Below are 68618 nucleotides of genomic sequence, written 5' to 3'. Positions count from 1 at the left end.
CCGTCTGTGGACTGAGCTCTCTGCCACCGTGAGCCCCAAATCCACTCCTCCTCCTCTGCAGTTGGGCTGGTGGTGTCTTGTGGTCACAGCCCAGCGGAAAAAGCTGACTCCCTGGGAGTCTGGCAGGGCTGGTCACCATTGTTCCCTTGGTAGGTACGGCTGGCAATGGTGGCCATGTGTGTCTCCCAGGCTCCTGGGCCCCAGCTCCCTCCTGCCCACTGCTCCGTGTATCTCCCTCCATGCTGCTGGGAGAGGCTCTGAGCTGCCATATCAGTGATGATGGAGAGGCCCCGGACACGTGAGCGATGAACTGGGGTCTGTGTCAACACCAAGCCCGGACACTGTAGGGCAGACACCCACCCTTCCTGGTCTCCCCTCCGAATACCCCCCAAGAAGCCCTGAGAAGTAGTAAATAGCTGCTGTTTAAACCCACCACACGCTAGGGTGACTTGGTGTGCAGCGACACAGAGCAACTGTATACCCCAGAAATCCTTCTAGAAGTTCTAATCTGGGGCAGACACTGTGCCCCTTATAAGAAAGATGAGGTCATTGCTTAATGAACTTCCATTTTGGAGTGTGAGGGACATATAACAGCTAAATGGATGAGACGGTATGAAGGGACTTTGGACGCTGATGAACCTAATGGGGCGATGTGGTGGGGTGTATTTTATATCAAAGAATCAGGAGGTTCTCTGAAGAGGCCATGTGAGGTGAGGCCCAGTCAGTGAGGAGACCAGCTTGGATTTTTGCAGTGGCTTCTGCTGAAGGCAGAGACCCAGCTGGCCCGGGGACTGATGGGAACAAGCTTCACCGCAAAGGCAACATCAGTAGTAGAACGGGACCTGGTGTCAAAGCAATAACCACAGTCTTTTTTTTTTTTTAACTTCATATTTTGAATTGTGATGAAAGTGAACAGGAAGTTGGAAAGAGAGCTCTCGGGTACCCTTCACCCAGTCTCCCCCAGGGGTCACACCTTACGTCAAAGCCTCTCACGATACTAATCTCATGTGAGGGTCTGGTTCTGTGTCATTTGATGATAGTCATCAAGTCACGTAACCGTCACCAAAATCAAGGCACAAACTGGGTGTTGATGGCGCACTCCTGGAATCCCACCCAGATACTTCAGAGATTGAGGCAGGAGGATGGCAAATTTGAGGCCCAGCCTCAGCAAATTAGTGAGACCCCAACAAGTTAGCAAGATCCTTTCTCAAAATCATAAAAGTGGTGCTTCAGGCCTGTCATCCCAGCGGCTCTGGAGGCTGAGGCAGGAGGATCACAAGTTGGAGGCCAGCTTCAACAATTCAGCGAGACCCTAAAAAACTCAACAAGACCTGTCTCAAAATAAAATATTTAAAAAGGGACTGGGAGCTGGTTCAGTGGTTAAGCGCCCCTGGGTTCAATCCCTTTTATCAATCAATCAATCAGTCACCAGGATTCCATCAGGAGCCTCTACCCTGATCTAATCCTAATTACATCCCCAGGCCCCAACCTCTCAACACCATAATGGATTAAATTTCCACACTCCTAATACCTCACGATGAGAATTACATTTTAACACACACCCTTGGGGAACACACTCAACCACATCTATAACCACACTATAGCTGGTCACTACCAAGTCTTCCTCTGTATAATTTCATCATCGCAAAAATGTCAGATAAATGGAATAATAACATTCGGGCTTTCTTAATTATGATATTGATATAGCTAAACTGTCATTTTATTTGTTGCCTTGTTTTTGGTTTTATTATCGTTCTCTCTTTTCCTTTGTCTACCTTCCTGGGGTTATTGGAACATAGGGTTAGCATTCCATTTGGGTTTACCTACATGTTTTTAGTGTATTTCTCTGTAAACTTTCTCATGGTTGCTTTCAGTATTAAATTATATAGGTGTATTTGTCACAGCCTAAGGCTATCAACGTTACCCATTCAAGTGACATGTGGAAACCTTTCTCCATGTCCTCCCTCTTTCCCAATTATGATGTAATCACCTTAAACATTTCCTCTAACATACATTGAGACATCAAACAATGCTATAATTTGCGTTGCAATCATCCAATGTAATTTAGAAAACTTCAGAGAATAGATCTATTGTGTTTACCCAGAGTCTCTTTCCATTGTTTTTTCTGCTTGGTGTCCCAAATTCTTTCTTTTATTTCCTTCTATGTAGAGAACTTCCCTTGGCCATCGGCAGGATGCATGCGTATGGTCAAGCAGGTCTGCTGGTGACCAGCTTTTCCTTTGCCATCCTGACTTTCCCTCCTTCTCTGAGGCTAGTTTTGCTGGGTATAAAATTCATGGTTGCTTTGCCACAACAGATGCTGTTGAACTTCCTTTTGGCCTCCATTGTTTCTGATGATAAATCCACATTCTTTTTTAATTTCTTAAATTTGTTCTTTTTAGTTATATGTGACAGTAGAAGGTATTAGACATATCAGACTGTTATTGGATTGGATGGGAGGTGTCCCCCAAAAGCTATGTGCGAGACGATGCAAGAAGGTTCAGAGGAGACGTGACTGGGTTATAAGATTAATTCACCTAATCAGTGAATTAATCCCATGATAGGGATTAAGTAACTGAATTAGGCAATTAGGGATTAGGTAACTGAAGTGGTGGGGTGTGGCTGAGGGAGGTGGGGGACTTGGGTTGTGGCTTGGAGGTCTATATTTATATCTGGCGAATGGAACCTCTCCCTCCCCCCCCCCCCCCCCCCCCCCCCTTCCCCCTCCCCCTCCTTCAGGATCACCATGAGAGGTGGTCTCCTCTGCCTCCCTCCTCCGCCATGATGTTCCGCCTCACCTCAAGTCTTAAGGAATGGAACCAGCCGTCTATGGACTGAGACTTTGAAATCTTGTGCCTTCAGTACACCTATTCCTCCTCTACAGTCATGCTGGTCCGACCTTTAGTCACAAGCAGCGAAACAGCTGGACTAAATGCATACATACATGGAGTGTCACCTCCCATTTTTGTGGCTTTTTAGGCGATGGTCTTGCATTCATATGTAAACATAGGAAAGTTATGTCCAAGTCATTCTACTGTCTTTCCTATGCCCATCCCCCCTCTCCACCAATCTGGTGAACCTCTATTCCGCCCCCCACCTATTGTGAGTCAGCATCTGCATATCAGAGAGAACATTCAGCCTTTGGTTCCTTGGCATTGGCTTATTCACTTAGCATGATGATCTCCGCTCCACTGGCAAATGTCATCATTTCATTCTTCTTTATGGCCGAGTAATATTCCATTAAAATCCACATTATTTTAATGGTTTTCGTCTGTAAGGAAGGTGCTGTATGTATGTAACTGCCTTCATGATTTTTTTCTTTTTCAGTTTTTGAAAGTTCGAATATGACATGTCTTGATTGTGGATTTCTTTGTGCTGTTGGGGGTTCGTTCAATTCCTTGGATATGTAAGATCCTGTCCCTTATCAAATTCTGGATTTTTTTTTTTTTTTTTTTTTTGTGATGCTGGGGATCGAACCCAGGGCCTTGTGCTTGCGAGGCAAACACTCTACCCACTGAGCTCTCTCCCCAGCCTGGACATTCCTTGTGGACTGTGTTCGAATACCTTTCAGCCCCACTCTTTCTCCCCTCGCCCTGCACTTTGACACTGATGCTAGATCTTTTGTAAGACCCAGAAGCCCTTGAGGTGCTGATTATTTCCCTTTGGTCTATTTTTCAGACTGGACAATTCCTGTTTTACTATCTTCATGTTCGCTGGATTTTTCCTCTACTCTCTGTTACGTTGTGGAGTTTGAAATGATTCTTCCTCTTGTTGTATGTTTCCTTTTTAAACATTCTGACATGTCCATTTGGTTTCTGCTGGATTTCCTGTCTGAGATTTTTGTATGTGTTTCAGACATTTCCGTGACTCTCCGTCAAAGCATGTTTTTTTCTTCGCTACGGGGATCGAACCCCGGGGTGCTCCCCCACAGAGCTTTATCTGCAGCCTTTTTGTTTTGTTTTATTTATTTTTGAGACAGTCTCACTGAGTTGCTGAAGCTGGGCTCCAACTGGAAATTCTCCTGCCTCAGCCTACCAAGCATCTGGACGTACAGCTGGGACCATCTTCGTGTTGGCGATGTTGGTGTTATTTTCTCACACGAGTTAAGACTTCCCTGGTTCTTGCTGTGATTTTGTATTGGCTCTTTTAACACACTTCGTTTTTCTGGTTCACAGTTGTTCTCTCCTAATCCCACACCAGGGAGCAAAGAGGTAATGTCCAGTTACTCTGGGGAGTGGAGAGGAAAGTCCAGCGTCTCCATGTCCACCCACGTATTTTTAGCACAGTGAGAAACATTAGTCAGGCACAATGGTGCTCAACCTGCCATCCTGGAACTCAGGAGGCTGAGGCAGGAGGATCGCAAGCTGGAGGCCAGCCTCAGCAACTGAGCAACGTGCCCTGAGCGACTTAGCAGACACGTGTCTCAAAATAAAAATTGGAAAGAGTTGGAGATGTAGCTCCGTGGTAGAGTGCCCCTGGGGTCTGTCCCCAGTACAAAAAGGAGGAGGAGGAGAAGGAGGAGGGAGCCAAGCGTCTCATCTCTTGCTCTCTTGCTGCTCTGATTCTTGGTGCTGCAGGGGACAAGGCCTCCCAGGCCCTACAGAGAAAGTACCAGGGATGACTTTTCTGGAGAACATAGCCCCAGAGATGATGCCTATCTTCGGTGACATCATTGGTGACCTGATTGTGACGCCCAGGGCCACAAGCACGGCTCTGTGTACGTTCATGCTTGGAGAGCCGGATCGAGCAGAGTTTGCAGACCCCGCTGGCTGGGCTTGGTCTCCTGGTGTGTCGCGTCCACTCAACATTCTTGCGATGACACGGCCAGGCTTCGCGGAGAGCGGATGCCCTCCAGCTCCAAGCTGGCTCCCGCCCCTGCCAGCTCCTGCCTTCAGCCAGCCTCGCTATTTCTGTCCTCCACCTACTTGGCCTCTGAGTCCGTAGCCCCAGGATGAGGCCATGCTACGTTCCTCCATCGCTCTTGAGGGAGGTGTGTGTGTGTCGGGGACGGCAGGGGTGGGCGCTGCAGCATGGACAGAGACCTGCAAGGCCAGGAGCTGGGTGGTGACAGATCTGAGCCCAGACTGGTTAACGCTGGCACAGAGAGAGACAGGAAGCAGAGGAGGGATGGTGGGGGGGTGGGTTGGGGGCTCCATTCGGTTGGGGCTGGAACGTTCTGGAGAAGTGGAATAGGATCCTAGGGACAGTCCTAGTCAGGGGCACAGGATGGGGACAGCGTCTGAGATGTGAGGGCATCTTCGATTCAGGAATTCAGTGTGGCAATAGCACTACCCTGGGTGGGGGAGGCGTTTGGGGGTGGTGTGGTGGCCACTTGGCATATGAGGGTCCCCGGATGTAGGCGTCCTGAACTTGCCCAGCCTGGCCACGTGACAGAGTGTGGGGGTTGGGAGCAGCCACTGCAGAGCCCACTGCCTCTCTGGAAACGGCTCTGCCCCTGCCGGGAGCGTGGGGACAGTGAATTTGGCGAGTAAGAGGGACAGGGAGGCAGGCTTGTATGTATGTGCATATGTGGGGGGGTGTGCACAAGTGGGTGTATGTGAATGTGTGTGTTGGTGTGCATGCACGAGTGTGTACATTTGTGTTTGCATGTGTGGAGCCATTTAGTGTGTCAGAGAAAGCCACTGGGGGGCCAGGCTGGTGCTGCACACCTGCCATCCCAGTGGCTCAGGAGGCTGAGGCAGGAGGATCGCAAGTTGGAGGCCAGCTTCAACAACTTAGCGAGGCCCCAAGCGACTCAGCGAGACCCTGTCTCTAAATAAAATATAAAAAGGGCTGGGGAGGTGGCTCAGGGGTGAAGCGCCCCTGGCTTCAATCCCTGGGACCAAATTAAAAAAAAAAAAATCCTCTGGTGGAGGCGGCCTCAGTAGGGGAGACCTCACTCTGCTCCCCCCTCAGATCTCTCCGGGCCTCAGAATGGGAAACTGAGGAGGGGGGGGGGGCTCCCACATCCACCGGCCAGGAGGAAACCGAGTGGAGGAGGCGAGAGATGAATGCTCGGGAACAGCTGCAGCTGGCAGTACCAGGTTCTCGCGTGAGACCAGAGGAAGGCAGGAGTCAGGAGGACCTCCAGTTTGTTTGTTTTCTTCCTTTTTGGTCCCAGGGACTGAACCTGGGGTGCTTAACCACTGAGCCACATCCCCAGCCCTTTTTATATTTTATTTAGAGACAGGGTCTCACTGAGTTGCTCAGGGCCTCGCTAAGTGGCAGAGGCTGGCCTCCAACTTGCGGTCCTCCTGCCTCAGCCTCCTGAGCCCCTAGGATGGCAGGTGTGCCACCACACCTAGCACAGGATGGTGTCCAGTTCTGAGCCTGGTGGCCAGGGATCAGTGGACCGTGGTGGTCCTCCTCACCTCCCAGTGCTGGAGTTGCCTGGACAAGGGAAGAAAGCCATCATGAGTCTTTTTTGCAGGTCACCCTGAGTCATACAAATAGAGAAAGGACCCCTGAAACCGTTCCGATGGCCCAGATGCCCCAGAACAGAAGCACATTCCTAGGAATCACTCCTCACTGTCACGTCCACTGCCCTGTCCTCTGAGCTGTATCAGGCAGACTGAAGAGAAAACCACAGAGAAAACCCAGAGGGAAGAGCCCAAGCAGCTGCACTGAGTCACTTCCCCTCCGTGTGATGTGGGGTCAGGAGTCCCAAAGCCACACAGACCCACGTCCATTCCCAGCTCTGCCGTGATCTCTTGCTTTCCACTTCTCCTTCTGCACGTGGAGAGTGCTAGCAACATCAGAATCCAGTAAGGTCACGCAAAGAGGAGGTCAGAACTGAACCCAAGAGAGGGTGGAGCTTGAGAACCTACTGCACAGGGCTCATTGGTAGCAACAGTCACTTGCCATTTGCTGTCCAGCAAATGACCTGCTGAGATCTTCTCTGCCCCTGTGTGGTAACCCCTTTCTTGTTCATTCTTGGGAACTCTTTATATATTGTGGATATGCATCCCTTGTCAATCACATGTGTTGCAAGAGAACTTCTTTGAAATCCCAGAGTGTCTCCTTAGTTTCTCTTTTGGAACCTTTAACAAACAAAAACAACTAGTTTCAATGTAGTCAAATTGATCCATAGTTTCTTTTATTTATTGTTAACATCTTGTTTAAGAAATCCTTTCCTAGCCAGATGTGGTGGTCCACACCTGTAATCCCAGTGACTCGGGAGGCTGAGACAGGATGGGGATTTCAAAGCTAGCCTCAGCCACTTAGTGAGGCCCCAAGCAACTCAGTGAGACCCTGTCTCTAAATAAAATACAAAAAAGGGGCTGGGGAGGTGGCTCAGTGGTAGAGCACTTGCCTGGTATGTGTGAGGTGTTGGGTTTAATTCTCAGCACCCCATATAAGGAAATAAATTAAATAAAAGTCCATCAACAACTAAAAAAAAAAAAAAATGAAAGAAATTCTTTCCTAGCTCAAGGTCATCAAGATGATAATCTGTACCATTGTCTCCTAAAAGTCTTACAGTTTCCTTTATCACAATCAGACCTATGGTCCACCAGGGACTGATGGTTGTATATGGTGTGAGGTAGGGAATCTTGGGGGCAGGGTGTTCACGAGAGGGTACATCGTCAGCTCTTCATTTTACTGCTGCTGTCTAGGGAGCGATAGAAAAGTGTGACCAAGGAGCCCGAAGAGGAGACATGAAGGATGGAGAGAACAGGAGAAATCTGGAATAAGTTTTTGGGAAGAATTCGTGGGGCTGGGGGATACAGAGGGCGTGGGAGGAGGGAGGAATTTCGTTGTTGCTGTTCTAATTATTCATGACAACAGAATGCACTTGACATATCATCCATAAATGGAGGACACCTTCTCCTCCTGGATGTAGGATCACACTGGTGGTGGACTCATACATGTACATAGGGTGATGATGTCCAATTCATTCCCATCCCCTCCCCTCCCTTCACTCCCTCTGCCTAATCCAATGAACTACTCTTCCCAAGTGCCCCCATTGTGAATTAGCATCCACATATCAGAGAAAACATTTGACCTTTGTTTTTTGGAATTGGCTTATTTCATTTAGCATGATACTATCCAGTTCTATCCATTTACAGGCAAATGCCATGATTTCATTCTTCTTCAAGGCTGAGTAATATTCCATTGTACACATACCTCACATTTTCTTGATCCATTCATCTGTTAAAAGGCACCAAATTTGGCTCCATAGTTTAGCTATTGTGAATTAAGCTGCTATAAACATTGAGATGGCTGTGTCACTGTCGTATGCTTTAAGTCCTCTTTAAACCCAGGAGTGGGATAGCTGGGTCAAATGGTGGTTCCATTCCAAGTTTTCTGAGGAATAAGAGGGAGGCTTTTGATGGAGCAATCTCGAGGGTGTGGTGCACTTTGTGGAGAAAGGGTTAAACATGAGTTGGGTTCTGGCTCCCCTGAACTTTCCCAGTAGACAGCTGGAGATCAGGGCTGGACCTCAAAGGAGAGGTAAGGGCTCCCTCTTTTCAGGGATGCTGAGCACAGAACAGGAACAACCCTGAGAGGTGCCCTGGAAGACAGGTTGGCAAAGGAGAATGATAAGTGTGGGCAGAGAACAAGGGCCAGTGACTCCAGATGCCACAGAGAAGGGCCAGCTGGGGCAGCCACACTACCTAGTCCCCACAGCTGTGCAGCAGGGTCCCTTTCACAGATGAGAAAAGCGAGGTTCAGGGAACAGACAGGACTTGCTCCACATGAATTCACCATTCTGGATCCACACCCAGGTGTGTGTGACTCAGGCGTCCAGGAGGAAGGAAGGATCTCTGGTCCCCATGAACAGGGAAGGGGTGAGGAGACAGTGTAGCAGAGTGATGTGAGTCAGGACCACCCGCTGTTGGAATTAGCCACTTCTGCCACTGACCAGCTGAAAAACGGGCAAATCACTCCATCTCTCCAGCCTCAGGTTACCCATCTGTATAATAGGAGTGGAGTTCCGTGTACTGTTGATACTATATGAGTGCAAAGTAAATAGTAAATAGGACTTTTTTCTTTTTCTTTTTCTTTTTCTTTTTGGTACTGGGTTTTGAACCCAGGGGCGCTTCACCACTGAGCCACATCCCCAGTCCGTTTTCTTTTATATTTAGAGACAAGGTCTCGCTAAGTTGCTCAGGGCCTCACTAAGTGGCTGAGGCTGGTCTCCAACTTGTGATCCTCCTGCCTCAGCCTCCCGAGTTGCTGGGATGACAGGCATGCAGCACGGCGCTCAGCAGTAAATAGGACTTTTGAAAAAGGTGCTCACTCTCATTCAGAGACATGAAATATGAAATCCACCATTAAAAAACAGTCTGTACCATTAGACTGGGAAAAATGGAAGTCTGTACCAAGGGTGATGGGGATGAGAGGCAGCAGGGACCGTTCTACATGATGGCTGGAGATGTAAACTGGGGCCATTACCCCAGAGCTAAACACACCCCCATGCAAGGCCATACAATCCACCCCTGGGTCTAAATGTGCCCAGCAAGACCCATGCCAAGATGTTCATCACAGCCCAGGGTGGGGGTCAATCCAGTATCTGGACCATCAGCCACAGAATGTGGTAGAAATACTGCAAAAGTCACAGAGAACAGGCTGCCTAGGAGCAGGAACAGCTGCATCCCTCACATGGAGAGAAAGAAGCACACATGGTGTGATCCCATTTCTGTAATGTCCCAAAACAAGCCACACAAAAGAATATGCCATTCTGGGAGACCAATACAAATGGCCACACCCCGAGAAAAGCCAGGAAAGGATTAACACAGAAAAGAGGGAGGCGGCTGCTTCCCGGGAGAAAAGAGAGGCTTGAAGAGAGGCAGAGGGACACCCTGGCCAGTTCTTAACCCTGGGACTGTAGAGGTCATCTGTAATGAGGACAGCAGTCACGCATTGTGAAAATGGTCCCCTCCGGGTTACAGATGGGGGCCTCGCCTCTCCCAGGACAGCGTTCTTGGGGGCTTTCTGTCCCGCTGGGTGCGCCTACCGCCTAGCCTCGCCTTGGCCTGGCTGTCCTGCACCGGATCCTTCCCAGGGAGAGACCTCCCGGCCTCCCACCTTTGGGCAGCTTTAGAATGCACGGGCCGGTGGAAGGAGCGCAGTCCCAGGGTGACTGGGGTCTGCCCCTCAACCCGGCCAGATGGGGTGCGCTGGCAGCTTCTGCATCCCAGCCCTGCCTCCCCGCCGCCCGACTTCCTTCTCCAAATGGCAAGGATTCAAGATTCGCTTCCCTCCAACGCTCCTGGGCAGGGACCTGGGGCTGGGGACTGCCCTCCTCCCGCTGCATCCCAGAATGCGCCACCCACCCGAGGGCCTGCAGCGGGTCGCGCTGCCCGGCCCGTAGGGGCAGGTGCATCCGCGCAGGTGCCGGTTCCAACGAATGGACCCTGAGGCCGGAGGCCAAGAGCCCGGGACACAACCCTGCAGGACCTAGGGCTGGGCGCTTGCCTCCTCCGGCCTCAGTTTGCCCTTTGCTGGATGTAGTCCGAGCTCCGAGCTCGGGCACCCAGAGGCCGAGTCTTGTTTCTGGAGACGTGGGCTCAGCCCAGCGCGGGACTCCCGGGACGCCCCGCCGAGGCCCCGGCGCCCAGCGGTTTAAGGCGGGTGGTAGCATCGCCCTTTGAAGGCCCGCGGTGGGACCCGGCTGGCGCGCGGCGCGGGGCAGAGCGCCCTCTGGAGGCCGCTGCGGGTCCCGCCCCCCGCCCCGCCCCCGCCAGCCCCGCCCCCGACTTCGGGGCGGCGCATGCGCGCGGCGCAGCGCTCCGCGGGCGGCGAGAGCGAGGCCGGTCCGCAGCCGCGCGGCGCTCGGCGCCCCATTCATGCTGGGCAGCGGCAGCGCGGCCACGCAGCGGAGCCCGGGCGCGGCGGCGGCCTCGGCCTGGGCGGCCTGCGCGGCTTCGGCGGCCCCCGCGGCGGGGCAGGCGGCGGCGGGGCGGGCGGCGGGGCGCGGCGATGGCCGGCGGCGGGGCGCGCCCCGGGGCAGCCGGTGAGTAGGGGCGCAACTTTCCCCGCGGCGCTGCGCGGGGCGGGTGGGCGGGGAGCGGGGCCGGGCGGACGGCGTCCGGGGCCCGGGCGGGGGTCGGGCGGCCGGGCAGGGTCCCCGGGCCGGGGGCCGCCCCGGGGTAGTGCCCGCGAGGATGCGGGGGGCGGCCTCCGCGGGGGCGCTCCGCGTGCGTCCGGCCGGGCAGGGGGTGTGCGCGGGGGACTGCGGCGCGCGTGTCCGCGGCCCGCGTGTCCCTGCGGCTCCGGCCCCGGCGCCCGCGTGTGTCCGGGCGCGGTCGCGGCGCCGGCGCTGAGCTGCCGCGTCCCCGCCCGGCCGGATCGGACCGCGGCCCCAGGCCCAGCCCGCCGGCCTCCTCCTGCCCGCCCGGCCCGCCCGGCCCGCTGAGGTCCGCCGGGCAGCGCCCCGGGGCGGCGCGGTGGGGGCGGGCGCTGCCCCCTCCGCAAAGGCAGGAGAGAAAGTTTGCGGCGGCCCCGCCGGGAGGGCCCTGCGGGTGCCCGGTCCGAGCCCGGCCGCCGGACCGCGGGCTCGGACCTTCGGTCGCCGGCGGGCACCGGGCTGGGCAGGCCCGGGCAGGGCTCCGCGGCTGCCTGGGCAGGGCCGCGGGAACCGGGAGCAGGTCCAGGGGGGCTGCGCCCTCGGCCGGCCCTCCGGCGCTGGGGTGGAAGTTGGAACCGCTTCCTGGGGACCGCCGCTCGCCCCCGCCTCCCCTGGCCCGGGTGCTGGGAGCCGGGTGCTGGGTCCAGCCCAGGCCCGCAGGGCCGCCACTGGGCTGGGAGGGGGCGGTGCGGGTGCCACCCGGGAGGCCTCCCCGCTTGGGCCTCCTTGGCCTCTCCCTCGCAGGGCCTCTCCAGGGTCATTTTGTTCCTTCGGAGGCTTTCCATTGCTTCCTGGACGGTCCCGGGCCTGGTGTGCAACGTAGCTGGCGGCGGCGGCGGCGGGCTGATTCGGGGCTGCCTCCAGGAAGCGGGAGCACGGACTCCGGGGAGGCCCTTTTGCCCGTTGTGAGATCCCAGGTGCAGCCCCGGATGGAGGGTGAGAGGGGCTGCTTAGTGCCCTGAGCTACCTTTGCCTCATCTGTGGGGTGCTGGGGCCACGCCCCTTGAAAGAAAGGGGTGTGTGTGGGGGGATGGGACATGGCCGAGCCTCTGCCCCCTCAGTCCCGCTCCTGCGGCTGGCCGGCCGGCTTGGGCTGCCCTGTGCTGCTTCACCTCCTCATGCCAGCGCTGATTCTCGGTCAGTGCCGGGTGGGGCTCAGCTTTGGCTCCTCTGGTTCCTGGGGAGCGTGCCCCAGATCCCCTGCCTCCACACTGGTTTGGGGTGTGCAGGAGAGGAAGGGTGCAGAGCCAGGTGTGCCCGGATTCTGCCGAGCCCCCGAGGAGCTCGCCAGTCTCATGCCCTAGGCAGAGGGACAGGACTGTGATTCTGCTTCAGGGTCAGGCTTGCAGGCAGCTGGAAGTGGGCACCTGGGGCCCAGGAGAGGCCTTTCAGGCAGAAGGGGGGACAAGCAAGGGCGGAGGCCCGGGTCTTGCAAGCCCTGGGTGGCTCAGTCGTGTGCTCAGGGGGTGTCAGTGAACTCAGGGGGTCCAGCCCTTTGCTGGACCGCTGGGGCTCCAGGTCCTTGCCTGCCTGTGCGGAGCCCCAGGGAAGGTCCTCATGCCTTGAGCGTGTGAGAGCAGCTGGGCAGGAGGAGAGGGCACCCCATAGCACACGCTGAGCAGCCGGCACTTTTTCTGAGGAGTAGAGCTGCAAGGTCTCTGGGTCCTGCCTGGTCCTGCCTGCACTGATGGGGAGCAGGGCCACTTGGAGCCACCTCCTGTGACCTCTGATGGGGGGAGGTGGGAATGACAAAGGCAGCCCTCTTCCTGGTTGCTGATGAGAACCCCTGGACAGAACGTCATTGTCTTCCTGTCCCCCCAAGTCTCAACCTGTCCAAGCCCCAGAGAGATCAGAGTGGGAGGGCACGGGTTGTCATCTCTCTTTCTGTGAATGGGGCTCTGAGGCCTTTGTTTCTTGGGGTGAGAAGGAGCTGTGGTGTTGTCCAGGGCTGGGAGAGGGAAGGGGACATTGCTCTGCATGCTGCCCTGGAGGGCTGCTCCCCTGCAGTCCAGGAGCGGAGCCCCTGGGTCTCAGCCCTGCACCTGCCTGTAGCTCGGCTTCTCTTCCTGGCTCTCCCTGTCCGGCACACCCAGCACCAGCTTTGCCCTCCTGGTCTGGCTGTGACTCAGCCTGGCACGGCCCACTGTCCGCGCTGGAGACTGCGGCCGTTCCTGCTGCCCCATCTGCATGCCCAGCAGGTTCCCATGCCAGGTCTTTCCCCTTGCTGTCCTGCCCCACGGGATCCCCCTCACCCGCACCAGCATGCCCAGTGTGCTTGGTCCTCCCAGAAGGGCCCCCTAGGGGAGCCTCTGCAGGCCACAGTGGCTGCCCGGCGTGCCTCCCTTCTCTGGAGCGCAGCATCTCTTGGTGCTCCCAGCACCCAGGTCCTACCTTTGGGCATTTTTCCTGGGCAAACCACAGGCCTGTGGGAGTTGAGCCCCTGCAGATTTCCTGGCCATCCCATCTCCCTAGAAGCTCTGGATTCAGTCCCTTCTTGGCTGGGACTAGCTGGGTGACCTTGGGTCTGCCTGAGCCCTGAGTCCTGTATCTGTAAGGTGGAGAGAGTAGCCCAAGGCTCCTCGGTGGCCTGTTAGGTGATGGGTGTGAGGGACCCAGCGGAGGCTGGCAGTCCCCTCCTTTTCCTGACTGCCGGTCCCGTGCCCCCAGGCCAGTCCTTTCCTTGGGAGGAGGGGGAGCGGGCCCAGGGCCAGGCTGGAGTCTGGATGGTGGCTTCTTCAGCTGGGTCCCTCCTGTTTAATATGAAAAGTAGAGCCCATAATTGCATTAAGACGTGTATAATTATCCCGGAGGAGGGGAGAGCCCAGCCCCTGGTAATTGCAGGCCTGCTTTGAACTGATAAACGGTGAGTGATTCATGTTTTCTTTGGAGTTCGCCTGTGCTCAGCTCTCAGCCCAGGCCCGCTGCCTCGGCAAGGAACCTGTTTCCTGGCTCCCTTGGTCTGCTTTAGGCTTCTGGGGGCGCAGTGGAGGATCCCTCTCCTGGCCGCCCGCGACTGCTGTTCTTGGGGTGATGTCAGTGACCAGGAAAGGCAGCTGACAGCTTGCTGGGCACAGACGTGCTTCTTCTGCTCTGAGAGTCGAGCCAGAGCATTTTGCTTCCCTGAGCCTCAGTTTCCCCACCTGGGCAGCACATGGACAGTGGACAGAGGTGGGGGGAGAGCAGAAAGTCAGGGAGAAGATGCTTTCTGCTGGGCCTGGCTGGCCGCGCCATTTCCATTCATTCCTTCACTCGAGGATTTTTTTTTTGAACCCAGGGGTGCTTACCCACTGAGCCCCATCCCCAGCCCTTTTCCTATTTTATTTAGAGACAGGATCTCGCTCAGTTGTTTAGGGCCTCGCTAAGTTGCTGAGGCTGGCCTCCAACTTGCAATCCTCCTGCCTCAGCCTCCCCAGCTGCTCAGATGACAGGCATATGCCAGCATGCCTGGCTTCACTCAAGTATTTTTTGAGCCGTCCTGGATCCCAGACTTGGCTTTGGGGATGTAGTGGCAAACCACAGCGAGCCAGGCCCTGCCGTCAGAGAGCTGCCATTCTGTCAGGGACAGCGACTAGAAATGATAAGGAACAAAAACCATGAAGAAGTCTCATGCGGCAGATTAAAACAGGTGACCGACTGGGCACGGGTAGCTGGTGCCCTCAGAGAACAGGTCATGGGAGATGTCTCAGGTGACATCCGAGCAGAGTGCGGGGGCAGAGCCGGACACTCTAGGTGAGGATGTGGAGGAACAGGAGCTGACTGGACTTTGGCCAGCTCCCTGGCTGGACTTGGCAAAAGACATCCATCTTTAGGCCTCAGTTGTCCCACCTGAGAAATGGGGCTGCCAGCCCGTAGGAAGGGCATTGGCTGGGAGTCAGGAGGAAGGTGTTTGCAGCCCTGGCTGGTGCCTGCCTGCACTGGGGCCTCAGCCGTGATCTGGCTTCCGCCAAGGAGTGGGGCAGGAGGCCTGGGGCGCATGGGGCGGAGAGGGTGGGGAGCCGTTGTCACCCCTTTTACAGATGGGGAAACTGAGGCTGGGAAGGGGGAGCACCCCTGAGGGCCACACAGCTACAGAGTAGGAGTGTCTGCTCTGACCCAGCGCCTGGCTACCAGCTGCTGAGCTGGGAGGAGGTGAGACTTTGCCAGAGCCAGTGGGGGGCCCCAGCAGGACTTGACAGTCCCGCCAGGACTTGGGGGATGGTAACCTCATGTGTAGGTCAGAAAAGTCACCCAGGCGGCTGGGGGCTGTCCTGGCTGGAGGCTGGCCGAGGGCCTCCGTTGTCCACGTAGAAGCGGGTGGGCAGTCTGGGGAAGGCCTGGGGGGTAAGGCTGGGAAGTGAGGGGGCGCGTCGCGGGAGAAGCCTGGGTCATGGTGTGGCGTGGGCGGTGCTGGGGGCTCGCAGGTCTGGTCAGACACAGGCTTGGTGGAGGCAGAGGTGCAGAGGCTGCGGAGAGGACCGCTGCCGAGGCCGGGGGTTCTGGGACGGGCAGCCTAGGAGCCACTCCTGGGCTGGGTGGGAGGTGCCCACAGCTTGGCTTCTGGGTCGTTCTCAGGCTGGGCCGAGGTGAGCCCGTGAGTGACCCCAGGGCAGGGATTCCAGGGACAGTGGCCCAGACTGCCCCAGCCTATGCTGAGAAACCCTGCCTGTGTGGCCATAGGACCGTGGGATTCTTTGGGGACCCCTGTGGGGGTGGGTGCCTGGGCTGGCTGCTGAGTGTGAGGGCAGCACTTGGTACAGCAGGGAGTGCCCTCACTGTGCCCAAGCTGGCTCTGGGGCATGTTCCCCAGGGGGCGCCCAGGAGAGGCCTACGGGATGGAACCAGGCTGTCCTCAGGGTGTCCCTGTGAGAGCAGGCTTTGGGGACACATCCCAGAGGTCCACTCACCAGGGTGGCAGGCGAGTGAGCGCTGAAGCCCGTCAATGTCTAGCTTTTAGAGGGCAACAGTGGTGGCACGTGCCGCCTGCAGCCTTGGACAGGGAAGGTGTCACCCACCTTGGGATGGAGGAGCTGGGGCTGGGGTGTCTCTCCCTAGGGCACGGCCAGGCTCTGAGGCAGAGGGCGGGGCTCTCCAAGTTGGGATGCCAGCTGTAGACCCCAGGGCCTTGTCACCCATCCCTTGTCACCCTTGTCCCCAGGTCAGTTCCCCCTGCCGGCAGTGGCGGGGCACAGGCATCGATGGCATAGGCAGATGTGCTGTGGCGGTAGCCACTGCTCGCTCTCGCTTCTGGCTCCTCCTGCACGGGAGTGGTCGGGTGTCCGTACGGGTCGCGCGCGTTGAACGGGGCGCGCGTGCTCGTGCGCGCAGGCGGTCCCCGCCCTCACCAGCCTTCTCCTGCCGGTTCTCCCCCAGGACTGCGGCTCCCAGCCCCGTGATGCTCGCCCCTGCAGGACCCGAGCACCGAGGCCCGAGGCCCCGGCGCGCCATGCCGCTGCCCGCTCCGAGCCCACGGGCGCTCCCCATGCTGCTGCCGCCGGCGCTGCTGCTGCTGGGGGGCATCTGGGCGGCGGCGGGCTCGCCCCGGGCGGGCGGGAGCACGCCCCCCGCCTTCCGCACCTTCGTGGCCAGCGACTGGGGCCTCACCCACCTGGTGGTGCACGAGCAGACGGGCGAGGTGTACGTGGGCGCGGTGAACCGCATCTACAAGCTGTCGGGGAACCTGACGCTGCTGCGCGCGCACGTGACGGGCCCGGTGGAGGACAACGAGAAGTGCTACCCGCCGCCCAGCGTGCAGTCGTGCCCGCACGGCCTGGGCAGCACCGACAACGTCAACAAGCTGCTGCTGCTGGACTACGCCGCCAACCGCCTGCTGGCCTGCGGCAGCGCGTCGCAGGGCATCTGCCAGTTCCTGCGGCTGGACGACCTCTTCAAACTGGGCGAGCCGCACCACCGCAAGGAGCACTACCTGTCCAGCGTGAGCGAGGCCGGCAGCATGGCCGGCGTGCTGATCGCCGGGCCCCCGGGCCAGGGCCAGGCCAAGCTCTTCGTGGGCACGCCCATCGACGGCAAGTCCGAGTACTTCCCCACGCTGTCCAGCCGCCGGCTCATGGCCAACGAGGAGGACGCCGACATGTTCGGCTTCGTGTACCAAGACGAGTTCGTGTCCTCGCAGCTCAAGATCCCGTCGGACACGCTGTCCAAGTTCCCCGCCTTCGACATCTACTACGTGTACAGCTTCCGCAGCGAGCAGTTCGTCTACTACCTCACCCTGCAGCTGGACACCCAGCTGACCTCGCCCGACGCGGCCGGCGAGCACTTCTTCACCTCCAAGATCGTGCGGCTGTGCGTGGAGGACCCCAAGTTCTACTCGTACGTCGAGTTCCCCATCGGCTGCGAGCAGGCGGGTGTGGAGTACCGCCTGGTGCAGGACGCCTACCTGAGCCGGCCCGGCCGCGCCCTGGCCCGCCAGCTGGGCCTGGCGGAGGACGAGGACGTGCTGTTCACCGTGTTCGCGCAGGGCCAGAAGAACCGCGTGAAGCCCCCCAAGGAGTCGGCGCTGTGCCTCTTCACGCTGCGGGCCATCAAGGAGAAGATCAAGGAGCGCATCCAGTCCTGCTACCGGGGCGAGGGCAAGCTCTCTCTGCCCTGGCTGCTCAACAAAGAGCTGGGCTGCATCAACTCGGTGAGTGGGCAGGGGCACCTCCCCTTTCCAAGCGTCCACTTCTTTTTCGGGGGTGGGTACAGGTGATTGAACCCAGGGGTGCTTAACCACTGAGCCCCATTCGCAGCCCTTTTTATATTTTATTTAGAGACAGGGTCTCGCTGAGTTGCTGAGGGTCTTGCAAAGTGGTTGAGGCTGGCCTCCAACTTGTGATCCTCCTGCCTCAGCCTCCTGAGCTGCTGGGATTCATGCATTCAGTTCTTGTCCACATACCACCGTGCTCCAGGTCCGCTGTGTCCAGGCCCTGCTATTGGCCACCCACAGCCTTGTAAAGCAGGAACTGCTGCTGTCCTGCCTTGCAGAGGATCGTGCTGGCCCTAGCTCCCATTCCTAACCATGATAATGCCCTCTCAGGCATTGGAGAGGTGACGGCAACCTGCCCAAAAGACCTGTAGTCCCTGGGGGACATCGGATGGAGCATTGACAACATGCTTGGCTCTGTGCTGGGTGCTGGCCACCTGGCCCATTTTTCAGACAAGGAAACTGAGGCCCAAGGAGATGGGTTGACTTGACCAGGGTTACGCAGTCAGTAAGTGGCAGAGCTGGAGCCACACCCAGTTGGGCGGCCCCAGACACCATCCGCTGGAGCCCCGGTCTGGTTTCCCTGACCGTGTGCCTGCCTCCTGGGCCCTCCCATCGCCCAGCAGTGGGACCAGATGACCCTCTCCTGCAGTCCATGGTTGTGCCCTCCAGAGACAGTGGACCTGATGCTGACTCAGTGGGGCTGCACCTGTGCTGTGCTGCCCGTCCCACACCTGTCTCAGCTGCTTCTCCAGGGGCACCTTGTTCCCACGCTCGGCTGTAGGCCTTTGGTTTTGTTTTTGGTACTGGGGGTTGAACCCAGGGCTGCTTACCCACTGAGCCATGTCTCCAGCTCTTTTTCTATTTTATTTAGAGACAGGGTCTCACTGAGTTGCTTAGGGCCTTGCTCAGTGGCTGAGGCTGGCCTCCAACTCGAGATCCTCCTGCCTCAGCCTCCCAAGCTGCTGCCTGGGGCAACCTTTAAGTTTTGCTAAGGATGACCCCAGGCTCAAGCAGGCCACAGGACTTGTTCAGAAAAAGCCGGACTTCACCCTGGGGCCTCTGCTCCTGCGGCCTGGGACTTGCTAGGTGGCCCAGGAAACCCTGTCTCCTCCGACTTCAGTTTTCCTGCAGCCCAGCTGGGACAGAGGCTGGTTCCCCTTAGGGCGGAGTGGATGCGAGGGTCCCTCCCACCCTGTCTGTTGGGGTTTTGAACTATGGTTGTCCCCCTCCCCTTTCTTTTTGAGGAAGGCGTGGGGTTGCTGCGGCTTGGAGGGCGGTGCTTCACCCTGGCTGCTCCATGCCCTCTCCCCAGGTCTGGGGCTGTCCCTCATTCCCTGGGGATGGTCCCCAGGTGCCCCAGCCCTGGCCCGACTTCCTCGCTCTGTCCCCGCCGTGGCGGGTCCCCATCGCCTTTCTCCTCCTGTGCCCGTCTGCCCCTCCTCGGCTTTGCGGCGGAGGCCCCCACGCTGCCCCAGCCTTCTCTCCTTCTCCATCTCCGGATCCTCACATCGATCGCTTCCTGCGCTCGGCCAGGACTGGTTCTCTCCTGTCTTAACCAGATCCTGTCCGTCTCCACAGCCCCTCTGGTGGCCGCTGCCACACGTCTCCCGAGGAAGGACTGTGCCATCGGCCACCACCCACTCCCGCCCCTGTTCCCTCCTCTCTTGTCCATCCGCACGTCTTGGGGTCCCTCGTGCGCTGGCCTGACCCCTGAGGCTACCTGCTAGAAGCTCACCTGTCCTTCCCAGCCCGCCACCTTTGGGAACCAGGGACCCAGAGTTAGATGCAGGGCTGGGTGGGTCTCGGGGGATCGGGTCCCTCCCTGCTTCTGCTCCTGTGTTCCCGGGCTGCCCCGCGAAGCCTCAGTTTCTCTGTCTGTCGAATGGGCCCAGGAGCCCTGAGGTCTGGAATCGTGCTGTCTGCATCTGGGGCTGCAGACCTCTCCTGGACCTCTCGGGGCCTCTCGGGGCCTCTCGGGGACCTCTCGGGGACCTCTCGGGCCTCTCGGGGACCTCTTGGGCCCCCACTTCCGCAGCCCCCCACCCGGGGTGGGCGCCCTGCTCAGGGGCAGGAGGTCCCGGTGGCGTGGCCTCACCCTGTCCTTCCCACAGCCCCTGCAGATCGACGACGACTTCTGTGGCCAGGACTTCAACCAGCCCCTGGGGGGCACGGTCACCATCGAGGGCACACCCCTGTTTGTGGACAAGGACGACGGCCTGACCGCCGTGGCCGCCTACGACTACCGGGGCCGCACGGTGGTGTTTGCTGGGACACGCAGTGGCCGCATCCGCAAGGTCAGGCTCGAGGGTGCTCGGCGTGGTGACGGGCGGGGGTGTGAGGGCCCCAGGCGGAGTGCTGCTGTCCAGAAGGGGAGACCGAGGTCTGGTGGGACGCGGGGACGTCCCTGGGTGCTTGAGGGGCTCAGCTGGCCCGGGTGCTGCTGAAGGACCTTCTCCCCTCTGGGCTCCCGTGGGGGGTTTCCTCTGCTCACCCGGCATGTCATCTGGTCACCCTGGCCCTTCCCGTGTCCTCTGTGCTGAGGCCATCCCACGAAAGGACCCCTCAGGACCTGGGCGCCTGGGGCCAGGGACGCGAGCGAGGCTGGCTCTCCAAAGGCACAGGGTGACCTCCAGGGGAGGCTGTGCAGGGGGCAGGGCGGCCCCTCGGGGGCCTGCAGCCTGGAGCTCATGTCTGCTGAGGCAGCACTCCGCCCTGCCGGCCAAGAGCAGGCCAAGGGCGCGCCCACCCCACGCCGCCACAGGCTGTGCTGGAGAGGGGTGACTTCAGGGCCGGCCGTGTCCCTGGGCCCTGGGGGAGGGTGGCACGCTGCGTTCCCTGTGTGGTTTCCGGGCTCTCATTTCTTCCCAGGACCCCGGCTGCGTGCAGAGCCGGGGAGGGTGGGCTTCCTGGGCTGGGGGAGGGTGCTGCGGGGGGTGGAGGGAGCTTCCAGCGAGGCCGAGGGGTGCGGGGAGTGACAGCCGCTGAGGCTCCTGCTGACACAGGTCCCGCCTGCCTGCCGTGTGTGCTGGCCAGCCCGAGCCCCAAGCCCTGTGCGTGGAAGGGGTCTCCCGTTCGCTGGGAGCCTCCCCAACCCCAGCAGCCTCAAAATGAGGCTGGGCATCCACGCTCTGGCCTGGGGTGGCCGCTGGTGGGCTGGGGCAGGTGGGGGCTTCAGCTGCCAACCAAGGACTCCAGGATGGCGGTGTCCTGGGGTCCTGTGGGTCTGCCCATGCAGGGGCTGCCCTGTGTCTCTGGGGTGGGGCCCTGTCCCCTCCGCTCAGCCTGCACTCACTGTTCCTGTACCAGGGAGGCCTGAGGAGCTGGCAGAGCGGCCGCAGACTCCCTGCAGGAGTGCTGGGGTTCGGTTGTAGCTGGGGTGCCCCAGAGCCTGACTCCCAGTGGGGGACCAGGCTCTTAGAAATGGGATCACCCACCGGGCACAGTGGCACACACCTGTTATCCCAGCAGCTCGGGAGGCTGAGGCAGGAGGATCTCAAGTTGGAGGCCAGCCTCAGCCACTGAGCGAGGCCCTAAGCAACTCAGTGAGACCCTGTCTCTAAATAAAATACACAGTAGGGCTGGGGATGGGGCTCAGGGGTCAGGTGTCCCTGAGATTGATCCCTGGTACCCTTCCCCACCAAAAAAAAAAAAAGAAGTGGGATTATCCCCTTGAATGGTGGCAGACAGGCCATCTGAGGCTAGGGGAGTGGGCCCAGCCCTGCCTCCTGGCCTCAGGGGCACCTTTGAGCTTCGGCGGGGGAGCACAGGACACAGCTGTCCCCAGAGTCCTTGTTGGCTGTGCTCCCGCAGAGGAGTACCGAACCCAGAGACGGAACCTTGGAGTCGGGGGCGGGTCCTCACTGAGAAGGGCCGCCCTGGGTCTGGGGAGGACGGCCGGAGGTTCTCCGTCCTCCCTGCCCTCCTCCCAGCTCTGGGGAGACTGTCCTCTGCTCCCTGGCCAGTCTGCTCAGCGTTGGTGGCTGGACGGCTGCCTGACCGCCCAGCTGGGCAGGTGGAGGCGCTGTGCCGTGGGCTGGCGCTGCCTGTTCATGCTGGGACCCTGCCCAGCCTTGTCCTGAGAGGTTCGCCGCCCTGCTCCTGGGTGCTGGTTCCTTCCAGCCTGGGTACCTGGGGTGCGTGCGCAGCTCCTGAGCGGGTGGGGCGTCGGGGAGTCAGCTGTGCCCGGGGGCTGCTGACCTGGTGACATCAGAGCTTGGGAGTTGGGGAACCGGATCGCGTTTTGTTTGGAGGCTCTGCAGTTGGATCAGATGTGCCTCCAGGACACAGGCAGGGTCACATTGGCAAGGGACTTAGCGTAGAAACCCTTTCCCCTGAATCCTTCTGCCCCTGTTGTGTGGGGCTTGTGAAGCTGTTGAAGCGCCACCCATGCCCCACGGAATTTCTTTTGTGCCCCAGTGGTGAGTTTTGGCATTCATCTTCATTTTCCCCTGATTAGCTGTGTGACCTCCAGCCAGCCGCTCACCCTCTCTGAGCCCCAGATTCTTCCCCTCTTTCTCCAGTGCCTGCTGTGCTCCTGCTTCCCTGGAGGGCACACAGTGAGTGCTCACATGGGCTGTTACCTCTCGGAGACACTCAGCAGTCTCCTCCTCTGTTTGACAGATGAGGAAACAGACCCCGGGCAGGGGTAGCTGGCTCCAGGGTCCTTGCTCTCCTTTTCTTTTTCTTTATTTTGTGGGTCCTGGGGGACGTGACTGGAGGCCTGGCAGCATTCTCAGCTCCTGCTGCAGTGACCTTTCTCCCTCTCTGAGGGAGCCCGGGTCTCCTGCCTGCTCCTGACCTAGCCAGGGGCTGTCCGCTCTCCTTCTTGCTCTTGGGGTGGTGTTGGAGGTTGGGGTGGCCTGTTCCCTGCTTCCCAGGGTGCCTGGCTGGGGCGTGCATGCGTTGGAGGCCCCATGGCTTGTCCTGACCCTAGGCCTCCAGCCTTGACCCACTGTGAAGGTCGCCTGCTCTCTGCTGGCTCACCGCCTTCAGGTGGCAGATTTCTCGAGCCATCGTCTGTCCCGTGCTGTCCTGACCCAGCCTAGGTGTGGGGTGGCTGTGGTCCAGGGTCCAGAGCCAGAGCAGACCCCTCCCTCTGGGCCGCCCTGGGGGCTGGCCGTCCTGCTCGCTCCCTCATGCTTTCTTGGAGGCGCCTCCTGCCCTGCTGAGGCTGCCGGGCTCCGCAGCCCAAGCACAGTGGTGCTGGTGTCCCTGCCTCCTGCTCTCTCCATGCTGCGCGCTGGGGCCTGTGCCCTGGGGACACCCCAGCCCACCGCCCAACCCTGGTGCAGGCCTGCTGGCTGGCCACGCCCCCTCTTTCCCAGGCCTGGTCCTTCCTGGGCTTTAAAAAGCATCTGGGGAGCTCCAGGGACTTAGCTGGCCCTCCGCCAGGTCCTGCCAAACGTGTTGTTGTGTAAAATTGTAGCCGATTAATTTAAGACCTGCCAACTTCAGCTGCGCAGGCTGGCTGGGGGCGCCCCTGCCTCCTCCCTTCCCCAGGGCCCTGCCTGCCCGCGCCCCTCCCCCTCAGAGGCCGCCTGTCCTGCGTGACCCTCCTGCTCTCCTCCTGGGTCCTCCCAAACCCCCCAACCCTGTGCATAGCTTCTTCCAAAGACCCGCACTCTGGGAATCTCCAGGCCCCGACTCCTGCAGACCGGGCCCTGTAGCTGGGCGAGGCAGGGCAGCCTGGCCAGCCCCCCACTGCCCTGTTGCTGCTGCAGGACTCAAGGGACGGGGCCCTGTGTGAGGCCCGGCCCGGCCCTCGCTGGTGACCGTGCCAGGCTTGTCGATGGGCCCGTCTGCCGGAGCATCCGGTTTTTCCAGGGAACCCGGATTTCTGCATTTGTGTGAGTGAGATCTCCCGATTGTGAGACGTTGGCAACTAATCTGAGATCTAAAAAAGCGTCAGGGGCCAGCCCCAGCACGCCTGTGGGCCACCGCTTTATGGCCAGGGACCTGTGCGGTGGCCCCGTGCATCTGGGGAAGGAGGCCTCCAGGAGGCCGTTCCCAGGAGTCCTGCGCTGGCCACGCCTCCCTCCCGGGGCCCAATCAGGAGGCTGCCCTGCGCTGGCCACGCCTCCCTCCCGGGGCCTCAGTTTACTGCCCGGGACGCTGGGCACAGGGCCTCCCAGGAGCTGCTTGGGGGCTCTGCAGCTGACGTTCAGGTCTGTGTGGGACGCGACGTGCCCTCGACCACTGAGCCATCTCCCCAGCCCTCTTTAGATTTTATTTAGAGACAGGGTCTCGCTGAGTTGCTCAGGGCCTCACTAAGTAGCTGAGGCTGGCCTCCTACTTGCTATCCTCCTGCCTCAGCCTCCCGAGCTGCTGGGATTACCGGGGTGAGCCACCACGCTCAGCTTTCTTGCTGTTTTGAGGATCAGGTATGGGACCTGTGGCTGTGCCTGGCAGGACGTACTCGTGCTCTGTCCAGCTTGTGGCCACTTATGGGGAGCGGAGGGGACCTGCTGTCTGTCTCCTGTGTACGGTTGCTGCTTCGTGTGTGGGGTCTGTGGGTGTCCTGCGCGGCCAGGGCACTGGTCCCAGCACCCTTTGGGTGGCACTTCACCGTGCCCTGCACTTCCTGGAAAGCTGGTGTCTGCCTCTTTCTGTTCTGGGTACGGTTGGCCACCAAGGAAACAGGGAAGGTCCCCTCCTGTGCCCTGTTGGTCTAAGCAGTGCCGCTCAGCCTGGAAGCTGGTGGCGCGTGAGAGTGTGCAGGCTTCTTCTTCCCAGTGGCCAACGGGGTCACCACCAGACATACCTGGAGGCCCTCAGCGGGGGGTGGGCACTGGCCTTTGATAAGATTGGCCGTCTTAGGTGCTGTTCCCTGAACGGTGGTCTCCTGAGCGTGGCTCAGCCTTCCTGAGGCCCACACTGAGCGGTCCCCACCTCCACGGACAGACAGGGCCCAGCCGTGGCTGCGGGGGCTGGAACAGCTCAGAGGGCTGGGGGGCACTGGGAAGGGGGGGAAGAGCGGGGCCAGTGCGCAGGCGCGTCCCAGTGCACCCTGGGAACCGGGGGCTGGCAGGCCCTGTGGCCCCGCCCCCGCACTCTGTCAGCTTTGTGGGTGCAGGATTCTGGGGGAGCAGCAGAGGACTGGTCAGCTGGGGCAAGGAGGAGGAAGCGGAGGGGGCTCATGTCTGTCCGCCCATGCTGGGGACCAACTGCAGGGGATATGTGAGGGCCAGGCCTGTGCACCGGGTGCTGCTGAGGGTCAGAGTCAGATGGCATTGTGGTTGCAGAAGGAAGGAGGGTCTGGTGACAGTGACAGCTCGTGGGTTTGAGACAGAGACATCAGGCCACGCTGACCCCTGCCTCCTGCTGCAAGGAACCCAGTGGGACCTGCAGCTGGTTACATGCTAAGTGACAGTGGGGACCCCAGCCAGGTCCTAGGTTGGGATGGAATGCCAGTCAGTGATGTGTGACTGAAGGTCAAGCGATCTGTGCTGACTTGTGGTCCAGCCTGGTGTGACCTCTGAACCAGAGGGTTAGAGTCCCCAGGCGACTGTGTCCCTCTACCCCACGTCGGGGTCTGGATTTGGGGGCCCAGTCTCCAGCTGCTTCTAAGCACACACCCTCCCTCCTGATTTGGAACTGTGAGCTCCTGAATTCTCACTAGCCCTGTGAGGTGGATGATGGCAGATGAGGAGACCGAAGGTCAGGGAGGTCCCCTGCTTGCTGAGAGGTCACTTCTGGGACAGGCTGGAGCTGGTCTGAGGCCACCCTGGCTTTTCTCCACCCGCTGGGGCCCTGACCTCTTTGGTCCCTACTTCTCCCCTACGTAATAGAGGTTTGGGGTAGGAAAGGCAGGATTTCTGGGAACCCCCCCCCCCCCCGCCCGCCCACCACCGCCAGGTGTGTCTGGCCCAATTATAGCCATAGGCCTCCTGAAAATCATGTTTTAATTACCCAGTTACTGCCAAGAGGAAGTCACTAATTGCTTTTCCAGTATCAAATTCCTCCTGGCCTTGGAGAATGGCGGGGACCCAGGAAGGGGACCTGGAACCTGCCCCCAGCCAGAGGGCTGTGGGTTTGTGAGCCCTAAGGAGAAATGGTGGAAAGTCGGGGTATGGGGGTCTTGAGAGGAGGGGAGGGCAGGTTCCCACCTTGTGCAGCCCCTCCTGGGCCGCGTCCCCCTGGGTCAGGTTTGTCAGCCGGGTCTACAGAAGGGTGATGGTCCTCTGTCCATCTGTCCCAGCCCTGGAGACCAGAAGTCGGCATGGAGGCGAGGACTGGGAAGCATCTCTGCCCAGTGCCTGCTGTCCTCGTGGTGTGGGCCAGGCCCGGGTCAGGGCCAAGCTGGGCAGCCCCCTGCCTCCGGGCAGCTAGGGCGCGTGCCGGCCTTGGCACACAGCCTGGGCGGCCCAGACATCCTCCTTGGCGCCCCCGCCTGCCCTCAGCTCGGAGAATGGGCCCTTTGTTGCCTCTGGGCTGGATGGACAGCTGACCTGGCCAGGCCGTCAGCTGCCCGCCCGCCCGCCCTCCTGTCGCAGTTGGCCAGGGCCGGGTGGTGCTGCAGTGGGGCAGCTGGCTGGGCCAGGCTGCCTCAGGCCGCCCCTACCCTGGGCCCTGACCTGGGTTCCCTCTGCCCGGTGTGTCCTGGGACCCCAGGGCCTGCCGGGCAGGGAAAGGGGCCAGCCTGGGTCCACTGGGTGAGCCTGCTCCCTGGCACGTCTGTACAGAGGGTCAGGACACCCGTAGGTGGCATGTGCTGTCCACAGGGGAGGCGGGGACCTAGCCTGGGCCTGGTCTGCAGAGGCCACTGAGTCCTGGTCTCTGCCCTGGAGGAGTCTGGGGGTGACTCCCTAGTGCAGATGGGACGGGACCTGAAGATTGGAAGGCCCAAGCAGGAGCTGGGCGGGCGACCTGTGTCCGCTCCCTGAGCTGGGCAGGTGAGACCCGTGCCCTGGAGCAGCCTGGTGGCCCACCGAAGCCCTTGGTGCGGGGCGGGGGGCTCCTTTCTGCAGGTGTGGGGGAGGGGCCACGGCCGGGGACTCTGGGGGGCGGCTGTTGGGTCCAGCGTGGAAGGTTCTGGTGGTCTTCGGGGAGAAGTGTTCAGAGGGAGGAGGGGGCAGGACGCCCTGGGTGCCCCTGGCCTGGCCCCTGTGCCCAAGCATGCCTCTGCCAGAAGGCCAGCTGCTATGGCAAGAGAGCGGCTGGGCCCAGCTGCCTCGAGGGTAGTCTCCTCCAGGTGGGTGGCCCTCGAGTGGACAGCTGTGGGCTGTGGCTGTGGACGTCGGCACGTGGGCCCCGCCATCCTGCCAGGCGCCCTGGCCCTGTGCCCGCCCCGCCATCCAAAGCCCTCCTGGAATGTCCTCCTGGCCGGGCGCTGGCTTCCTCCTGCTCTGGGGCAGCCGGGGTCTGGGGAGCCACCCTCCTGTTTGCGCCCGGGCTCCCCATGACGTGTGCACACGGGCCTCGCTGAGCCTGGACGGTGGCTTCTCAGAACAGCCTGACCGTCCCTGGAGCCATGTCCACCTTCTGCCGTTGCCTCCCAACTGCTGCTCCCTCAGCGGCCTCAGAATCCGTCTCTGTGGCCATCCAGAGGCCTCTGCTGGGGCCCGTCTCCCTGGGACCTGCCTATGTGTGAAGGGGCAGGGGTGACCGTCGCTGGGCAGGTGGATGGACAGCTGGCCCCGCATGCCCCCAGCTGCAGCTGTTGGGTGCCACCTGTCCCGGTCATCTGAGTCGGCACTGTGCCCGCGGGTTGGGGCAGGGTGTCTGGAGGCCTGGGTCTGGCCTGCCTTCCCCGACCTGCCCAGGACTCTGGGGGGAGGCCCGCCCTCTGCTCCCTCCGCCCACCCTCTGTGTCTTGGAGCTGCCGTCCCCAGCCCCGTCCCCAGCTCCGGGTGGGAAGAGGGATGGCAGCCACCCGGGCTGGGGTTGGGTCCCCAGCAGTGGCTGCAGGCTGATGCATACCGGAGGCACCCTGGATGCTGGCAGGGTCCAGTCAGGCATCAATGGGGAGACAGGGCCAGGCGGGGGTGGCCCATGTGCCGCGCTGGGTCACTCTTTCCAGGGGTATCTGCAGGGATGTGAGGACTGGGGTGTGAGGAGCAATCCAGAGTCGTGCTTGGGGTCTTTCAGGGTGGAGGCCGGAGGTCTGGGTCCCCTGCCCAGCCCCTTGCCCAGACTGTGGCCTGCCCCTGCTCCTGGCACCTGTCCCAGGCCAGCCTTCCCAGCTTCAGGGTGTCTCCTCGGGGGACAGGTGCCTGTCATTCCATTTCACAGGTGGGGACACTGAGGCAGACGGTGCAGCACCGTGGGCTCCTCAGCTGGGGTGCGTCTGAGCTGGGTCTCTGGGCCCAGGCAGCGTGGCCCAGGGCTGGCTGCTGGCGCCTCTGAGCAGCACCTGCGCTGTCACCAACCTGGAGCACAGGAGGGTCGTGGGCCCCTGGGGAGGGCGTTTGGCCATGGGTTCCCACCCTCTGTTCTGGCCACAGGGCAGGCAGGCGGCCTGGGCAGGCGCTGGCACCCGAAGCTGCTGACTGGGCACAAGTTGGGTGTGTCCCGGTCCCACTCAGGGACGCTGGGCTGCTGTGGGCCCGCGCTGTGCCCTGGCTATCTGCTCTGCCTGTGTCCCCCCTTCCAAGGGCCGTGGGCCCAGGTTCCCAGAGTTGGGGGAGCCGTGGTCTGGTCCTGGGCGCCTCCCCCTGCCCAGCGCTTCCGGGTCTGGTTCGACTTAGCCTGCGTGGTGGGGAGGCCGCTGAGCGGATGTGGGGTGGCCGGGAGCTCAGGAATGTGGCCCTCCCCCTCCCCCTCCCGCAGCCTTTGGCCCAGAGACACAGCGCCCCACCCTGGCTGGCCGCCTGGGCCCAGCCCCCGGCAGAGCTGGCCTGAGCCAGGGCCTTGGCTGGCCCTTTGCCCCAGGCCTGCCCTGCCCTCGCGTTACTGTGCAGACACAGGAGGGGGTCCTGTGCTGGGCCCAGGCCCGGGTCCCTGCCCCTAGGTCAGGGTGGAGAGAGGGGCCGGCCCATGGGGGAGAGACCAGGCCTGTCACTACTGGGCAGGAACAGGCCGCAGGCCCCGCGTCCACAAGACCGTGCGTGGGACCGGCTGAGCCGCGCGGACGCGCCCCACGAGTCCCATCTCTAGGAAGCCCCCTGGGTCTCTCTGTTAATTAAATACATTTGTTTGGTGAAAGCAACTAAAAATACTTGCAGCGTCGCGAGCTGCAGTGCAGAGGAGCGGGCTCATTGACGCCGGTGTGTTTGGGGTCTGGAAGACATTTCCCTGCCCAAGAGGCGCCTGCTCTCCTCGCTCCCTCCTCACGAGGGTGTCACCCACCCTCAGGACGCCTGGGGCCCCGCCTTGGCCTGCACAGCCTGGACACTCCTGGCCCTGTGCTCCCAGCCCCGGGGAGAGCTGGGTGCCCCTGGATCTCTGCAGCTTGACCTGGGCCTGGCTGTGCGGCACAGTAGTGGGCGCTGGGCTGTGGCTGTCCCCAGCCCGCAGATCCTCCCACACCCCGTTCTGGGTTCTGTGGCCCCTCTGGGCCCATCCTTGAGCTGGGCTGGCTCCGTGGGGAGCAAGCTGGCCGACCTTGGCCTTCTCTGAACTCAGCTCCTCCTCGTAGGGCCGTGGGCGCCTGGGAGCCTCCAGCCCTGCCAGGCAGGCGGCTGTGCAGAAGGGCCTCAGCACGGCCCCGCTTAGGCCCCTTTCTGCCCCAGATCCTGGTGGACCTCGCGAACCCTGGTGGCCGGCCTGCCCTGGCCTACGAGAGCGTGGTGGCCCAGGAGGGCAGCCCCATCCTGCGTGACCTGGTCCTCAGCCCCAACCGTCAGTACCTCTACGCCATGACGGAGAGGCAGGTGGGTGCCAGCTGGCCCTGGGGAGTGGGGACAGGCGTCGGGGTCCCAGGCTGTCCGCTGTGTGTGAGGAAGCCCCAGCCCTTCCCTGCACAGGATCCGGAGACTCTCAGGACACAGGGGTCAGTGGGGGGGTTGGACCTGCTTCTGGAGCCCTTGGATTCTTGGGCCTGGGCTGGGGACACAGTCTGTCCAGTAGGGCTGTGCCTTTGTGGGGCCAGCCCGGCCCTGCCCTTCAAGGCTGCGGTTCCCATCACTGGCCTTCACTGGGACCTGCTCCTGCCCTTCTTCAGCACAACCTGGGGACCAGAGGCCCATGGAGGCAGGGAAGACAGGCCAGGCGAGGCCAGCTGCACAGCAGGGCTGGCCTCCTGCCCTTGTGAATGGCTTCTGCTGCTTCTCTGAGTGAGGCTGGTCCCCCTGCCCCTTGACCTCAGGACTGGGCTTCATGAGCCAGAGCCCAGCCTGCCCCTCTGAGCTTCTCTGGGCCTGAGTTCTTTGGATTGGGACTGAGCAGCCCACCCGTCCCTTGGGAAGCCTCGGGCTGGGAAGGCGTCCAGACATCTGGGACGTTAAGTCTGGCCCAGGCCGTGGGTCCTGTTCTGGTGGCGGACCCCTGTTGCCACCTTGGCCTGTTTGACCCCTCGGTGGAGACAGGGTCACCAGGACTGGCCTCAAAGACGGCAGCAGGGGAGGCCTGGGCGGGGTGCAGGCGGGGATCTGGGGCGGGAGCCACTGACCCCACAGCCCTCCTGCAGGTGACACGGGTGCCCGTGGAGAGCTGTGTGCAGTACACGTCCTGCGAGCTGTGCCTGGGCTCTCGGGACCCCCACTGCGGCTGGTGTGTCCTGCACAGCATGTGAGTCGGGGCGCCTGGCAGAGGGGAGGCCCTAACTGACCTGGAGGCCCTGACCCAGGAGGACCGTCGGCCGCCTCGCTGTGCCTCAGGCGGTCCACGGTGCCTCGGGCTCCTGGGGTCCCCGCTGGCCCCGGGGTGGCGGGCTGGGTGGTGGGCGCGGGCTGTCCCTGGGGCTCGCGGCCTGGCCGACCTCAGCACGCTCTGACCGCAGCTGCTCGAGGCAGGATGCCTGTGAGCGCGCCGAGGAGCCCCGGCGCTTCGCCTCCGACCTGCTGCAGTGCGTGCGGCTGGCCGTGCAGCCCCGCAACGTGTCCGTCACCACGTCCCAGGTGCCGGTGAGTGTGGCGCCCGCGGGGGGCGGGCCGGGCGCCTGCTCGCTGCCCGCCCGCTCACGCGCTCCCGCCTGGGCCAGCTCGTGCTGCAGGCCTGGAACGTGCCCGACCTCTCGGCCGGCGTCAACTGCTCCTTCGAGGACTTCACGGAGTCGGAGAGCATCCTGGAGGACGGCCGCATCCACTGCCGCTCGCCCTCCGCCCGGGAGGTGGCTCCCATCACGCGGGGCCAGGGTGAGTGTGGCCCCCGCCCTGGGGCGCGGTGCTGCCCAGCTCCCGGCCGAGGGCGCCTGGGAAACCGCCACCCGGTCAGGGTCTCCGCCCGCCACCCGCTGGGCCTGGAGGGTATCGGGCGCTCCGCGTACAGGGTCAGATGAGAAGCCCTCCCGCGCTGGAGGTGACAGTCACGGGGGACACAGTGGTGCCACACGATGAGTCCAGGGAGCCGGGCAGTGTAGGCTGGAGGGAGGGCCCCTGGGCCCAGCAGGAAGCTCTGGGCGGCTGCGCTGAGGGCAGGGCTGAGTGGGGTGGGGTTCTGCCTGAGTGTGATGGGCCTGGGGTTTGGGGTCCAGAACCCTTTGGGCCACTGTGACCCATCACTTCGTGGCTAACAGACTTCTCAGCCCCGCGGGCCAGTCCTGGGACTGCGTCTCCGGCTCCTCGCTGCAGCCAGGAAGGGGCAGGACTCCCGGGTCCAGTGCGAGGCCTTGTCCCCTGGGGGCTGTGTACTCAGCAAGCTGACCTCGAGGACGCACAGGGTCCTTGGGCACCAGCTACCCTGTCTGGGCGTGTCCTGGGCCCTGCCGCATGGTGGCCCTGGTGACGGGCCCGTGGTGCTCCTCAGGAGACCAGCGGGTGGTGAAGCTCTACCTGAAGTCCAAGGAGACCGGGAAGAAGTTCGCGTCCGTGGACTTCGTCTTCTACAACTGCAGCGTCCACCAGTCGTGAGTGTCCCTGAGCCCCACTGCGGCCTGGGTCTGCCCACCATGCCTTTCTGTCCCCCGTGGTCAGGAAGGCAGGTGGGAAAGCCGTTTGAGGGGAACTTTTCACCCAGATGCAGCCTGTGCAAAGGCCCTGAGGTGGCAGCATGAGGAGCAGCAGACGCTCTGCAGACCTGCCCTCACACCAGCTGGCATCCAGCTGGGCAGGGAGCAGGGCAGAGGCCTGCATGAGCGCCTCCTGCTGGACGGAGGAGCCAGCAAGGGCCAGACTGAAAGGGGGACAGACAGGAGGGAGGCTGAGGCAGGCGCGGATGTGCCATCAGGCTGCAGGAAGCCAGGCAGAGCCAGCCCGCCAGGCCCAGGCTGGCCTAGGGGGCGGGGGTCTGTCCTGAGCAGGGGAGCAACGTGCACAGATGGACACAAAAATTCTCACTGGCCACCAGGGGTGACCTGTGGCCTGCGGGCACCAGAACAGAGGCCAGGAGTTCAGGGAGGAGACGTCTTGAACGGGGCTGCTGCAGCGGCCTGGACCTGGCCCCTTGCTGCCTGCTTCCCCTGGGCCTGGCCACGGGCTCTGCTCTGCCTGTGGCCGCCACCCTGGCTATGAGCACCCACCCCTCCAGGAGGATCCCAGGAGCCCATGCACGCTGTGGGTCCCATCATGAGCTGGGGCACGGGGCCACAGGGGACCCAGCTCTGTCCCGACCCAGAGGAGGGCCTGGGGCGGGACACGAAGGTAGGGGTGGCCATGAGCAGGCCGGGAAGTTGCAGTGGCTGGTTTTCCTGCCTGCCTTCTTGTTGGCTGGCCCTGGAGCCACTGCCCACTCTGCCCAGGGAGCCCCGTGTGTCCCAGGCAGCATCCGCAGTTCTGGGGTGCACCTTCTCTGCCCCTGGACAGTGGAGCATCTGTGGGGCTGGAGCCTGTCACGCCAGGGACCAGCAGGGGCACCAAGGGTCTCAGCGAAGCAGGGTGGCCAGGGTAGTGGTGTCAGCCAGCAGGCGGGGACATCCTGGAGAGGAGAAGGAGGCAGCCTGCTCCGGAGGCTTTGGGCCTTGGACACAGTGCCTGGGATGGCCGGTCCCTGTCACGGGGCCCAGCACTTGTCAGATTCAAGTGGTCAGACGCCTGCCCAGGTGGGATCTGATTCTGGTCAGATGGGGACTGAGGCTTTGGTCAGCTCTTTGTGGTCACCACAGCAGCTGGTGTTGGGAAAGACTGTTGGGTGACCATCAAGACTCTGCAGAAGGAAGTAAAGGTGGGGGACAGGAAGGCAGGTGGGGAAGCCGTTTGAGGGGAACTTTTCACCCAGAAGTAGCCTGTGCAAAGGCCCTGAGGTGGCAGCGTGAGGAGCAGCAGCGTGCTGTGTGCTCCCGGGTGGAGGTGTGGCCTGGCCCCTGGGCCTCACCGCCCTGCCCTCCCCTGCAGCTGCCTGTCGTGCGTCAACGGCTCCTTCCCCTGCCATTGGTGCAAGTACCGCCACGTTTGCACGCACAACGCTGCCGACTGCGCCTTTCTGGAGGGCCGTGTCAACGTGTCTGAGGTGAGGCTGGGCTGGGGGAGCGCTCGGGTTTCCCAGGCGCGAGTCACCCGCAGGCGGCCATGAACACCCCGGGAGTGGTTGGACGGTCAGGGTGCTGGCCTCATAACGCAAGGCTGTGCCCAGAGCGGGTCAGTCTAGGGGGACGTTGGACGCTGTGCTGCAAGGTCTGTGACAGTGGGACAGCTCCTGGCGGGTCGTGGCCAGTGGTGTTCTCCTCTGTGACCCGTGGGAGGTGTGCAGAGGCTTCAGAGGACCCCCTGTGCCTGGCCTCATCTGGGCTGTCGACGCACACGACACGCGGTGGACACACGGGAGGACGCTGTCCTGGGCCCAGTGGCGGTGCAGCGTGAGCCTAGGCCTGGGCCAGGCTGGCGGGGCCCTGGGCCTGGTGCGCGCGTCCCACAGGCAGAGGAGGGAGCTGGCGGGCGCTGGTGGCCCCTGGAGCTACGGACCGCGTGGCGACTGCTGGACTCGGGTGGTGATTATTGGGGGCCCGGGCTGACTTTATGTAGCAGCAGCAGGCTGCTCCTCCTGGACCCCGAGGCTCCCAAACAGCACAGGGCAGGTCCCAGGCCTGCTGGGCATCGAGTGGCAGGCGGGGAGGGCCCCTGTGTCCAGCCTGTGGGCCCAGCACCAGGACTCGGGGCCAGGACCTCCCCTGTGCTGTCGGCACCGCACACTTCGGCTGGAAAAGGGGGAGGAGAGGGCGGATGCCCCTGCTGGGCGTCTCCGGGGCTGGGGGGTGTCCATGGGCTTGAGCCTCCCAGCCACCCCCGACCGTCTCCCTAAGGTCACGCTTGGCCTTTTTTTGCTCCGACTCTGCTGTGCAGGGATAAGGTGGCAGCAGAAGGAACCGGGGCAGGCAGGGCCGTGGGCTGAGGGGCCCTGACACGGTGCTGTGAGGTTCCGGGGCGCCGTGGGGGCTTCTGGGAGTGCAGCGGGCCTAGGGGGCTGGGCCAAAGTGTCCGGGGTGGGCAGGGAGCGTGGGGGCAGATCTGCAGCAGGAAGCAGGTCCTGGGGCCCCGTGGGCTGGAGAGGGGTGGCCCAGAATCACTGCTGCTCCCTCCTGAGGCAGGTGGCTCTGGTCCTGCCTGAAGCCCTGGAGGGAGTGCGGGCAGGGCGTGGTTCTGGAGGCCAGGGTCGCTCTGTCCTCTCTGGGGTCCATCCGGGCCATCTGCTCCAGAGCAGCCTCAGCAGACAGAGAAAGTGGCTCCAGAGTTGTGGCCTTGGGGTCCTGGGGGCCTTGGGGACAGTCACCGATATTGAACTCTGTGGGGATATCAAGGAAAGAGCTCCAGACCAGGTGAACAAAGATCCAACCCGAGTCATAGAAGCAGTCGCCCCCTCAGCCTGTCCCAGCCTGCAGCCGGCGCAGGAGCCAGCAGCCCTTGAATGAAGGGTAGGCCAAGCAGCCTCCAGAAAGGACCCCAGCCTCCCCAGGGAACCTGCAGCCTTTCCCCAGGGGTCTGTGCTGGGGAAGGAAAGTCATCAGGCCTTTCAGATCCCACCAGGCCTTGACTCTGAGCTGAGCCCGATCCCAATGGTCCCGAATGTCACCATGACTTCCTGTCAGAGCAGGGCCTGTCCTGCAGGTGCCCAGTGGGGGGGGGGGGGGGGTCCCCCAGCCCCCTCCCTGTAGTTGCCCCGAGTTCTGGAATGTGTCATTGACAGGCACACTCTGCTGGGTGTTGGGTGACGATGGAGAGGCAGGAGCCAGGCCTGACTGCCCCCCAGTGTGGTGGTCACCTTGGTGGCTGGGAGGACAGGGAGTAGAGGGAGGTGGCCTCAGAGTATTGGGGCCGACAGCTGGGGCTGCTCTCTGCTGCCGCTGGCCGTGTCAGCCCTCGCTGTGGGTCACGGCCACACGCTCATGCCGGGGGCAGTGTTGGACTCTGGCTAGGACCTCCTGCTGGGAGACCTTGTCCTGTCTCCTGCCACCAGCCAGCAAGTGTCCTGAACCAAGTGGGCTCCCGGTAGTCACTTTGATTCTCTGCACAGGCCCAATCCCAGCGAGACTGCAGCCTGAGTCTTAGGGTGCAGAGACCCTGAGTACCCCACGGCCGGAGAAGTGCAGGTGTGGACGTAGGTCCACGGCATGCCAGAGCCTCTCCCTCACACTGTGGCCTGCACCCGGCTGCCCACGCAGCGCAGGGGCCGAGGTCTGGCCAGGGGACATCCTGCAGACTCAGCAGTCAGCTGTGCCTGTCCTTTCTGCTCGGTGCAGCCCTGAGGGGCTCAGTCAGGTCCCCTCCCGGGACCCGGACAATCCCTGCAGAGCTGGATGGGATCCAGGGCCCCACTAGGGAGCTGTCGTGGGGCCTGGGGATCGGGCCTGTTTTCAGCATCCCTATTTAAAGCCTGGTGCCGCGCGCCCCGAGGCTGCTGCCTGCCGTGCTGCAAGGAAGCCCGGCCGTTGCATCAGTTCTTGTTGCCCAAACACTGGCCCCGGGAGCCCGGCTGTTTTTCTGCTGGGCTCCGGCTATTTTTACATGCTCCCGAGGTCCCCAGCTGAGTCCTTGCTCCCCAATGCCCCACTCTTGGCTGCTTCTGTCTCTGAGGGCCTGTTCAGCTGCAGGCCAGATGGGGCCCCCTCTGTCGTCCAGAACGGTGGGGTCTTGGCAACGGGGGTTGGGGAACAGGCATCCTGCGGCCAGAAGTGAACAGGCTGGCCTCAGTGTGTGGCCCCCGCCTGGCAGAGAGCAGAGTGTGGAGCTGGCCATCTCTGGGGTCCCCAGGATGCAGAGGCAGAGGATGCACGTGGTCAGCTCAGACTCCGTGTGTGGACTGCAGTCTGGGCGCAGCTCAGCCAGAGCCTTCTTGTCCCCAGGACTGCCCGCAGATCCTGCCCTCCACCCAGATCTACGTGCCGGTAGGCGTGGTGAAGCCCATCACCCTGGCCGCCCGGAACCTGCCGCAGCCACAGTCTGGCCAGCGTGGGTATGAGTGCCTTTTCCACATCCCGGGCAGCCCGGCCCGCGTCACCGCCCTGCGCTTCAACAGCTCCAGCCTGCAGTGCCAGAATTCCTCGGTGAGGCCGGCTGGAGCGGGTGGAGCTGGGGTGGGGGTGGACCCTGTGAGCCGGAGTCGACAGGTCACCTGCACAGCCCTGCGACCTGGTCTGCGCCATTTACAGAAGGCAGTGCACATGGTCACGTGCCCCTTGCACGCGTGAGAAGGTGCACCCGCGGGCCACCTGTGCCCCTCACGCTGCTGGGGCTGTGCAGGTGAATGGGCCATAGGTGGGGCTCGGTGGGTCTGTCTGAGTGTGCACGGGAAGAGCCAGGTGCTTCCCCCTGGCTCAGGTTGGGCTGCCGGAGCCCGCTGACTGCGCTCAGAGCCAAGTGTGGGCACGCCGGCGCCTGTCTGTTTGCACATTAGCAGATGGGCGTTGCCAGGGTGCCAAGTCAAAGCCACATTTGGAGCTTCAGTCTGACAGGGTGATGTTTTCAAAGCTCCGTTATCGAATTTAGCGAGTTTGGTGCTGGGGGCTCTTGGGGGGCAGATGCTTTCCCAGGGGGGTGGGCTGGGGAGGGAACCATACTGGAATCAGAGGCCTGGGCCCAGGTCCTCTGGCTCACCGGCCTCAGTTCCCCCGTCTGTTCAGGAAGTGTGTGGTCAGAAGAGCAGTCAGTCCTGGTGTGGCCCTGGGCCCTGATTGGCAGCAGGGTGACTCTGGGTTGGTGCGTGGGGCACCGGGCAGTCAGCAAGGCCTCGGTGGACCCCAGTCCCTACAGCTCTGGGGGGGGCTGCTGGATGAGGTCAGAGGCCTGGCTCCCCGACTCAGAGTGGGCTGCCGGTCAGCTGTGATGACTGTCCCTGGAGCAGCAGTTAGACGTTCCTCTGCCTTCCTGCCTTGTGTCCCCATCTCTGTCATCTGATTCCCCAAGGACCCTGAACCCCACCTGCCTCCCTCTGGCCCCCTCTGCCTGGCTTTGTCTCGCCTTCCCCTGGGGCTGGAGGCTGGCTGTCTGAACGTCCCCTGTCGGTGCCCATCTGCAGTCTCTCGTCCCCCCTCCTCCCTCCTCCCACATTTATCTTTCCTGTAGCCGCATTTAAAGAGAAGAGGGAGTATCAAGGAATTTGATAGGATCCAATTAAATTCCTGCAGATAAAATAATGATGAATTGCCGGGTCGCCCCTTGGAGACACCGGGCTCCCTGCCTCTGTCCCCAGCACAGGAATGGAGTTGAGGTCATCCACTGCAGAAAGGGACGCAGCTGGAGGGCCAGGCCCAGCCCCTGGGGAGGGGGTGGTTCCACTGAGGCCAGGCCAGGCCAGCCTGGGGAGGGGCTGAGGACAGAGCTGAGCCTGACAGCAGTTCGTCTGGCCAGGGAAACACCTCACACCTCAGGGCAGCCCTGGTCCACTTACCAGAGGGAGGTGCTTAGGTTCACAGGGCAGCTGTGATGTTGACCAGGGGACCCACCTGGGAGTCCTGGTTTCCCAGCAGGGCTGGCTACATTGAGGGCTTCCTGTGGTTGAGGTGGCGCTGGGGGGGAGGTCCAGGGGTGCTGAGTTTGGGAGGCAGGGTGTTTACCCTGGAGAGGGCCCCTCATATGGCTGCTGGAGGGACCCCTCAAATGGCAGCGGGAGAAGGAAGCTTGGCTGGCGGCTGTGGGGCCATGAAACCAGGAAGGAAGGTCCCTGAGGCCTGGGGCAGGGGAGCTGGGTGTGTCCGTGGAGCATCTTACCCTTGTGGGCAAATGAGTGGCCCCAGGCTGGACACCCCAGATCTCTCCGGGGAGCATGGGTGCTGGGCCCACCCAGTGGGGCCCCCTGGAAACCCAGTTCCTCCCTCATGCGTGGAGGTGGTGGCCTCACGCTGTGCACATCACCCGCAGTACTCCTACGAGGGCAACGACATCAGCGACCTGCCTGTGAACCTGTCTGTCGTGTGGAATGGCAACTTCGTCATCGACAACCCCCAGAACATCCAAGGTGAGCAGTGAGGGCCGCCCTGGACAGGGCCGGGTGGCAGGTGGCGGCTGGCCGGTGGCTGACGCGTCTCCGCCCCGCAGCCCACCTCTACAAGTGCCCAGCCCTGCGCGAGAGCTGTGGCCTCTGCCTCAAGGCCGACCCGCGCTTCGAGTGCGGCTGGTGCGTGGCCGAGCGCCGCTGCTCCCTGCGCCACCACTGCCCGGCTGACGTGCCCGCGGCCTGGATGCACGCTCGCCACGGCAGCAGTCGCTGCGCGGACCCCAAGATCCTCAAGGTAGGCCCCACTCGGCAGGCCCCTGGCCACGCCCAACTCGTTCAGCCGGCCCCGCCCAGCTCCACCCAGCCAGCCCCTGGCCACGCCCAGCTCCGCTCAGCCGACCCCCTGACCACGCCCAGCCCTGCCCAGCTCCACCCAGCCAGCCCCTGGCCACGCCCTATCCCCACCCTACCCCCATAGTGGATTCGCCTACCTACCGCACAAGTGCCACTGAGCCTGCCCTGGTGGGGTGGCTCTGGGTGCTGGGGCCCCAGCCTCTACCTTCCCGCAGCTGTCCCCGGAGACGGGCCCCAGGCAAGGAGGGACACGGCTCACCATCACAGGCGAGAACCTGGGCCTCCGGTTTGAGGACGTGCGGCTGGGCGTGCGCGTGGGCAAGGTGCTGTGCAGCCCCGTGGAGAGCGAGTACATCAGCGCAGAGCAGTGAGTGCGGCCCCGGGGGAGGTGGGCGCGGGGCGCTGCCCGGCCTGCAGCGGCTGAGGCCCTGCCTGCGCCCCGCAGGATCGTCTGTGAGATCGGGGACGCCAGCACCGTGCGGTCCCATGATGCCCTAGTGGAGGTGTGCGTGAGGGACTGCTCTCCCCACTACCGGGCCCTGTCGCCCAAACGCTTCACCTTTGTGGTAAGTCCCGCCCAGGCGGCCTCTACTCCCCGCTGGTCCAGGAGGTGAGGGGTCTGATCTGGTCACGGGGCAGGCTCTGGCCAGACCACCTGCTTGTCCTCCATGGGGCCCCCGGTCCATCCACGTTCCACTCCAGTTCTGCAGCCTCAGGTGCTGTCCCCTCCCCTCCTCTCCCCTCCTGTGCCGATTTGGGCTCCAGAGTTCCCTGGTCCACCTGGGCTGCTTCTGAGTCCCCCAGGAGTATGGAGTCTGGAGCCCAGTTCTGGGGCCTCTGGGCTTCTCCTCTACCAGGGGCACAGCTGGCAGTGTGGTAGGCAGAGCAGGACCTGTCCCTGGGTGGCCAGTAAGGGACTTTGCTCTGAGAAGTCCTCCTTCTTACAGACACCAACCTTCTACCGTGTGAGTCCCTCCCGTGGCCCTCTGTCAGGGGGCACCTGGATTGGCATTGAGGGGAGCCACCTGAACGCGGGCAGTGACGTCGCTGTGTCCATCGGTGGCCGGCCCTGTTCCTTCTCCTGGTACGGGGTGCAGGTGGGAGTGGGGGGCCAGGGCATGTCCCACCTCTTCTACTGGTGGTTAGGGGCCAGGGCCGTCCCTCCTCCTGGTTCACACGTCTCTATGCCCCCTCCCGTTGCCAGGGAAACCGGGGTATGGAGAGCCTGGCTGGGGTGATCACTATGGAAACCCAGAGGCGGAGAAGGTTACCATGGAGACAGGGGCTCCTTCCAGCATGGGGAGACTGGAGGAGAGAGGGTAGCTGATGGGAGGGCGGGGCCTGGCCTCCCAGGGGCGGGCACAATCTGGCTGCCTCCGCCCTGGTCCTTCCCTGGAACAGGGGACTCCCTTGGGAACAAAATAAGTATTAAAAAAATTTTTTTTTTTTTTTAAAGAGAGAAAACAGACATCTTAACAAAAGCCCTGAGGCTTGAAGTGGATAATTTTAGATTAGGGATGATAATGGAACGGCCCTTTAAATATTTTCCTCTGGTAATTACCCGTTATCAGACTAATCATTGATGTTTGCAGCTGAGCCAGGCTCAGAGACTGTAGGGCCTCCACGCCGTGGTGAAGGAGTCAGGGGACAGGTGTAGGTAGTACCAGCTGGCTGCCCAGGTGATCCGGTGACCCCCACGTTGGCCCAGCTCATTTCATCTGAGACCCAGGACTCTGGGGGTCAAGCCTCATTTTTCTGATTGAGGACAGACCTAAGAGGGTGTGTGACTCATCAGGCGTGGTGGCCGTATGCTGAGCTCCCCGGACCCTGAAGCCCCTGGCCAGAAAGGTCAGGGGCCTGTGGGCTTGGTCTCATTGGCCTCCCTAGCAAAGCACAACCCACAGTGTCCAAGCTGGGCAGGGACCCCTGCTGTCTATGCTGCAGAAGAGACGAAGCCCTGGTGGGTACGGGTCCCTGGCCAGGGTCCCCTGAAGAGGGGTAGCAGGCAGGGCCCACCTTGGCCTTTGGCAGCAGAGACTGTGAGAAAAGCAGGCCTCAGGTGGAGGCCCAAGGGAGGCTATGGGGCAAGTCCTGTCTGCCAGGCAGGGTCTGAGGGGGGCTGGGGTGGGAGAGGCCAGGTGGGGACCGAGGGTGAGACCTCACAGGTGGCCCCTGGAGGGTATAAAGTGCCATCAGTGCAGTCAGCCACCCAGAGGTAGCCCAGCACCTTTCCCATGAGCTCACCTTGAGCGAGGGCTCCAGATGCGTCCTGGATGCCAGCTCACTGTGCCCTGGGGCCCTTCAGGAGGAACTCCCGGGAGATCCGGTGCCTGACACCCCCCGGGCAGAGCCCGGGCAGCGCCCCCATTGTCATCAACATCAACCGCGCCCAGCTCGCCAACCCCGAGGTGAAGTACAACTACACCGAGGACCCCACCATCCTGAGGATCGACCCCGAGTGGAGCATCAACAGGTGGGAGCCGCTGGTGGCAGGCCCCGCCCCCCGGTCCTGGCGGGAAGCACCGGGTGCTGGAAGGTGGCCTGCCTCTGGTTTCTGGGCAGGGCTCTTCTCTCTGGGGCTGTGTCCGCCCCTCCTGTTGATCACTCGCTGACCTCCTTCCTCTTCTAGTGGTGGAACACTCCTGACGGTCACTGGCACCAATCTGGCCACCGTTCGCGAGCCCCGCATCCGGGCCAAGTATGGAGGCGTGGAGAGGGAGAACGTGAGTCTGCAGCCCCTGCCCGCTTCCCCTGACCACCCCTAGGCCTGCTCCTGCTGCTGGGTGGCCGGGTGGGCTCTTGCTCTGGGCCCCGGGCCAGCTTGCCCAGTGGCCCTGGAGGAGGGGCCGTCCCTGGTCGGTGCTGTGTCTCTGGGCGTTGACCTGCAGCTCTGAGAGGCCGTCCTAGCGTCCCCGTGCCTGTGTCCCCAGAGCTGCATGGTGTACAACGACACCACCATGGTATGCCGGGCGCCCTCTGTGGACAACCCCACACGCAGTCCCCCGGAGCTGGGGGAGCGGCCGGACGAGCTGGGCTTCGTCATGGACAATGTGCGTGCGCTGCTGGTGCTCAACGCCACCTCCTTCGTCTACTACCCCGACCCCGTGCTGGAGCCCCTCAGCCCCACCGGCCTGCTGGAGCTGAAGCCCAGCTCCCCGCTCATCCTCAAGGTGGGGCCCGGGCCGCGCGGCAGAGGCCGAGCTGGGACAGAAGGGTGCGTGGAGAGGGGCCCCCACCTGCTCTCCGCCTCACCCCGACCCCCCCGCGCAGGGTCGGAACCTGCTGCCGCCCGCGCCCGGCAACTCGCGGCTCAACTACACGGTGCTCATCGGCTCCACGCCCTGCGTCCTCACCGTGTCGGAGACACAGCTGCTGTGCGAGTCGCCCAACCTCACCGGGCAGCACAAGGTCACGGTGCGTCCGCCCTGCCCGCCGGCCCGGGTCCCCTGGGCACCTCTTTCCTTGGGCCTGTGGACGCTGCCCCAGCCTGGTGACTGATGCGCCCAGATGCTCCCCTCCTTGACCCTCTCCTGCTGAGCCCTGCCGCTTCCCGGGCAGGCTGCGGACCTGCCCTGGGTCCCCTGTCCCCACTCCTGCCATCCCAGGCCCCCGTTGGCAGGGTGTCACCCGCAGGCAAGTGCCACGGCGCAAGTTGGGGGCCCTGAAAGGCCCTCGGCAGGGCTGGGCTTGCACGGGTGCCCGGCTGGTTCCCGAGCTACCTCCACCTCCGTGACAGGTGCGGGCGGGCGGCTTCGAGTTCTCCCCGGGGATGCTGCAGGTCTACTCGGACAGCCTACTGACGCTGCCCGCCATCGTGGGCATCGGAGGGGGCGGCGGCCTCCTGCTGCTGGTCATCGTGGCTGTGCTCATCGCCTACAAGCGCAAGTCTCGCGATGCTGACCGGACGCTCAAACGGCTGCAGCTGCAGATGGACAACCTGGAGTCGCGCGTGGCCCTGGAGTGCAAGGAAGGTCTGTGGGCGGGGCGGAGGGCCGGGTGGGTGGGGCTGGGGGCTCAGGAAGGCCTGTGGGCGGGGCGGAGGGCCGGGTGGGTGGGGCTGGGGGCTCAGGAGGGTCTGTGGGCGGGGCGGAGGGCCGGGTGGGTGGGGCTGGGGGCTCAGGAAGGCCTGTGGGCGGGGCGGAGGGCCGGGTGGGTGGGGCTGGGGGCTCAGGAGGGTCTGTGGGACTAGACGGAGGGCTGGGTGGGGCTGGGGTCTCAGGAAGGCCTGTGGGTGGGGCTGGGGGCTCAGGGAGCAGCCACCACCTCTGAGCTGGCCCGGAGCTGGACCAGTCCCCACAGGCTGCACCTGGTCTCATCCCGCCCCTTCCTCAGGCCTGAGCCTCCAAAGCCCCTGACCCAGTGTGGGGCCCAAGGATGGGTGGGGCGTGGCCAGAAAGGAGGTGGCTTCTAAGGGGCAGGGGTCGCAGTTGTGCTGACTGGGCTGGGGTGGGCAAGCACCGTGGGAACAAAGGGCTCCCGTTGGGTCCAGAGGGCCACCAGGGGCCACTACTTCTGCCCAGCCTGTCACAGAGAGGTCATACCCTCGTCCCTGGCAGAGCCGGCCATGCCCTGGGTGCTGTGGGTACAGATGGCTGATATGGGTGGGGGCTCAGTGCCAGCACAGGGAGGTGGCACTGTGGGGGGCCCTGGGCTTATGGGGAGGCCTTGGCCTCTGTGGCAGCCACTGGGGAGCTGGGACTGGCTCCTGGGCGTGTGTGCCAGGCTCAAGGCAGCAGGTGACACTGCACCCGAGCTGGCCACTCGGCTGCAGCAGTGCCTCAGACCCGGGACCCCGTAGGTCCTGGCCTCCTGGTGTGGCCCCTGGCTCCCCCGTGTCCCTCTCAGAGCCTCAGCAGACAAGCCCCCTGTTGTGAGGGAGAGCGAGCATGCTCGATGTCACTGAGTGTGCAGAACCGGGAGCGTTTGTAGATAGTAACTAAGGCTCAGAGCTGCAGGAGGCAAGGACCTCCAGCAGGACGCACCTACCCAGGACGAGGCTGGTCGTGGAGCTGAGGGACGCCCCACGTCCTGATCCCCCGAGGCCCTCAGAACCGAGTGGCCCTGTGGTTGGTGGGGTTCGCCCTGCCCACCCGCCCTGTGGGAAGTTCCTTGCGGGACAGGAGGCAGATGTTTGAGGGGGTGGGAGGGAGGCAGGAGGCCAGGGTCCCCCTGGGGGCTGTCCCTGGTGGAGGCCAGCTGTCGGCAGAGGCTGGTGTGCGCGATGCCGCCCTGCGCCAGGGCGTGTGTGAGATGTGGTGGCCAGCAGCTGCTTCGGGGCAGCTGGAGATAACCAGATGCCTGGCAGCAGGACCAGGAGACGAAGGCCCAGCTCTTAATTAAACCCGCCAGACGTCCCCCAGAGCCACCCGGCTCCTCTGGCTCCGGATCAGATAGTGCATCCCTCGGCGGCTGGAGGGCTGACACCTCACGGCTCTGGAATGTTCTGCGGAGCCTGCTGTGCGCCCTGCCTGCCTTTGTTCTTGGAGAGAGAGTTGGCGGGGTGTGGGAGGGCGTGTTGAGGGGCCCCAGGTTGGCAGGTGGCAGTTCCCAGCATGGGGGGTTGGGAGTCTGGGGCAGCCTGTCGCCTGCCCCCTCCCACCCCAGCTGGTGGAGGGAACCAGCCCGCCATGCTCCACCCTTAAATGGGAGTGTCCTGGGTGCTGGAGGCCCATCCAGTCTGGCCCGCGTGTGGTCGTAGCGGGTGAGCCCAGCCATCCCGGTGAGGGACGGGACTCGGCCTGTGTTAGGACTGGGGAAACCGAGGTCCAGGGAGGCGCGTCCTGGTCTTGAGCTTGAGTGACAGGCAGAGCCAGCCCCTGACAGGGAGAGCTGGGGCGGTCAGGAGCGGGGCGGGCCCCTGACCCTGCGCCCGGCCACAGCCTTTGCAGAGCTGCAGACGGACATCCATGAACTGACCAACGACCTGGACGGCGCCGGCATCCCGTTCCTGGACTACCGCACCTACGCCATGCGGGTGCTCTTCCCGGGCATCGAGGACCACCCTGTGCTCAAGGAGATGGAGGTAGGCCCTGCCGGCCATGGAGGCCACCGCTGCCTCAGCATCCTGGGGCCCTGGAGGGCATCCGAAGGGCACCAGGCAGCCCGTGGGCCTGTGGCCAGTCTGAGCCTGGCGGACACAGGCCAGGTCTGCAGGGCGCAGGGCTCAGCCACGTGCTGGGCGCTGGGAGGCAGACTCACAATGGGACCGTCCGGGGTGGGGGTGCCCGGGCCCGGTCTGGCTGGCAGGCCGTACTCGGCAGCGCCCCTGGTGGCGGGGGCCTGCTAGGGCACCGGACCTCACTGGGGAAGCCACCCTCTGCCTGGGTTCCTGGCCTGCCTTTGTTGTTGGGCCCAGCTGCTGCCCACCTGGCCTGATCTGGGCAGGGTCACCACCCTGAGGACTGGGAGGTGCCAGCACCCAGCTGGAGGCCCTGTGGCCGCCTGGGGAGGGAGCCCAAGCTGACCAGCCCAGCCCAGGGCCCCAGAGAGCTAGCTTTGCTCTGTGGAGTCAGCAGTGCCGAGGACTCGGGGAGCCCAGCGTCAGCCAGCGGCCGGCTCCCAGCTAGCAGCAGGCAGGGGCTCAGCAAGTGGCCTCTGTCCCAATCCCCTGCCTGGTACACCCTGTCCCTGCACACCTTGAAGCTGGCAGTCCCCTTCACCTGCCTGACTCTGGCGGTGGGAATTCCCTCTTGAGCGGACTCTGAATGGGCCTTCTTGTCACTGGTTTGGTGCCTATAGGTCACTCACCACCTGTCATTGCTGAAACTGTGGACGTTTTGAGTCTCCTCTGGATGTCTTTGGATTCTCTTTGGGGTCTCTCCATCTGCAGTCACTTATTATGTGTCTTGCTGTGCCTGCCTGTGTTCTACCTGGTCCTCCTCCCTTTCCACCTGGTCTGGGAGTGACACGTCACTGGCAGTCTCTGGGCATAGCCTGGTGGGAAGCCTCTTGCCCTCACAAGCCTGGTGTGGATGAGAAATAGAGCAGGAGCCCTGGAGCCAGCTGTGCCTGCACTCCACTTCAATTCACTGCCTTCATGCCGCATGAGCCTGATCAAGCCTCTTCCCCTCTCTGAATGTCAGTGTCCTCCTCCAGGAGGTGGGGAGGATGGCTTTTTGTTGTCCAGGCAGGAAGACTATGGCACCCAGCAGACAGAGGCAGTGAGTTCAGCTATCACAGAGCTGCTGGAGGCCAGGCCAGGGAGGTGCTGTGCAAAGGGCTCAGCCACAGAGAAGGTGCCAGGAGCCGGCCCTTTCATCCTGAGTCCCACCATCATGGATAACACCTGTATCGTGTCTTCTCTGGCAGTGGGCATTTCATGGACAGTGGTCTAGGGCTATCCTGATAGCACGGGCTGTGGTGATAGCTTTAGGGCACGTCCCCTCTGCTGAGGAGGATGGGAGGCCTGGGAGTCAGCCCATCAGGCTCTTGGGGTCCAGGCAACGTGCCCCCTGCCATCAGGCCCGCTGCCTGTGCACACAGCACGCCCAGTGGAAGGCCTTTCCCCAGCCTCCTGTCTGCGGGGTCACTCGCCCCCTGTAGCCCCAGCAGCCTGGCGTGTCCCTGCAGGTGCAGGCCAATGTGGAGAAGTCGCTGACGCTGTTCGGGCAGCTGCTGACCAAGAAGCACTTCCTGCTGACCTTCATCCGCACGCTGGAGGCCCAACGCAGCTTCTCCATGCGTGACCGTGGGAACGTGGCCTCGCTCATCATGACGGCTCTGCAGGGCGAGATGGAGTACGCCACTGGGGTGCTCAAGCAGCTGCTGTCCGACCTCATCGAGAAGAACCTGGAGAGCAAGAACCACCCCAAGCTGCTGCTGCGCCGGTGAGCGTCCCGCCCCTGGCTGCCAGTCAGCTTCCCCACCCAGGACTGCTGGTGGGGACCCAGGGCCAGCTCCACCTGGGGGCTGGGAGCTGCCCGATGCCCACCCGGCTGGGTACTTTTTGCTTTTTTTGGTCCCAGGGATGAACCCCAGGGGTGCCCTGAGCCACACCCCCAGCCCTTTTTATTTTTTATTTAGAGACAGGATCTCACTGAGTTGCTTAGGGTCTCGCTAAGTGGCTGAGGCTGGTCTCCAACTCAAGATCCTCCTGCCTCAGCCTCCCCAGCCGCTGGCATGACAGACTTGCGCCACCGTGTATGGCTTGTGGGCACCTTTTGAGGCCTGACCTTCAGCTCTGTAGAAAGGGGGGTAGACATGGTCAGTGGGGCCTGCAGGGACTTTGTGCCAGCTGGACGGGAGGAACGGTGCCACCCTGCCTGTGTTCTGCTGTTCTGCAACCCCCAGGACTGAGTCGGTGGCCGAGAAGATGCTGACCAACTGGTTCACCTTCCTCTTGTACAAGTTCCTCAAGGTAGGCCGGGCGGACAGGGCGTGTCCCGGGGAGAGTGTCCGAGGGCCGGCAGTGCAAAGGGTGTCAGGTGACTAGTGAGCAGAGGCCCAGAGGGAGGTGCTGGACACCGGGCAGTCACAGGGTCTCCCTGGGACTGTGCCTTGGCCCCTGGCTTGCCCCGAAGCCCACAGAGGTCCTGGGGGCACCCAGCTCCTCTGTGAGTGGCTGAGCTCAGGTCTGGACACGGGTCCACCTCTCTGCACCACGTCTAGCACTGGAGCTGACCACTAGGCCATGGCGGGAGGTGGGTACCTGGGCATGGGCCTCGGGTCCGGCACGCGGGGGGAGGGGCCGAGGGCTCCCGCGTGCTGCCGATCCTGGGCGTCCTCTGCCTCTCCCACCCGGCTCCCCTGGTCTGGCAGTCGGGCACCGCCACCCTTGCCAGGCTGTGTGCAGAGGGTACGCCCCGGGCTTCACCCGGGTCACGTCAGTTGCGCTGTGGCCTGCGTTCTGGACACCGGGCGTCTGGCGGACGCACCCCAGCTTCCTGTGCTCAGTCCGAACATGGGGCAGCGGCGGGGGAGCCCCAGGTTGAGTGTGGCGTGTGCCTGGTTGGTGCCTTGCCTGCTCGATGCCCCGTGCCCCCTGCTCGATGTCCTTTGGACGAGAGTGACCAGTGGTGTATCCTAGGGGTCAAGGGTGAGGCCCAGTACTGACCGCTGACTCCGGAGGTGGCATTCAGGCCTGTGCTGCTCCTCTGCTGTCCCCTGGCTCGGGGACAATCTGCGGCATGTCTGTGCACAGAGCCAAGTCCGTGGACGGGCGTCCCCGCTGCAGGAGGGACAGTGGAGAAGAGATGGGGTGTGGGCACAGGGAGTGACCAGCGAGGCGACACCAAGGGAGCTCGGGGTGCCGGAGGTGGAGGAGGGCAGCCCTGGGCAGGGCCACGGGCGCCCAGCCTTCCCGGGGGCGGTGCCCAGTCACCGGGCGCTCCTTGTGCGGAGCTGGTCGCTGGTCACACACAGTTGTGCATTTCCTGTGGGAAAAAAAAAAACGCCTCTGGACGAACACGGTGACATGTAGCCGCGTGCTCATTAGGCAGCCCCGGAAGCCCGGGGGCAGTGCAGGCAGGCGCAGAGCCAGCAGCTGGGCTCCAGCTGTGCCTGGGCTCGGTGACCCCCGAGGTCCCGATTCTCCACGCCCAGAGGAATGGGATGCGGCTCAGCAGATCCTGTCCACGGTCCTGAGTCGGGCGCAGATCCCGTGAGGAGCCCGTCTGGCCTGGGGAAGCCTGGCAGAGCGTGGCCCCCGCGGGCTGTCCCGGCAGAGGGGCCGGCGGCACCGCACAGCGGGGCTCCAAGGGGCAGGCCGCCATCGCAGGTGCCGAAGGGGTGTGGGGTGGTGGAGGGAGGCTGGTGTTGGCCCCCGAGAAGCAGCAAGGGCTGCGGGAGGAGGAAGGCAGGGTGCGGCAAAGGGCCGGGCAGAACGCAGGGTCCCGGGGTCCCAGGGAAGGTGTGGGGCAGGGCAGGGAGCGTGTCGTCTCCTCTGGTCCCCCCGCTGTTCTGACTCTTTCTGTTTTTTTCTTCTTTTTTTGGTACTGGGGATTGAACCTGGGGTGCTGAACCACTGAGCCACCTCCCCAGCCCTTTTTATACTTTATTTAGAGACAGGGTCTCACTGAGTTGCTCAGGGCCTTGCTGAGTGGCTGAGGCTGGCCTCCAACTTGTGATCCTCCTGCTTCAGCCTCCCAAGTGCCGGGATTACGGGTATATACCACTGCGCCTGGTGTTGCTGTTCTGATTCTCGTGTGGCCCCCTTGTGCATGGACATGTGAGGCACAGGGACACACTCATGACCCAACAGTGGAGGTGGCCATGCTGGGGCCTCACTCCCACTGTCGGGGCCATCTCCCCCCCAGGAGGGGTACCTGAGACTCACCTAGGCCTGCTCTGGACGCATGCTGGCCACTGCTTCTTTAGCCCATAGACTATGTTTTAAAGCAACTTCAGGTTCACAGTAGAATTGAGCACAAGGTACAGAGATCTCTCATGTTCCCGCTCCGACTTCTGATGGGTCCACCTCACAGTGGGGCAGGAAGGATGTGCATTCTTAAAAACTGTACTTTTGGAGTTTTGAATTCCGAGCTTCCTCAGGCTAGCCAGGCAGGGGACCAGGACAGCAGCAGTCAGCCCAGAGAGGGCGAGTCCGGAGTAGCTCTGTGGTGCTAACCTGGGTGTTGGGTATTTTCATCTTATGATGAGTTTGTCATTGTAGGCCAAGGAGCATCTGCTTCGTGCCCCTCCAACCTCCCCGACTCCTGCCACCCCCACAGAGCTCCTCTGTTATAGTGGCTGAACCCACCCTGATACTTGCTCATCACTGAGTCCACAGTGCACACAAGGGTCCTTGCACAAATGAGGAAAGACACGACTGTGCCCTCACACTGTCACAGGAACGTCAGGGCCTCTGTGCGTCCTCTGTTCATCCCTCCCTAAGCCTTGGCCACCACCAGTGCTTTGTCCTAGTTCTGCCTTCTGGAATGTCATATGGTGGGGGAGTCGTGCAGGACCTAGCCTTTCCAGTGGTTTTTGCTTAGCGATATGATCTGTGGTTCCTCCATGTCTTTTATTCCTCATCTCTTCACAGACTTATAAACACCATCTGTTTGCTTTCTTAAAATTTTTGCACCAGGGATTGACCCCAGGGCTGCTTACCCACTGAGCCACCTCCCCAGCCCTTTTATATTTTATTTAGAGACAGGGTCTCACTGAGTTGCTCAGGACCTTGCTAAGTGGCTGAGGCTGGCCTCCAACTTTCAAACCTCCTGCCTCAGCCTCCTGAGCAGCTGGGATGACAGTTGTGTGCCACCACATCTGGCACGTGTTCACCAACTTAACCATCTTAAAATGTACAGTTTGGTGGTATTAAACACATTCACCTTCCATCCACAGAACTTCATTTTGTAAATCTCAAACTTCATCCCCATTTAATACTAACTTATCCCTGCTCCCCTTCGCCTCAGTCCCTGGCATTTACCATTCTACCTTCTGCCTATGAAATTGACTGCCCTAGGGACCTCATGCAGTATTTTGTCTGTCTGACCTATTTCAACTTAGCATAATGTTAGGCAGCCTGCGTGTCCATCAAAAGACGAAGAGATAAGCAAAATGTGTTCTATCTGGAAGTCCTCTTATCTACTGTTTTACTTTATGTAGTTTGTCATCTGTGGTCAAATGCAGTCTGAAGATAATAAATGAAATAAGCAATTCATAGGTTTTAAATAGCGTACTATGTGAGAAGCCCAATGGAGCTTCATTTGTCCTTCCTGGAATGTGAATTGTGAATTGGTCCAGTGTTTCCACTCTGTATATGCTACTTGCCCGTTAGTTACTTAGTAGCCATCTTGGTTATCAAATCGACCATTGCAGTATAGCAGTACTTACGTTCAAGTGACCTCATTTTACTTAATCATGGTCCCATGGTGCAGGAGTAGCAATGGCAGCATATGCCAAAGAGAAACTGTAAAGTGCTTCCTTTAAGCAAAAATTCTCAAGATGGAAGGAAGGAATCTGTATGCCGAGGTTGCAAAGATCTGTGGTGAGAGTGGATCTTCTATCTGTGAAATTGTGAAGAATAAAGAACTGTGCTCTAGCTTTGCTGTCTCACCTCAGACTGCCAAAGTCACAGCTACTGTGCACGATCAGGGCTTGGTTGAGATGGAAAAGCCGACAAGGTGATTTCGGCAAGGGATCCCCTGAGTCAAGCAACACCCAGCCTTTTACTGCAACTAATGAATGGCTCCATTTATTCAAGGAGCTCAAATTATGTAGAGAAAACATAGTATATATAGAGTTGGTCTTGTCCAAGGTTTCAGACAACCCTGGGGGCTGGGGACATACCCCCGGCAGATAAAGGGAGACCGTACAGCGGAATATTATCCTGCCTTTAAAAGGAAGGAAATTGATTTTTTAAAATTTTATTTATTTGCTTGCTTTGGTACTAGGGATTAAACCCCGGGGCATTCTACCACTGAACCCTCTTTATAATTTTATTTAGAGACAGGGTCTTGCTAAGTTGCTTAGGGCCTTGCTGAGTTGCTGAGGCTGGCCTCCAGCTTGTGATCCTCCTGCCTCGGCCTCTTGAGTCACTGGGATTACAGGTGTGCGCCACTGTGCCTAGCAGCAATACCATATAGTTCACTCTGTGCCTAGCCCCCTGCTTCCCCTTCCTTGGGGAAAGTGTTAGATCCACCTGTGCTCGTAAGGATGCAGGTGTTGGTCTGGTTCCTTTGAATGGCTGCATAATATTCCACAGCCTGGTGGTATATCATTGATTTCACTTGCACTGCCAATGGGCGGGAGAATGTGGATTTTTCCCACCATAACCAGTACCACAGCCAGCTTTCTGGTATGGCTTTGCTTACCACGTCAGTGTTGCAGTGGTTTTCTGGAGGACTGAGTGCAGGTGGTCAGGTACGCTCTTTTTAAATTCTAATACATGCTACCATGTCCTGCAAAAAAAGGATGTCCCCGTTCCTTGTCTGAGAGTCTTCCCCAGGCCTGGGATGACATGCTTCATCTGCCTTTTTCACCTTTGATCATTTGATAAGAACATATCCATAGCTTATTATCTGAATTGGTACTTCTTTGACAAGTCCTGCATTTTTTTTTTTTTTCTTTCTTTCTTTCTTTTTTTGGTACCAGGGATTGAACCCAGGGGCGTTCACTGAGCCACATCCGCAGCCCTTTTTATGTTTTATTTAGAGACAGGGTCTTGCTGAGTTGCTTATGGCCTTGCTAAGGCGCCGAGGCTGGCCTCCAATTTTCAATCCTCCTGCTTCAGCCTCCCGAGTCTTCAAGATGACAGACACACACCACCATGCCTGGCAAGTCTTGCATCATGTGCTTGACAGGTCATTGTGGTTTTTTCTTCAAAGTCAAGCTTGCAAATATCTATTTTTATCCTTTGCATGTTTGTCTTCGGGTTACTCATTTTAGTGTCTTACCGGAGTGTTTAAATACTACCCACTTTCCATCTTTCACGACCCCAACAATAGCAAAGAAATCATTTTTACTTGTCTGTGGAGTGAGGTAGGGATGTATGTCAGTCACTTCCCCCAAATGGAGAAGCCCTGTGTCCTCCATCCTTTACTGGACTGTCTTCCGGTGGTACCTTTTTATGTGAAAAGTGGCACTTTTCACAGGGTAGTTTCTGCACATTCTTGGCTAAGTCCAGGAGGAGTCTGAGCTCCCCCACTGGAAGCCGAGGCCCAGGGAGGAAAAGGACTCAGTCTTGGGAGTTCGTAGGTTCTGAGCCTTCCTCCTCTGCAGCCTCTTTTCTCCTTCACACCGCCTGAGCAGGCGGCGTGGATGTGTTTGGCGCTGACGTGGAGGGCTGCACCTGGGTCAGGAGAGAACCATCTGGCTCAGCCTGAGCCTTTTCTGAGAACCCCTGGAATTCAAGAGGCAGGTGCACTGACGTGAGAAGGTTCTGGGTTCGAATCCTAACGTCTCCTGATATTCACGGTGTGACTGTGGACCCTGAAACCTCACGTCTGCAACCCCCAGAGACCGTGGCATGCCACTGCTCCCTTCGGCCACGTCCGGGCCTGGGAACCCTCTGGCAGGCAACTTGGGAAACCCCAGAAGCTCCGACCTCATTCCCTCCTCAGATGGCGTTTCCAGGAAGAGGCCGCTCTCCACGCGGTGTCTGCTCTGCCCGCTTCCCTCCTCCTCCCAGCTGACTTAATGAAGCCAAGTTTGCAAATGAAACATAATTTCAAAGACAGGCATGTTGTTGGAAGGTCTCGGGATGATCTATGTTTGCGGCCGTTCCTTAGCAGCTGTCTCTTTAATTACTGCAGATGCTAACGAGGTGCCCGGAGCATCTGGTTACAGGGACAGAGCCACTGTCTGTTTGCCAGGGCCCCCGGTGGGAGGCCGCGCTGCCTTAGCCACCCACCCGGGGCCTAACATCATCTCAACTCCTTCGGGTGGGCCAGACCTGCAGAGGACCCCTGAGCCCAGGCCCTGTGGGGACCCGTCTGTGCAGTGGGCACAGCCAGCCCTGGCATGTGAGGTGGCGGTGAAGAGCCCATGGGACCAGGCCAGGCACCCACCAATTGGTGTCTGGGGCTTTACCCAAACGCGGGCCAGAGAGACACCGTGACACACCAGGGGCAAGACCGTGGGACAGTGATCAGGACAGCTCAGCCCAGAAGGGTGGTGAAGACCTGTGGAGGGACAGCAGTGCAGAGGCTGAGATGGGGTCCTCAGGGGACCCTCAGAGCTCATGGTGGCAGGCATTGCATGCCTGGGGGTGGCTTGCCAGCCTCCAGGACCCCTGGCCCTGGGCTGCGGTCTCCTGCTGTCCTCAGTGCAGGTGAGCTTCCCGGGGTGACGACGTTGGCACCATTAAATGCATGCAAGCATTTTCCTGAGTAAGGCAGAGATTCCAGCCAGGTGGGTCCCCAACATCTAACAGATCGCGGTCCCACCTGGAGAGCGGGGTTCAGCGTCCACCCGTACCCATACCTGGGGGAGCTTTGAGTGGCAGCCAGGCTCCGGCGAAGGGGATGCTGGGGGCTGTGGTCCCGCCGAGGTCAGCAGGGCTTCCCTGGCCGAGTGGTGTTCTTTAACACATTCGGGGTCTCCTTGGCTCCTGCTGCGTGATTGCTTTAGGGCTTTCGCGTGCATATTCATGAGGGTGCGTGCTCTTCCGTTCCGCATTGATTTTCCTGCACCTCTTCCTGGGGCCCGGCTCCGGGCCGCGCTTGCCTGTGCAGAGGAGCTGCTGGCTCCTCTGCCTGGGAGCAGCAGAGAGCGCGTTCAAAGCGCTGAGGGGGTCGGGCCCTGGGGGCCCTGGCTGCAGCCCCCGAAGCCCCGCTGCCCGCCCGACCCTGCAGGAATGCGCCGGGGAGCCCCTGTTCATGCTGTACTGCGCCATCAAGCAGCAGATGGAGAAGGGCCCCATCGACGCCATCACCGGCGAGGCCCGCTACTCGCTGAGCGAGGACAAGCTCATCCGCCAGCAGATCGACTACAAGACGCTGGTGAGCACCACCGTCGCCTGCGGGCACAGCCCTGTCCCTCTCCGCCCCCGAGGCCTGCCCGTTCTGCCGGCCTGATGGGCTGACATCTCCGCGACCTCCCTCCCCGCAGACCCTGAACTGCGTGAACCCTGAGAACGAGAACGCGCCCGAGGTGCCGGTGAAGGGACTCAACTGCGACACCGTGACGCAGGTCAAGGAGAAGCTGCTGGACGCCGTGTACAAGGGGGTGCCCTACTCCCAGAGGCCCAAGGCCGGGGACATGGACCTCGGTGAGCAGCGGGGACCTCGTGGTGGTCAGTGGGTCGGGGAGCCCCGGGGCGGGGCTCTGCAGTCTGGGCGGGGCCTCGGGTGGGGCGGCTGTGGAGGGGGCGGGGTCTCAGGCCCGGGTGGAGGCGGGGCCTTGGGCTGTGGGCCGGGTCAAGGTGAGCCGCAGAGTCCGTGGAGGGGTTGGCTGTCGCCAGGGCTCTGGGGACCCCCCGCAGATGTGGCTGGAGCAACTGGGGTCGGGACCACCATGGGCGGAGGGCCTCGGAGACGGACCAGGAGCCTGGGGAAGGCGGGACGCCGCCCCTGTGGAGGGGCCCAGCCCAAGGCAGGGGCCTCCGGCTGAGTGGCTGGGAGCTGCCCCGTGGGGGATGGAGGGGGACCTTAGGTCTGGATAGTCCTGGCATTCAAAGCCCAGCACCCGGAGCGCAGCAGGCCCCTGCCCCGCACGGCCTGCCCCCCATGGCCTGCCGCCAGCCCTGAGCCAGGGGCTGTGTGGGAACAGATGAGACCCCACGGCCCCGTCCTCAGCGCCCCACTCCCCACAGAGTGGCGCCAGGGCCGCATGGCGCGCATCATCCTGCAGGACGAGGACGTCACCACCAAGATCGACAACGACTGGAAGAGGCTGAACACGCTGGCCCACTACCAGGTACTCGGCTGCCCCTGCCGCAGCCCAGCCTCCGCTTCCCTGGGGTGCCTGCAAGAGGGCCAGCCGGGGCCGGAGGAAGGGAGCAGAGTCCCGTGTCTGGACAGTCCCAGGCCCCCCTGGGCCCTTGGTCCTGCCCGAAGCTCTGCTGCTGTCCTGATGAGGAAACTGATGTTGTGACAGGACCAGTGGTGTCACTCAGGTCTCCAGCAGGTTGCACACTAGCACCCTGGGGACTCATGCTGTCCCTGGCCTTCTGCCTGCAGGTGACGGACGGGTCGTCGGTGGCGCTGGTACCCAAGCAGACCTCTGCCTACAACATCTCCAACTCCTCCACCTTCACCAAGTCCCTCAGCAGATATGGTGAGGGGCCAGGGGGACCAGGCAGAGGTGGCAGGAGACCCCGGGGGCTGGGAGGACACAGGTCAGATGCGAGACCGAGGGGACGTGGTCGCCTAGTCGCTGGACGCTTGAAGTCCGCACCCCTCCCCCACAGTGCTGCCCAAATTCACTGAGCTGCCTCTGATGTGTCACTGGCTGTGCCCAGCCACCCAGGGAGGCAGGGCTGGTGTCCCCAGTGTGCAGACAAGGAGATGGGCGTGGGCAGGGCCTAGCAGAGCCGTGCGCAGGGCTTCAGGGGCTCTGCCTGCTGACAGGCCTGGTCCCCGCAGAGAGCATGCTGCGCACGGCCAGCAGCCCCGACAGCCTGCGCTCCCGCACGCCCATGATCACGCCCGACCTGGAGAGCGGCACCAAGCTGTGGCACCTGGTGAAGAACCACGACCACCTGGACCAGCGCGAGGGCGACCGGGGCAGCAAGATGGTCTCGGAGATCTACCTGACGCGGCTGCTGGCCACCAAGGTGTGCCCGGTGGGCTGGTGGGCAGGCGGGCAGGCGCGCAGGCGGCAGGCCCAGAGCCAGCCCTGGTCCTCGCCGGGGGCGTGGGCAGCCTGGCCGAGCGCTGAGCCTGCGCCCCGCCCCCGCAGGGCACACTGCAGAAGTTCGTGGACGACCTGTTCGAGACCATCTTCAGCACCGCGCATCGCGGCTCCGCCCTGCCGCTGGCCATCAAGTACATGTTCGATTTCCTGGACGAGCAGGCGGACAAGCACCAGATCCACGACGCGGACGTGCGCCACACCTGGAAGAGCAACTGGTAAGGGCGCCTGCGGCCCCTGGAGGCCGGTGTCAGAGACACCCAGAGGCGGCCACGCCCCCAGAGCCAGGCGGCAGGCAGCCTGAGCCGGTCCCCCATCACGTCAGGTGCCCAGCCCAAGTGTGTGCAGTGGCCTGCCCTCTGGGGCAGTGCCCCTTTTCCCAGGTGTGGGCAGGCCCGTCTCCCCAGGGGTCCTGGCCATGGGGCTCCCAGGTCTCTTGCTCTCTACTGAGGGTCCCCACACCCTGGTCAGTCCACCCTGGTTCTGGTGCAAGGTGGGGCATGTCCTGCAGAGCCCAGCCCCCTGACTCTGACCCCCGCTGTGTGCCGCCCTGGCCCCAGCAGGCAGGGAGCGTCGGAGGAAGATCATCCAGGTTCAAGGATCTGGCCAGGTTGGCGGTCCCCTTGCGTGGCTGGACGCCCCTCCTTCCCTGTGGGTCCTGCACCCCCACTGCCCGCCAGGGACCCCTCACAGGTTTCTGTGCCCATCAACACTCCAGGTGGCCAGCAGGGCCCCGAGGCCAGGCCAGCAGCACCCCCTGCCTGGCCTCGTCTCCATGACCCTAGGAAGCACTCTAGGTGGCCTCTGGCCTCTTCCTTTCTGGGTCCCCTGGGCCTCCCCGTCCTCCCCACCTGGTGGTCCCTGCCCTCCCAGGATTCCAGTGGCCTCCAGGCCTATTACTCAACAAGCCTGGGAGGCAGCCTGGCCTGCCCTCAGCCCACTTGTGCTGCCCATGGGACCCCAGTCAGGACTGAGGCCAAGGTCACCCTGGGCCATGCCGGAGCCTGCTGGGGAACAGCACCGTCCAGCAGAGTGCTGCAGCATGGAATGTTCTAGATCTGTGCTGGCCAGAGTGGTGGTTGCCGGCCCCGTGGCTGCTGAGCACTTAATATGTGCCCGTGTGACTGCCAACCTGGGTTTTCAGCATCCTTCAGTTCACGTGTCGCCACGTGCAGCTCCTGGGCGGCCCCGCAGGTGGCAGACTCCCAGGTGGTGGTTAGGCAGAGGTCAGGCGGGTCCCGCGCTGGAGCCGAGCTGGGGGTCCCCACGCAGGAGCAGAGGTGCCAGCCAAGAACGCAGGTCCCTGGGAAAGCCACCGTGGTGCGGTGCATGGACCTGAGGGCCCCCGGTCTACAAGTCCACCTGCAAGTGACCACGTGTGTGAGCACCCGGGTGACCTGTGCACATCTGAGCACAGTTAGGCTCCATGAGGCCCCCGGTGGTGTCGGCCTGGTCCACTCTGGACCTCTGTTTCCTCATCTGTATCAAATTGAGCATTGTCTCCAGAGGGCAGCATTGGGAGGGCCCCCAGTTGACTGGCCAGTCCCTTCCCTGTGCTGTTCAGAGGGCACGGCCCCGGGGGTGGCCGCTGACGGGCCTGCTTGCCTGCAGCCTGCCCCTGCGCTTCTGGGTGAACGTGATCAAGAACCCACAGTTCGTGTTCGACATCCACAAGAACAGCATCACGGACGCCTGCCTGTCGGTGGTGGCCCAGACCTTCATGGACTCTTGCTCCACCTCCGAGCACAAGCTAGGCAAGGACTCTCCCTCCAACAAGCTGCTGTACGCCAAGGACATCCCCAACTATAAGAGCTGGGTGGAAAGGTGAGGCCTTGGGCCCGGGGCGGCGGGTGGTCGCCAAGGACATCCCCAACTACAAGAGCTGGGTGGAGAGGTGAGGCCTTGGGCCTGGGGCGGCGGGCAGCGGGCGGTCAGGGCGCCGACCCCACTCACGCACGGCCCCGGCCGCCTTCTGGAAGGTACTACGCCGACATCGCCAAGATGCCCGCCATCAGCGACCAGGACATGAGCGCGTACCTGGCGGAGCAATCGCGGCTGCACCTGAGCCAGTTCAACAGCATGAGCGCCCTGCACGAGATCTACTCCTACATCACCAAGTACAAGGATGAGGTGAGCCGCCCGCCACCTCCCCGCGGCTCCGCTCCAGGCTCCCTTCCCGTCAGACCCACAGCCACCCGATCCCTGTGGCAGAGGATGGCTGCCGCAGCCAGGGAGCACCTTTCCAGCAGGGTCACCCGTGGGCTTTTGGGGCAGGGAGCCTGGAGGACGGGCAGCTGCATCTTCCCAGGAGGAGAGTGTGGGTTGCTAAGGACCCTCCTTTGAGACCCCAGCAGGGTTCACAGGGCTTGGTGGTCACCCCTGGAGTGGGGCACAAGCTCACACGGATCCAGGGGCCCCTCGAGACCCCCTGCACTGTCTCCTGGGCTGCGTTTGACGGGCATACAGGACTAGGGGGCAGGGCAGCGCGGCCAGTACCAAGGCACTGAGGTCTGTGGGAGGTCCTGGGACCAATCCAGGATCCTCCTGGGGTGGCGGCAGGAGACAAGGCTTGTCTGGCCCTCCTTGGCTGCGAGCCAGGGGTACATTCCGGGGGGTTCTGCGTGGTCGGGGGAGAGCGCAGGCCGCCCTGCCACCTGGGGGTGGCCGAGGCCACACGAGAGGCGTGGCGCTGAGCTCTGGGGTCGGGCTCCTACTCTGGGTCCCAGGTCAAGCCTGACGGTCACTAGCCAGGCAGAGGGCCCTCCAGGCTGAGGCTCAAAGGTGTGGCCAGGGTGTGTCTAGGCAGCAGGGGGCAGCCCGAGCCTTGGGGCTCCCCTGCGAGGCTCCTGTGGGGCGGGGAGTCCCTGAGCAGATGACCCAGGAGCGCGGGGTCACAGCTGACCCCACGGTGCCGCGGGAGAGGAGACGGGGGTCGAGTAGCTCCTGGTGAGACCCCAGAGGGGTGTGTCTGGTGGCCACGTGCAGGGGCCAGGGCCTGCCGTGTTTGGGGGACCTTCTGCACCCCAGGCCCAGCACCCTCGTCCGCAGCGGGAGAATGGAGGCGCCCGCCTCTGGCGTCTGCTCCCAAGCTCCTGCCGGCTCGGCCCTGTCTCTCGGGCTCCGAGAGTGTCCGCAAAGGCCTTGGTGACAGCGTGGAGACTGGTCACCTGATGTGGCTGCTGCCCCCCAGTGGGTGGCCAGCCTGCCCCTGACCCCTGGCCCCTGCCCCTGACCCACAGATCCTGGCGCCCTGGAGAAAGACGAGCAGGCCCGACGGCAGCGGCTGCGGAGCAAGCTGGAGCAGGTGGTGGACACGATGGCCCTGAGCAGCTGAGCTCTGGCTGGTGACCGGCCGCGGGAGGCGGTCGAGAGGGCGCTGGAGCGGGGACCCCAGGAGGCAGCCTCGCCCGCCCCTGCTGAGCGCTGGGCGTGGGCTGGGCACGTGGCCAGCGTCCTCCAGCTTGGCCTGCCCCGCCTCCTGCTGCCCGGCGGGGTCCAGTTTTTACGGGTGTGGAAATGACGCCGCGCCACCTCTGTGTCCCGGGCTGCCCGCCCTGGGGCTGGGAGAGCACAGGCTGTCTGGCCCTGCCCAGGGACCATGGCCACCTGGCACGAGCTGCCTGGTGGCCTTCGTGGGAGAATGAGGTGGCCTCTGAGTGACCGCGGCCTAAGGCCAGGGCCCTCCAGGATGAGGGGCAGCCGCCTGACCCGTCTTGCTTGAGGCCAGGATGAGGGACGAGGGATGTGGACAGCGGCCTACTGTCACTGGCGGGCAGAGTCCGAGGGTCCCCAGGGCCCAGTTGGCAGCCAGAGGAAGAGGTGGACACCGCGGCCTTCACGTCCAGCCCCCGCGCCCTCTGCACCACCGCCATGCCAGATTCACCGCGTGCTGTGCACGGCCGAGCCCGGAGTGCCACGTCCACCTGCCTGCAGAGGCCCGTCCCCTCCCATGGAGGGGCGCCACACCCAGCTTCCGAGTGACTGGCGGACGGACTGGGCAGCCCCTGTCCTCAGGGCTGTGCCCCTGGGAGCCGCGGCTGGGGCTCCGGTCACAGAGCGCATGTTCCCTTATTTATTCCCTCCTGTCCTGGCCGGCCTCCGGTGGCTGCCCCAGGTGGACTCCCGAGGGCAGCGGGGGCCACCTCCTCCCGGCCTCCTCTCCGCCTCCCGCCCCCCGCCCCCACCAAGCAGCTTCCCATCTGGCATCTGGGCAGCGTCCGGCCCCTCCAGAGCAGGACATCCGGGACTGTGGTGACTTTGAAAGAAGATCAAGAAATCCTGCTGCACTCTGCTTGGGGGACGAGGGCCAGGGTTTGTGCCCCTCTGGCCACCCGGCAGCTTGGATCCGCTCAGGCTGTGTGCGAGCCTGGACCAGAGGTGCCCGAGGGACTCAGGGTCAAGCTGCTGCCCGCCCCTGCCCTCCGTGAGCGACAGAGAACAAATTTTTAATGCAAAAGACCCTGTACATATATATATCTGTGTATATATATGTGGTTCTCGCCCTCAGCCCCAGCCCAGGGCGTGCTGTACAGTTCTTGGAAGAAGAACCTGGAAAAGCGATCTAGAAAATCAGGGCAGTGGGGAGCCATGCCAGGGGTGTGGCGGTGGCGGCTGAGCGTCCCCAGAGCGGGCAGAACTGGGGCCGCGCCCGGCCCCTCTCCAGGGACCGTCTTGTTTGCACTCCCGGAAAAAAAGGACAGACCCGCTGCTGGTCCCCGAGGGCTTCCCGGGCGCAGGCCCGCGGATTTGCATGATCGTGCTAGCCGTTTAGTCCGAGTTGACCTTTTTCAAACTGCAAGTGTGGAACGTAGAGGTGGTTAGGTCCTTCCTTTCCTGTTTTTTAATTCTTATTTATTTTTTAAATGAATTCGTCCCTTGGTAAAAAAGCAGACCGAGCGGGCCCGTCCCGTTTTCCCAGTCACTTTTTCGATGGTACTAAAGATCCTAACGGACTTTAAGGGACAGCTAACTGTGGCCAGAGCAGCCTGGGCACCCAGGACGGGCAGACACCGCGCCCGCCTCCGGGCCCTCCCTCGTCCCCAGCGTGAGCCCAGTGGACACCGTGGACGAGACCGGAAGCCGTCCCTTCGTGGGCTCAGCGTGGCAGAGCGCGAACTTCTGTCTCAGGGACCCCCCACGGGGCGCCCCGCCGCTTGCCCTGGCCCCGCGCCCGTGGGCGGGGCTCGCCCGCCGGGGCCGGGCCGCCCTGCAGGCGGGCCGTCTTCTCGTGCCCCTCGAGCTGGCCGGTCCCCTCCTGGTGTCCCCCCGCCACTCCCGCCCGACGCCTCCAGCGCGGGCCCGGGCAGGCGCCTAGTGTCCCCCCGTCTTCCCTGGACGCCGGCTTCCGGTCGGAGCCCCCAGTTCTTCCAGTTCCGCCCCAGCCGCGCGGGCGGCCGCTCGGCCCTGGCGACACCTTCGGGGTCAGAGCCGGGCCACCGCGCCCAGCGCGGGCGTGGCGGGCGGGGGGACAGCCCTGCCCGGCGGCACCTGCACTTTAGCCTCTGTTTACATGCGAGTTGATCCAGCCGATTCGAACCGCGCTGTCCCGCGGCTCCGCCGGGCCGCCCTCCTGCCGGGCTGTGGTCCCTCCCCCGGTCAGTTCCGCGGGGCCCAAGTCCTCGGCCGTCGCCTGCCAGGGGCCTCCCGCCGGGGGCCGGGGTCTGCAGGAGCCCACCGAGTGCTGGGGGCCCGGGGAGCTCACCGAGCGGCGCCCCGGCCCGGCCTGGCGCAGACTTGGCAGCGTCGCCTGCCCCGCCGCGTCCCCTCCCCACGGCCAGTCTCAGGAGTCCCGGGACGCGCGCTGTCCCCGGCCTGGATATACCTCCAGCCTGACAGCACTGCCGGCTGCCGGCCGGCTCCCTCGGCCGAGGGGGCGGCACGGGACAGGGGCCAGGGGGCCCCACGACACCTGGCATCGAGCCCCAGGCACAGGCCAGCGCCTCTGCTAGGAGGGGCCCAGCCGTCCTCCCCCCCCGGCCTTCCCATTTCCCTTGCTGAGGTCCCCCGTCCTCCCCTTGTCCCTGTTCTCCTCCAAGTTCTGGATCTGATGGCTCACGTCGTTGGTGCTACACAAGCTAGAATAGATATATTTAGAGAGAGAGAGATATTTTTAAGACGAAGCCCACAATTAGCTGTCCTTTAACGCCGCCGAACTCCCCCCACCCACCCAAAAGAACGGTCACACTTGGGTGGACTGAGCTGACCGAACCCGCGGCCTTTGCTTCTCTAGAAGCAGCATAGCTGGACTGGTACTCAGCCCTCAGATGTGTAAATATACGGCTATTTCCTATTTACTGTTCTTCAGATTTAGTACTTGTAAATAAACACACACATTAGGAGAGATTAAACATTTTTGCTAAAGCTCCTGGCTCAGGGTTTTCCTTGCTGGGGACATGGGGCCAGAGGTGGGGTAACTGCAGCGATGTGAGCACATACCACGCTCGGAATCCCTCCCACTGGACTTCACAGAGTCTTGGTATGGACCACACTGGCGGCCCTGATGGCAGCAGCAGTATCTGGAGCTTCACAGAAGCACTGGCTTCAAGCAGCTCAGGAGGCTGAGGCAGGAGGATCGAAAGGTGGAGGCCAGCCTCAGCCACTTAGCGAGGCCCTGTCCTCTAAATAAAATATAAAAAGGGCTGGGAGGTGGCTCAATGGTGAAGCACCCCTGGGTTCAGTCCCTGGGACCAAAAAAAAAAAACCACCTCAGGTGGTTCAGCACACACAGGACAGGTGCTGGGATCTGAGCTGAGGTCACTCAGCCCAGGTGGCACGGCATCCTCAGCTGAGGTTAGAGGTCACCGGTGCTTAGCCCCGTGGAGACCCAGGAGCAGGGTGCCCACAGAGGGTCCCGAGGCCGTCAGGTTGTGCTTCCCTCGCTCACAGCAGAGGCCCCCAACCTTGTCCTGTTGAGGCAGGATTTAACCCACAACCCCGGGGGGGACCTTGTTACATGCAGATTCTGACCCCAAGGGCTTGGGGCCAGCAAGCTTGGATGACCTAAGACTAGTCTTGGAATCCCGCCTTGACCATCAAGTCTTGTTCCCCAGACTTCCAATGCCAAGGAGTCACCCCTTTTCTGGGGGACGAGGGGGTACCAGGGATGGAACCCAGGGGTGCTTCACCACTGAGCCACATCTCAGCCCTTTTTAGATTTTATTTAGAGACAGGGCCTCGCTGAGTTGCTAAATTGCTGAGACTGGCCTCCAACCTTTGATCCTCCTGCCTCAGCCTCCCAAGCTGCTGGGATTATGGGCATGCACCACTGCGCCCGGCCTCCAAGGAGCTCTCTTGACTAGGGAATGGTCCTGTAGCTGGGGAGCCCACCTTGGCAAATTTTCACAGGTATTTCTGTGATGGAGAAGGAGTTGACACAGCCTCTACTAGTGTGTGCCTTTGGTCAGGAGCCCCAGTCCTGGCTCGTTCCATCGCGGCCTGACAGGAGGCATCCACACGGGCAGGAGCGAGGCCTCCTGAGGGGCCCTGGGCATCTGCTCTGCAGCTGGATCTCCAGGCAGGACTGACCCAGGCGGATCATGCATCCGATGTCACTCAGCGACTGAGCACCGCTGGCCAGTAAGCCGATCTGGGCTTCCCAGGGTGATTGAAGCCATCCACAATTGCAGCCCAGGAAGCCTGGGCCGGCAGGGGCTGTGTGACATGCCCAGGGCTGCAGGGTGGCAAGCGACAGCAGCGTCAGACGGAAAGCAAGCCAGCAGGGTACCAGGAGGGAGGCCCCAGGGCCCGTCCCCAGCCTCTCGCTTCGCCCTGCTGACAGTGGACCATACATCATCATCAGCACCTCGGCTCCAGGCAGCCGCATCGCGGCTGGGGCCCCAGCTCAGCCAGCAGCTCCATTACTGAAAAGGAATCCGCCGTAATCACTGTGAAATTGCATCGGAAACAAATTTAGCCAACGGGGTTCCTGTTTGGGGTGTGATGTGGCCTCTCCTCCTGGGCCCGGTCCCCTCCAGCTTCCCGGCACAATCAGCCCTGCCTCAATTACCCTCGTTAGGCCTCCGAGGGGCTCCGGCCCCTCCAGCCTGAAATCAGACGATCGTCTCTGGGCGGCAATCAGCGCGCGGCAGAAATCAAGCCTCATTATGCAGCGACAGGCACGGGTTCTGATTGCTGCATCGGAGGGTTTAAAACCCGAGGCGACCAGTGCTGGGGCTTGGCCTCCGCAGCTCTGAGAGGAGCGTTTCCACGGGGGCATCTCTGGTGGCAAGGGGGTGAGGCCAGTCCTCAGGCCTGAGCCACCTGTACACCACTCAATGCAGCAAACAGATTCCGGACTTTTCTTCTCCACGGGGTCCTGGACAAGCCAGAGCTTGGGACAGAGGACCAAACACTATGAGCAAGACTGAGAAAATGAAAGAAAGAAAGAAAGAAAGAAAGAAAGAAAGAAAGAAAGAAAGAAAGAAAGAGAAAGAAAGAAAATAAAAGGTAGTCTAAATAAATAAGGTAAATGAATCCCAGGATTCTGGAGGCTGAGGCAGGAGGATGGCAAGTTGGAGGCCGGCCTCAGCCACTTAGCAAGACCCTAAGCAACTCAGCGAGATCCTGTATCTAAATAAAATATAAAAAGGGCTGGGGATGTGGCTCCCCATCCCCAGTGGTTAAGCACCCCTGGGGTCAATCCCTGGTACCAAAAAAAGAAAAAAATACCATTCCACCGTGATGTTCTGCCTTGCCAGAGCAACGGAGTCGGCTGATCATGGACTGACCCTCTGAAATTGTGAGCCCAAATAAACTGTTCCTAAGTCGTTCTTTTTGGGTATTTTGGTCACAATGAGCAGTACCAAGCACCAGGCCCACCCAGCCAGGTGGATTGGGAAGGACCACCAGGGAATCCAGATCCAGCGATAAAGGAGGAGCCAGCCCTGGGGATATCAGAAAGCAAGGAACAGGGAGGAGGCCCACGTGAACAGGAGGCCAAAGATCGTGGTACGGCGAGTGGGACCTGCCTTCCCAGCTCCCCGGGTGGGCTCTGATTTGCATTTGGTGGCTGTGGGATGGGGACACTGCAGGCTAGGAAGGCCAGAGACGCCTGCCAACATGGTCCTGTCCACCCTGCTGTCATTACTTTATGACAGATGCTTGTCAGTGGAAGTGACGGGTCATGCCGAGGCTGAGCATCTAATCCTCCTGGAGCGAGGATCCCCACGAGCAGATCTCCTGCCAGCCTGTGCCAGGCGGGTGGCATGAAACCACTGGACTTGGCGCATAGCTGGGGGATGGCTGTTTTTGCAGCAGATCCCAGACTATACTTACTGATAGAAATGAGCCCCGCGGTAGCCGTTTCCAGAGCAGGACTGGGGACAAAGAGGTGAAATGAGAAGTCACTCATCCAGGGTTGCAGGGCTACCCAGGGTGGGGCCCGGATTCACCCTCAGACTGCGTCAGCTCACCACCGTGCTTCTCTGTTGCCAGGACGACCACTGATCATGGACTGGCCGCTTGATATCCAGCGTCTGGGTGCAGAGTGGCCGTGATTCCCAGTCAGCTGGGGATGCCAAAGACAGCTGTTTCTCCCGAGCAGTTTCCTGTGAAGTTTCCCGGAAGATACCATCAATGCTGATCTCCCCAATTTATCTGCTGGATAAATTGGCCTTCTTGCCGCCCTTTCTGCACCCCAAGAAATACCCAAGCATCTCTTCCTTGCTAGATGCCTCTCTCCCTTCCAAACAATGAAAACTTAACCTAAATTGGCCTGAACAAAAAGAAAAAAAAATTGTTTGGTTCAGGAAACCAAAAAGTCCAAGAATGCATGCAGCCTCAGGTGTGGCTGGATCCAGGTGCTCTCACGGGGTCTTTCTCCTTCTCTGTCTTCTCTGTAGACTTCATTCTCCGTCAGACTCTTCCCAGCTCTTAAGTTAGCAACTGAGGGAAATAGAGCATCCTTGGTCAGCAAATGTCTAGGGATTGATGTCATTGTCTACCTTTAGGGCACGTGTCTCTATCTGAACTGGGTGATTCTGGCAGGAAGAGGAGGGGCTCTGATTGGCCAGGCGCGGGTCACGTGCCCTAGGGGACGGGTCAATCCATTTGAGCTGCTCAGGATTTTGCAGAGCGTCTGAGAACATGGGCAGAGGAGGGTCGGGAGCTGCTGCGTCCGTTCTACTTGTATCTGTGCAGCAAGACACTGGGGGATGGATTGTCACCCCTGTGCTGTCTCTTCCCAGACCGACTGTCCCTTGTCAATGAACTTAACATGCCTGCGTCCTCTCTGCCACCCAAGTGACCTTAGCTAGGGGCAGATCTGGCTGGAGGCTATATCCACAGTACCCAGTGAACCCTGCCAGCCGACAGGCAGGCCAGGGCCAGGAGATGACAGAGAGGAAATCGACCCCCAACAGAGATTGGAGGATGGCTTGTCCTGATTCTAACATTTTTTTCTGGGGTGGGTAGAAAGGACCAGGGAGTGAACTCAGGGGCACTTACCCACTGAGCCACATGCCCAGCCCTTTTTCTATTTTATTTAGAGACAGGGTCTTGCTGAGTTGCTTAGGATTTGCTAAGTGGCTGAGGCTGGCCTCCAACTTGTGATCCTCCTGCCTCAGCCTCCCGAGTTGCTGGGATGACAGGTGTGCAGCACTGCCCCCGGCCACAGCAGCATTTTAAATAAGAGGTCTGGAGTGGGAAACTCCGAGGGTAGGATGGGTGACCCAGGACTCCCCTATATTTATCACCCCCCACCTGCCAACCCTCCAGCACACTCAGCATCCGCCCACTGACCCCTGACCTCCACCATCCCTCACACCCCCACCACCCATCCTCCGTCTCCCCCATTTTAGTCACTTTTCTGTCACAGTGACCAAAATACCCCACACGAACAGCTTAGAGGAGGACGAGCGTATTTGAGGCTCACAGTTTGGAGGTTTGGTCCACGGCCGGCCGACTCTGTTGCTCCGGGTGGCGCCCCCGCCCCTGGGACCTGCCCGCCTGTCTCCCCAGCCTCTGCCCCTGATCTGGGCCCCTGTTCCCACCTGCCTTGTTACGGTTCCCCAGTGAACCTTCCTAAAGCCCTAAAGAGAGAGAAAAAAAACCAAAACCCTCTTTTCTTTGTCTTTGAGGCCGTTTTTTATCTTTCCGCCAATGGATGAAGACTTTCTTCAGTGTCCTTATCACACTAACAACATTAGGATTTGCATATTCAAATGTCCCCACTTGTCTCCAAACTGGTGTCCCAGATGGTGGCTTGAGCAGGGGACTGGGAGGAGCCCACCCACCGCACGTGCTGTGTCTCCTCTGTCGCAGGCCCCAGCCCCCTGCTCCTTCTCGTTGTGTGAACTGAAGGATCATGGGAAATGGTATTCCTGCAAGACAGCTCCCAAGAACAACCGGGGGACACGGTGGCCCGGGAGGAGGGAGGCGCGAGCCACCCTGAAGTCTCTCCCAGTGCACCCGAGGGGAAGAGCAGACTTCACCCCAGCATCGCCACCAAAAGCAAACACTCACCCCTTCCCAACCATGATGGATCCTGAAGGAGGAGAAGACACATACTGAAGTGCACAAGTAGGTCCCTGAGGTCCAAGTGCACGTCCAGCCTCCGATGAAACCATAAAACCCAGACTCCTTCTGTAACCCGGGCGCCAGCTCCATACCCAGAACCTGGGTCTACCCCTGCCTGTTCATGGGCCTCGCTGCAGATCGGAGGCTGGCCTCCCATCTCCTGCCTCCCTCATTTACGGGTCATGAGCGTGCATGAACCAGATTGTGTGTCCTGGGGACTCCTGCCTGATGGGGCTCGGAGCCGTGTGTGGCAGTCCCTTTGTCCCCATGTAGTCAGGAGTCGGATCTGGAAGCTGAATTGGATCTGGGTTCTGATTTCTGGCAGGCAGAGCCCCAAGCCCCCTGCCAGAATGTGGATGGCAACAGCAGGATGGATCAGGAGTCCAGCCTCAACCCGGCCTCAGCTGGCCTCCTGGCCTCCAGTCCCCTCACTCTGCTCCAGTGCTTCTGTCTGCCTCGGATTTTTCTCTCAATACACTCTTCACTTTTTAATCAGAAGAAATCCAAAAAGGGAAACTTTGCGGCTCCAAGTGAATAACCAGTATGGCTTTGTCATGAAGGTGACTATAAAAAGAAATGCAATAAAAGCAAACAGTGATATCAGATTCTCACAACAGGCCACCGTCCATGTAATGGCTTCTCTCTGGTAAAATTGCCGAGTGTGATTGACGGGTCCAAGATGGACGCGAATGATTCTTCTTGAGGGGAGCGGATTTTGGGGCCTCATTCTGTCCTCTGTCCTGCGTACTCGGGGGGCCTGCTGGTGGCCCTGGAGGACAGGGGGAGTGGAGAGGCTTTGGAGTGCCAGGTGCACTGCCCACCCGGCAGCCTGGCCTGAGCCCACCACTTCCTTCCTGCTGCCCCGTCATGTTCCTTGGAATCCCTACAATAGAGACTCAAAAATCATATGTATCAACTATGATATGCATCAACTTGACTGGGCTATGGGAATGCCCAAATATTTGACCACAGATGATTTGGGGTCTCTGCAAGGGTGTTTTTGGATGAGGTGAACATGTGATCTGTAATACTAAGGGAAAAAAGCAGCAACGTGCGTGTGTGTGTAGACCATGTGGGTGGGCCGCGTCTAATCAGTTTGAAGACCCCCTAGAACAATGATTGTCCCTCTCGTGGGTAAAACAAGAGCCCTGTTGCCTGTCAGCCTTTGAGCTGGATGTCAGTTTCCTTCTGCCTTCAGACTCGAAAGGAGACACTGACTCTGCCGGGGTCCCAAGTCTTGGCCACCTGAGCCAATGCACGGGTCCTGCCCTCTGTCACCACATGAGCCAATCCCTTAGAATCCATCTCCCTCCCTCCCTCTCCCTCTCTCTCACTCTCAGTTCTATTTCTCTGCAGAGTTCT

The 68618-nt window shown here is 61.5% G+C and overlaps 1 protein-coding gene across 1 annotated transcript; it reads left to right on the top strand.

The window, feature by feature from the left end:
* The first annotated feature begins 10775 nt into the window (after positions 1-10775).
* PLXNA1 (plexin A1) lies at positions 10776-60784 on the top strand. Its single transcript, XM_079122164.1, is given in 33 exon segments — positions 10776-10957; positions 16421-17690; positions 19865-20047; positions 29423-29563; positions 30319-30419; positions 30631-30754; positions 30832-30985; positions 31596-31695; positions 33119-33233; positions 36061-36261; positions 38075-38171; positions 38252-38445; positions 38720-38871; positions 38950-39070; positions 39452-39588; positions 40810-40977; positions 41134-41227; positions 41435-41674; positions 41775-41918; positions 42241-42475; positions 44384-44526; positions 46074-46330; positions 46794-46860; positions 53744-53890; positions 54000-54159; positions 54703-54806; positions 55070-55166; positions 55475-55665; positions 55791-55960; positions 57354-57566; positions 57722-57872; positions 58982-58985; positions 58988-60784. Coding segments are annotated over 33 exon segments (5931 nt in total). The 5' UTR covers positions 10776-10790; the 3' UTR covers positions 59077-60784.
* Positions 60785-68618: the final 7834 nt, after the last annotated feature.

Source organism: Sciurus vulgaris, assembly GCF_902686455.1.
Source record: "Sciurus vulgaris genome assembly, chromosome: 19".
Lineage (NCBI taxonomy): Eukaryota > Metazoa > Chordata > Mammalia > Rodentia > Sciuridae > Sciurus > Sciurus vulgaris.
This window is presented reverse-complemented; position numbering and strand designations above follow the sequence as displayed.